At 42.1% G+C, this 71,201-nt stretch overlaps 3 protein-coding genes and 1 long non-coding RNA gene across 10 annotated transcripts in view; 2 read left to right on the top strand and 2 right to left on the bottom strand.

Moving 5' to 3' along the window:
* The first annotated feature begins 11,012 nt into the window (after positions 1-11,012).
* On the top strand, positions 11,013-16,273 carry LAMTOR5 (late endosomal/lysosomal adaptor, MAPK and MTOR activator 5). Its single transcript, XM_059136961.1, has 4 exons — positions 11,013-11,171; positions 12,010-12,071; positions 14,656-14,773; positions 15,416-16,273. The coding sequence occupies exons 1-4, from the start codon at positions 11,137-11,139 to the stop codon at positions 15,474-15,476; spliced, it is 276 nt and encodes a 91-aa protein (XP_058992944.1). The 5' UTR covers positions 11,013-11,136; the 3' UTR covers positions 15,477-16,273.
* Positions 16,274-24,072: 7,799 nt separating this feature from the next.
* SLC16A4 (solute carrier family 16 member 4) lies at positions 24,073-51,050 on the top strand. 7 transcript variants are annotated; one of them, XM_059135941.1, is made up of 10 exons: positions 24,073-24,267; positions 25,467-25,565; positions 32,803-32,935; positions 33,779-33,922; positions 34,090-34,251; positions 35,509-35,994; positions 38,194-38,405; positions 39,395-39,488; positions 43,181-43,229; positions 50,706-50,794. In XM_059135941.1, the coding sequence occupies exons 2-10, from the start codon at positions 25,479-25,481 to the stop codon at positions 50,716-50,718; spliced, it is 1,380 nt and encodes a 459-aa protein (XP_058991924.1). In that variant the 5' UTR covers positions 24,073-24,267; positions 25,467-25,478; the 3' UTR covers positions 50,719-50,794. The 7 variants fall into 7 exon arrangements, with proteins under 7 accessions (XP_058991924.1, XP_058991925.1, XP_058991923.1 ...); XM_059135942.1 differs by lacking the exon at positions 50,706-50,794 and adding an exon at positions 44,775-44,986; XM_059135938.1 differs by lacking the exons at positions 24,073-24,267; positions 43,181-43,229 and adding exons at positions 26,158-26,330; positions 26,872-27,035 and having other exon boundaries at positions 25,481-25,565; positions 50,706-51,050.
* LOC131809186 (uncharacterized) lies at positions 43,957-52,078 on the bottom strand. Its single transcript, XR_009345084.1, has 2 exons — positions 51,300-52,078; positions 43,957-51,081 (listed from the first exon to the last, which is right to left on the bottom strand). It is a non-coding gene; the product is annotated as an uncharacterized LOC131809186 (long non-coding RNA).
* An 11,539-nt stretch (positions 52,079-63,617) lies between these two features.
* The window catches only part of RBM15 (RNA binding motif protein 15), an 8,781-nt gene continuing 1,197 nt past the window's right edge, over positions 63,618-71,201 (bottom strand). The window contains exons 1-2 of the mRNA XM_059136221.1: positions 68,085-71,201; positions 63,618-63,987 (exon numbers count right to left, since the gene is read on the bottom strand). The exon at positions 68,085-71,201 is cut by the window's right edge and continues 1,197 nt beyond it. Of these exons, the coding sequence (XP_058992204.1) occupies positions 63,941-63,987; positions 68,085-70,950 (2,913 nt within the window). The 5' untranslated portion in view covers positions 70,951-71,201 and the 3' untranslated portion in view covers positions 63,618-63,940. The remainder of the gene's footprint in view (positions 63,988-68,084) is intronic.

The raw sequence follows: 71,201 nt of genomic DNA, 5'->3' as shown, positions 1-71,201 counted from the left end.
TGAGGAGCCACTGTATTGTTTTCCACAGTGGCTGTACCATTTTACAATCCCTCCAACAGTGCACACGGGTTCCAATTTCTCCAGATCCTTGCCCAAACTTGTCATTTCTTGGTTTTGTTTTGGGGGGGTTTTTTGGTCCTAATGGGTGTGAGGTAGTATCTCACTGTGGTTTTAATCTGCATTTCCCTAATGATTAGTCATGTTGAGCATCTTTTCATATGCTTGTTGGCCATTGGAACATGCTCTTTTGGAGAAATGTCTATTTAAGTTCTTAGCCCATTTTTCTAAAAAATCAGGTTATTTGGGTTGTTATTGTTGACTTGTAGGAATTCTTTGTATATTCTGGACATTAACCCTTTATCAGATACAATTTGCTAATGTTTTCTCCATCCCACAGACTGTCTTTCACTCTGTTGATAGTTCCTTTAAAGCACAAAAGTGTTTTCATTTGTTTGGTTTTTTTTTTTAGATGGATCGATTTATTTTAGAGAGTACAAGCCAGGGGAGAGTCAGAGGGAGAAGGAGAGAGAGAATCCTCAAGCAGACTCCCCGCTGATCATGGAGCCCAACTCGGGGCTCGATCCCAGGACCCTGAGATCATGACCTGAGCCAAAATCAAGAGTTGGATGGCCAACCTATTTAGCCACCCAAGCGCCCCACAAGTTTCCAACTTTTATAAAATGCAATTTATCTGTTTTTTTTTTTTCTCTTGTTTCCTGTGCTTTTGGTGTCATATCCAAAAAATCATAGCCAAATGAAATGTCATGAAGCTTTTCCTTTATGTTTTCTTCTAAGAGTCTTCAACCCATTTGAGTTCATTTTTTGTATACTGTGTAAGGTGAGAATCCAACTTCATTCTTTTGCATGTGGATATTCAGTTTCCTCAATTCCATTTGTAGAAAAGACTGTGGAATGGTTTTGGCCCTCTTGTCAAAAATCATTCGGCAAAGAAAAAAAAAAAAAATATATATATATATATATATATATATATATATATAAATATATTTGGCCACATATGTAAGTTTTGTTTTTAACCTAGGAATTTTACTCAAACATTTCCTTTTTTTAAAAAAATATTTTATTTATTTATTTGACAGAGAGATCACAAGTAGGCAGAGAGGCAGGCAGAGAGAGAGAGAGGAGGAAGCAGGCTCCCCACTGAACAGAGAGCCTGATGCGGGACTCAATCCCCGGACCCTGAGATCATGACCCAAGCCGAAGGCAGAGGCTTAACCCACTGAGCTACCCAGGTCCCCCTCAAACATTTCTTTTTAAGTGCTTATAAATACACAGTTCTTCAAAATGCTCTCTGAACCAGCTTTCCCACCTTCCAGGCTCCCTCATTCACGAGTTTCTCATGTTGATATATGCCCATTCTGTGTTTTAACAATGTTCTTAAATGTTTGAACATTAGGCTTAGATGGTTCTTAAATGTTTGAACATTAGGCTTAGATGGTAACATACAAAGGGTTACACATGTCTGAGTGAAGATCACCTCTGGTTGGGGGATTCAAAAATCTTTTCACTTCTGAGATCAGCCTTCTGATTAATAGGAGGACTTCTGGCCAATGGAAATGGAGATCTGTGGAGGATATCAAAGACCCCAGGAGCAGCAGGAAGAGTGCCTTCCTTCCTGTTGACTTCCTTTCTTGTGTGTCTTAGCCAGCAAAATCTAAGGGCCAACGTAGATGTGAAATTTTCACACAAGCAAGTCCAGAAAAAAAGCCCCTTGCCTTTCTTCTGTCTTGTTTCTCCTCACAGCCCTTCCCAAGGGGTCTCTATTCCAGCTCTGGGATCCACAGCCCTTCCCAAGCCCCTGCCTCCACCTCTCTTCCCTTTCCCCTACCCCCCAAGAAGCTAGAAAAGTCCTGGGCCTTTCTTTCAACAATTCAGATTCATCTTCCATGCTGCCTTACCTGGGGAATTACATTTCCTGGCTGTCTCAGTCCTCCCGCGTGGCGCATCCGTGAAATATCTCCCTGACGGACTCTAAATGTTACCAGCATCAATCACGGGGATAAACAGCAAACAAGCCCGAGACAGAGCAGCCATCTCTGTTGGGGCCAAAGTGGTATTAATTAGAAAACTTACTTCTAGCCATAGAGCATGAGTCCTGCAGCCCTCAAATGACTTTGCTTTGGCAGCACACATCTCGAGGGAAGGCAGCTGGCAAAACCCCTCTCTCGGGGCTCTTTGCCCTGGAAGGGGCTTCTGCCCCTGGTTGAAGTGAAGGGTCCAAATTTAACACTGAGACCTGTGTTTCCTGAAGATGTCAGGTATGCATGTTTCTTCTTGAGTTTCTGAGATCATATTGCTGTGGTCCCCAGGCCTTCCTAATGCAAACCTCCTAACCCTTGGTCATCGTGTTTTCTTGGGCTCTCAGTGGTCACAGCGGTCTGCACTGGCCAGACCCTCCGGATGTCTCAGCTTCTGACAAGCCAGGAGACTGTCACTGTCACTGACCTCACCTCTTTCCTCCATGGAAATCCATGCACGGCAGGAACCATGAGGAACCTCAGCAGAGCCTGAGCCCCGTGTGCTGCTGAGCCCCTTGGCCCCAGCTTGCCCACCCCACCACCTATCCCCGAGCCTCAGCTGCCCGGATGCCCTGACTGAGGCCTCAGGATGGTCCCAGCCCCTCGACCTTAGCTCAGCCTCTACAACCAGCAAAGGCCATCTCCCCCTTGGGGTCAGCAGGGCTACCTAAGGGGCTGACTGAGAAAGGCGTGAATGGAGTGGACAGAAGCACAGCAGTCTGGAAGCAGTTCAGGGTTGTCTGGACTCCTTTCAGGCTCAGTAACCTGCAGGCACTGAGTGGGGACTATGGGCAGGCACGGCGGCAGCCATGCTGCTCCTGATTCCCCTTCGATAGCTAAGTAATGTTGGGCCAAGTCACTCTACCTGTCTAAGCCTCAGTTTCCAAATCTGTAAGATGGTGCTGATGATAACATCTCATAAAGCCGCTGGAGAGTGAGAATAAAGCACTTGGTAAAGCACCAGGCAATAATCAGTTCCCAGCAAATGTTAACTATTTCTTGGGGTCAAGGGTGGATTTTCTCCAGTTTGTGTATAAGAAATAGAAAGTCTTAAGGAAAGGACAAGGAAAAAGAGCCGAGAACTTGCTGCTCATTTCCTTAGACAATCTCTTTGCTGATCGATGTTTCCACCAACTAGTAAAGGAGGCTAGTCCTAATTTCATATTCGCTTGTCCAGAGAGTGATAAACTGTTATCCCCTTAAAGTAATCCACACTGCTTTCAGATCGGCCCTTCTCAGCCTTGACAGATGGGATTATATTCATCTTGCTTCCCCTTTAGCAATAGAAAAGATCAATGAGACATTAGTCTCCCCACTCCTGAGTTTCTCCTGGGGGAAAATGCTGATGGTCCAGAATTAATGCGGCAATTGATTTACTGTGTGCTGTCTAAAGGCAGGCAGACAAGCTCTCCCACCAGTGGGAGGGGAGGCGGGGGAAGGCAGCCGTTGGCCACTTTATGGGCTCAGGGACTGGCTCAGGGACCTGTGTTATCCAAACTGGGGGAGAAAATAATTTGCAACCGACCGACCTGGGATCTACATCCTGGCAACTGGCTGGCCCTAGCCTTGGAGTCCCCAAAGCCATGGACACTTTCAAGTTCTATGTCCTTGACAAATTATTGACCTCTCCTCTCCTTCATCCACAGAGTGGGGATACAGATCCCCCATCCCAGTATGACCGTGGGATCAATGTGAGGAAACGTGCGTGAACAGATGTGCTTTGTAGATTTCAGCTTTTCATCTTCAGGTGCAAGAGTAAAGGCAGTGCCTTTGAATGAGAAACTGACCAGGTTTACAGATGGCCAATTACAGAGGCCTAGAAAGAGGAAATCCGTAACAGTCAGTAAGCTAGGAAGACCATCCACCATCTTCACCGTTATTAACACCTGAAATCACCACCGTTTCTACTGTTCCTTGGGAACTGGGATAATGTACAAAGGAGTGGAGAGGGTCAGTTTGCTGGGATCTGCAGAGGAGATTCCTTCTCTAACAGAACAGGCATTCACTGAACACCTGCTGTAGCCCAGATGCTTTTCTAGGGACCATGGAGAGTGAGGACCACACACTCAAGTTCTGAAAAGGCCTTGGCTGTGAGGGTTTGGTGTTTCTCTCTTGGTCTTCCTGCCACCTCTCTGTCATCTTCTCCATCCCAGAAGCAACTCTGTCCCTGACAGGCTTGGGTAGGGATAAATGCCCCCACCCCTTCCCCACCACTGCTCATCCAGGAGACTGCTTCTCCCTCTCCCTCTCCCTCCCCTGCCCCCACTCATTCGCTCCCTCTCTTCACTCTGCACTCTGTCTCCAATAAATAAATAAGATCTTCCAAAAAAAACCTTAAAAAAAATTCTTTCCCTCCCCCTTTCCACCTGCTTCTCCCCACACCCCCATGTGCAGTCTCTCTCTCTCTCAAATAAATAAATGAATCTTTAAAAAATAAACAAATAAAAATAAAACTTCCTTTCCTACTCCATAAGTCAGCTCCTACTGCTGGTAACTATGAACCCCGAGTGACAGTCAAGTCCCATTGCACCCCAGCTATCATTCCTTGAAGTCCCAGCGACGACGACGGCTTCCCTTTGTTCAGTGCTCTCACTGGTGCCTGGGACTGTGCTCCCGGATCCACGTTCCTCGTCTGCCAGCATCCTCACACTGTTGCCACGCTGATGCAGGTGCTCTTCTTATCTTCAGGGATTGTGGGGAAGAGTGGGGACATGAGGGCGTGAGAAGACTTGTGCAAGGTCTTCTCAGGGTAATGAAATGCTGGGACAGTAGCTAAGCGCTAGAAGCCACATGTGGATGCCACAGCTGGTGGCAGCGGTCCAGGAGAAAGCTTCTCCCTCTGCTGGGCCAGCAGGCAGGACGAGGTGGGTCATCTCTTCACAACAGTCTCTTCTCTGAAGTAAGGGCCAGCATCATCTCACCAGGTTCACAGATGACGAAGTAAAGACACAAAGACACTGTACGAGAAGGGATTTGTCCACAATGGTGGGGTTTTTCACAAGATTACTGACCATGTGATGTCATGTTCACCCACAAGCAAGTTCTCTGAAACCCACCTGGGGTGAAGGGGATGCACGTCAGGTAGACAGTGATATGTAGCAGAAGAAGCTAGATGCCGGCGTTGGACTAAAAGCCTCGGAGCACAGGTCTGCACTGCAAATACATTTTAATACAGGTAATTTCTTTTCCTTTCATTTTCAAGTTCTTATTTCATTTACACAATTCCAAGGCCGATAAATCTTGACATTAAGCCTGATTTGATGTGTGGTACAGATGGTCGGATTAAGGATACAATATTTCATCAGTTCCTCTACATTTTCTTTTCTCTGATGGATGATTTTTTTTTACTGCGTTGCTCTTTTTTTATTCATAAAGGCTTCATTCCCATTTGTCATGGCTGCATTAACTGGGCATCTAATGAAGGCTTGGATATGGAAGTCTGCATCTCATTTATCCTCAACAGCAAAATTAATAAAGCATTGGGAAGATAGCATCCTAAGCTGGAACTTCTCTAGGCCACCCTGAGTTATCTAAAATATATTTTGCTTGTGTCTTCCAGGATTGAGACTCAGCTGGACACTTTGGGAGACAGTGCCCAATTTCAACTTCTGTCCACGGACAGTCCATACCCTCCCCTCCCCGTCCACCCCACCCAACTTGTTGTTTGGAGAGGCTTGGGTCAAAAAGGCCAGGAGCCTGTTCTTGTGCTCATTCTCTCTACACACACTTATTGAGCTCTTCGATAGGCCAAGCTCAGGGATATAAAACAGACTCAAGAAGGTCACAGACAAATGGGTCATGCCACCACTGTTGGCCAGTGTCCAATATAAGGAAAATAGTTAAGTACTAAGGTTGGGAGCAAGCTGGAAAGATTATCTGCTCTATCCTTTTGCCTCTGGTGAGGTTATCTTCTCAACCAGTTTTTCTATTAAGTCCTGCCAAATATCTGATATCACAGACATTGACTTTGACTTACAGACGGGTACGGTGGTTTCCCAGGGCTGCCGTCTCAAAGTACCACCAATGGACTGGCCTAAACAACAGAATGTTATTGTCTCACAGTGCTAGTGGCCAGCTGTCCAAAGTCAAAGCGTCAGTGGGGTTGGTTCCTTTGGATGGCTGTGAGGAAGGGATCTGTTCCGGGCCGCTCTCTTTGGCTTACAGATGGTGGTCTTCCCTGTATTGCCCTGAATCCCTGTCTCCTCTGGGAATGTCTTTTTGTCCAAATCCCCTCTTTCTAAGGACACCTGTCATATGGGATTTGGGCCCCCTGTAATGACCTGATTCGAAGGATTATTTCCAATAAGGTCACATTCAGAGTGAGGACTTTAATACATGAATTTTAGGGAGACACAATTCAACCTGTAACAATGAATGTCTCTGAAGTTGGTTCAAGGAAAGGTCTAAAACAGCCTCCAGCGAAACAATATAGTTAGAGCCCTGGTGGAAGGTTCAAGTTCTAAATTAGCCACTTGTCCTCTCTGAGCCTCAGATTTCTTCTCCAGAGAGCAGGAGATCTGGATGGGCCTCTAAAGCCCTCTCACCTCTCCAGGATTGTGCTGCTGAGAAAGTGAGAGAAGTTGAGGCCACGTAGTAGGGAAATCCACGGTAAGGTTCTACTACCTACAACTAGGGAGATCCTGACCAAGGACTGACCTTCTGAGCCTCAGGGGGTTTTTAACTGTAAAATGGAGACAGTGATGGAAGCTACTTCATGGACTGTACGATGGAATATAGCTCAGCAAGGAAAAGAAAGAAATCTTGCCATTTGCAAGGGTGTGGATGGACCCAGAGAAGATTATGCTAAACAAGATAAGTCAGATAAAGACAAGTACCATATGATTTCTTTCATATGTGGAATTTAAGAAACATAACAATCAAAGGGGGAAAAAATGAGAGAGGGAGAGAAACCAAGAAACAGACTTAACTTAGAGAACAAACTGATGGTTCCCAGAGGGGAGGTGGGTGGGTGAAACAGGTGATGGGGACTGAGGAAGACACTATCTGAGATGAGCACGGGGCGCCGTACGGAAGTGTGGAATCACTGTATTGTACCCCTGAAACTGACATTACACTGTATGTGAACTATACTAGAATTTAAAAAAAAAAAAAAAAAAAAAACTTTTAAAAATACAGAACATAAATATTCTTCAAAAAAAAAAAACTAAACCCAAACCAAAAACCAAAAAAGGCTATGAGGACTAATAAGGCCTGCAAATTGCCTAGAACATGGTTGTCACTCACGTACATGAACTTTAAATGGTATTACCGCTCTTCGTAGAGGCAGTCAGTTAGGCTTCGGATCTGGGACTCCGCTCTCTGCTCTCTGGTGGCGTCCACTGTCGGAAGGCAGGGACCCAGTGTCTTACCCAGTGGCTCCCATGGAGTGAGACACTTTGGCAGCGACACTCTGGCAACCCAAAGGGACATGCTTTTCCCCAGCTCCACCTTACCTAAATCCTGTCCCATTCTATTTAGTTCATTCACACTCGTGTCATTAGGATTAGCACTAGAATTTCAGGTTATTTTTTCTCTCACTGTGTTTTATAATTTTTATATTATACAGAAGTGTGATAAACCATATTCGATTAGGGCATTTAACAGGGCTCTGTAGAGTGGCTGTGTAAATCCAGCCCTGCGACCTCCCTTCCCCGGGAACTAGGCTGCTGGAGGTATGTCTCAGCGTTTGGCTCTGACCTTCATTGAACTGTTTCCGACTTTCTCATGGGTGTCCTCACCTAGACTGGAAACGGTGTGAGGAAACAAACAGGGCTTCTTTCTCAGATTTAGGAGAGCTGATGTACTGACTCCCACAATGCACCAGCCCCTCTGATGTAAAGCATCTCATATAATCATCCCCGTAATCTTATGGGGCAGGTAAGGGTACTGTCAGACCACAGAGGAGCCCCTGAAGCTCAGAGGTCACACGGGTAGGTGGTGGTCAAGGCAGGATTCAATTCTCTCTCTGTGTGACTCCTAATGCCATCCCAACCAACTGTGCCTGCTCAGTGGATCCCTTTCCTCCAGCCTGAGTGGGGTTTTCCATGGAGGTGGTGCCCCCTAGTGGCAGATTCGGAGCCATTTCCCCAGCCAGGTTTCAGGCTCCTTCTAGGACAGGCCTGGGACATTGAACACTTCACGAGTGACCAACAGGGCTGGCCCTGGGTACCAGACCCTGTGCACACAAGGGATAACCAGACTGTGTACCTGAGCTGTGCTTCTTCAATGCCCCCACCAGGAAGACTCTGCTCCTGAGAGGTCAAGGAAGAGGGACTTGGGTCTTCGGGGCCTACAGCAACGAGAGGACCTAGGTCTGGTTCCCCCAACTGTGCTTCTCACCTCCAACTTCCCAGTTAGGACATGCTGGCATGGCCATTCTCTGCTGGACCCTCCTGGGACTTCCATTTTCCAAGAGCTTGTTTATGGAGTAGAGGAGAAAGAAGAGGATAAATATGGCAGAAGTTCAGGACTTAAAGGTTTTTCTTTTTTTTCTTTTCTTTTTTTTAGTAATCTCTACACTCAACAAGGGGCTCAAACTCACAATCCAAAGATCAAGAGTCACACACTTCTCCAAATGAGTCACCCAAGTGCCCCATGACTTAAAGGTACTTAACACGACAGAGTTCCTTTCCCAAAGACCCATCAAAATTCTTTGATAAATATTGAATCCTTACTGTACTCTGCAATGCTCAGCATCCAGAAATGGAGGAGATACTTATCCTGTATTTGAAAAGCAAACATATAAAGAATTACAATGCAACAAGGCAAGTACTTGAATATGGGACTTGGTCTGTCACCCCAGGAATGGATACCAGCACTCAAAACTGAGAAAAAGAATCGTCAAATATCCCCACCAACTGGTGAAAGTAGAAAACAGTGTGGGGTCAGGCACACCTCCAACCCTCTCACCAACCCCCTGCATCTCTCCAGCCTATAAGAGCTACCCACTCCTTCTGCCCACCTTGCAGGGGCCAACAGCAACAGGGCAGAGAACGAGGGATAAGTGTGGTATAGTCTGCTCTCCCGCCCCGGGTGTGGCAAGGACACGTGCGCCAGCGGCCACCCTCTTCCTGCTTGCTCATTTGCCCTTGAGAGGCCTTTCCTATAGCCTGAGAAGCAATTACCAGCTTTTCTGAGAACACTGTAATCATCAATCTGGCTTTGAGATAATCAGAGATACCTGGGAGCTGCATTAGCCTATATGGTAACCTGTAGCCACACGTGGCTATTGAACACTTGAAACGTGGCCAGTGTGAACTGAAATGTGCTGTGAAAAATATACACTGGATTTTGAAGACATTGTACAGAGGGAGAAAATGTAATATATCTCATTAGTATTTTCAACTTGATTACATGTTGAAATGACAATATTTTGGACATAGTATTTGGATAAATAAAATATACTATTAAAATTAATTTCACCTATTTTACTTTTAGTGTGGCCAGGCCACTACTCTTAGTGTGAGCCACAAATGTGGCTCAAGTCACAGCTCTACGGAAATGGCACTGCCTCGAGGTTACAAACGCATGTGGCCATAGGGGGCGCTCGCGCAGAGCCAAGTCTCTGCGTGCAGAACTTCGGAGGGAAGCCAACTGGTTTCTTAGCCTTTTTAAATGCTATTTCTCTCTCTCTTTTTAAAAATTTTATTTAGTTCTTAATGCTATCTTTTAAAGGTAGTTTTAAGCTGCTTCCTCTAAGATTTAAATGGCCCATACTATGTTAACATGAATAGTTTTTCTAGGCAGAAGTCCGAAACTCCTGAATTAAGACATTCAAGACTAGAATTTTAAGGAAGGTGCAAGTTTCACTATCACAGCCAGACACCCATTAATTCCATTCTAATAACTTATCATAAATTATTAACTTTGGACCCAGTAATTCCATTCTAAGAACTTATCATAAATTATTATTTAAAAAATAATTATCATGGACAAATATTTACCTACAAAGATATTTACACCGCATTTGTAATACCTGCCCCCCTAAAACCGACAACCAACTAAGTATTAATAAGGGATTAGTTAAATCATTTATGGCACAACTGTATTATGGAATATTTTGTAACTACGACAATGGATGCAAATGAATATTTAATGACCTGAAAAGACATTTATGCTAAATTCTGTGGAAAAGGCCAGCTACAGACCTACATGTCCATTATGTATCAATTTTGCCTAAAAAAGTGAATAAAAACACTGAAAATTCTCCAAAGGATTTTTTAAAAAAAGATTTTATTAATTTATTTGAGAGAAAGCATGAGCAAGATACGGGCAGAGGAAGAGGGACAGAGACAGAGACAAGCCGACTCCCCAGTAAGCGGGGAGCACAGCACGAGGATCAGGCTCCATCCCAGGACCCCAAGATTAAGACCCAAGAAGAAGTCTGACAACCCACTGAGCCACCCAGGCGCCCCTCTCCGCGGGATTTTAAGTCCTCTCTGCACAAACGATGGGTGACTTTCCTTATTTCACAAGTGCTCTTTAAAAGTTATTTTTAAGTAGTCCTACCCAGTCTTCTTTACAAGTGACACCTTCTTTCCCGGACTTTTCCTGCGCCCTCGCCAAAGGAAGAACCAATGTCTTCCCAATACCTAGCTTGGGGTTTTCACCGAGTTGCAGGTGGTCTTCTAGCCCCCACGCGCACGTCACCTCCCCTACACGCCTGTGCAGCCGCGCACCAGCGTCTCGCGTCTCTCTCTGCCCCTGCCGCACCGCCTGGATCTCACCCTGTCTGACCCGCCCGGTTATTGCAGAACGCAAACAAGATCTGGCCTGAAGGTTTCGGAGTCGGTTGAACGGGAATGCAAAGGTCGACATCGCCGAGACACAGTGCCAGGCCGGAAGCGAGACTCTGCTGCCCGGCCACACACCTCTTCCCGTGCGGGAATTACTCGCGCCTGCGCCACCCGGTTGCGGATCCGGGCGGCGGAGGCGGAACCAACTTTCCCAAACACAGCGCGGAGGTCGCTCGGAGAAGTTTGTCCCTTCGGAGGCGCCGTCCCCCGCTGCGCCCGGCCCGGGTCACGTGAGCAAGACGCGCCCCGGGCCTGGGGCGGAGCAGGAGGTGTTGAGTTGCGGGATCCCGGACCGGGCTGGCGGCATGGAGGCCACCTTGGAGCAGCACTTGGAGGATACGTGAGTAGCACGGCGGGGGGACTTGAGCGGGACACGGGGCGCGCGCTGAGATTGCCGGCCGGGCGTGTCGGGGACGCCGCGCGACCCTCGGGCCTGGGGGTAGGGGAGAGGGTGACGCGGCGAGCCCTGTCCCGCGGCCGCGGGGTGGAGGGGGTGACCCGGAATTAAAATCCCGCAGTCCCGCCGGGGCTCCGCACCCTCCCTCCGGGAGCTAGTCTCCGCAGCTCAAAGCCAAAACCGCCCGTCGTGTTGCAGTTGTCTGTATGGCTAGGTCATTCCTCAGTAGTTTTAGGAAATGGGTTCATTTGGGGGAAGGTTGTACCAGGTGTGCAAAGCGAACCCTGCAACGTGAACATAAACACAAATCTTTCATCGAGTGTGTAACCAGTTACTTGGTGCTTGAGGAAAGACCTCTCAATTTTTCGAACAAGTAATATCCACGTAAGGTGTAAAATTGAAAGTACAAGAAGGCGCACCGCGAAACAGCTCCCTCCCACCAGCGCCCCTCAGTTTCTCCCACTTCCCCTCCTGGAGGCAACCAGTGTTTTTTCGTCATTTTGAACAACGGCGACAAAATACTGATAAATTGTCGTGTTTGCGGCTCTCGGAAGCTCAGCAGTACCTGACATAATCTTTTCTCCCATCACCCGTACATTGGTTTAACTACCAAATTTAAATTAGTTCATTGTAGTTTAATTTTTCTCAGCGTAATAAATAAGCAGTGGTTTAAAGCGCAACAGTGCCTGGTACATAGAAAAACCTGTACGTGTGTGTTACAATTATTTAAATTCATTTCCTGACATCATCTGCTTCATTCCTCTGGTGCTCCTGGAATTAGAATGAAGAATCCATCCATTGTTGGAGTCCTGTGCACAGATTCACAAGGACTTAATCTGGGCTGTAAGTATGTCACCATCTACTCCGGTGGACTGCATATCATTTGATATTGACTAGGAGCCTAGTGCGCTGATCTCTAGTTTTTATACCTCCTGTTATCCTGCCGCTTTCTGGGTTCGTTGGTGAGAGTAGAGTTTATCTCCAAATGGGATTAGAAAATTGAAACTTTTCAGTTGGTATTTATGAAGGTAGAAGTGGTCCTTGCAGTTCTTGCACTAGAAATTGTTTCTACTGAAATAGTATTTGAATTATTTTAAATTGGGTCTAGCAAGGACCTCGGATAATGACATCAGGTACCATTGGTTGAGAATGGGTGCAGACTGCTAGGGTTTTGTGTGCTTTATCTCTGATTTTCACAATAACCCAGGAAGATGGACAGTGCTGTTTTGTAGTCCGAATACACCTGAGTAAGAGAGTAGGCAGTAAAAATGAGAGCTTCAGAGTTGAAGCATGGGGTCAGCCCCCTGCTCTTCCATTGCTAATAGTGTGACCTTGGACCAAAAATTCTGAGCCTCAGTTTCTCTGCTGGGTTGTTTTTGTTGGTTGGCTAATTGGTTGGTTGTATAGATTTCTTTTCAAAGGTAAAAACTCTTCGTTTAAATACAAGTCTAAACAGAATTACTCTTTCAAAGTCAGTGATAATGTCACTTCCAGACACTCACCAGTATCGCCCTTGTCTTCTCTAATTGGAGAAAGGGGTCTGATATTTTATTCATGTACATACTTCTTATCTGCAGTGTAATATACAGTTTCTTGGGGGCACAATAACTTCTCCACATCTGTCTCAAGAATGTGAAACCCAAAGTCCTCCTCCATGGCCACGACAATCTCCACTTGGTCTACATGGTCTAAATCGTTTGTTCTTTTCATCAAATGGGAATTTACCTAGAGCTTTTCTAGGTCGATTTTTTCATTGAGTTTAAAGACTTTGGTTTGTTTGTTTTTATAAAGAACATGGTCTTTGATTCCCTCTCACATCAGAGGAGGCACATCAGGATATTGGCAGCTGGTCTGCAGAACTGCCTGGACCCTACATGCGCATCGAGGCCGCCTGCACAGGTGCAGCCCTCATCTGGGCCTCCATGGGGCACAGGACGGTGCTGAGCAGGCAGGCCTTGGCCAGTGAGGGGGCATTGGGCAGCAAAGGTCTAGGGCAGTTGGCTGAGATGGGTGGAAAGGACATGAGCTGCCAAGGCTTTGCCAACCCAGGATCTCTGTACTGGGTTGTGGTTTAATAATAGCAGTAATTATAGAATTGCATTTATTGAGCACCTGCTATGTGCCAGGCACCATTCTAAGTGCTTTCCCCAAACTAAGTCATTTAATCCTTGTAGCAGCCCTGTGAGGCAGATGAAGAAATTGAGGTTGAGTAACTCGCCCCAGGTCACAGAGCTAGGGTTGAGCTAGGATTTCAGTCTCGCTCAAAAACCTCTTAGTCACGGTGTTGTAAGATTATATAATATGTGTGAAACACTCAACACAGAACCCAGACGTGATGCTCAATAAATGGTAAGAGTTACAGATGAGGAGATAAATCCTGAAAGGTAAGTAACTAAAGTGTTCAGCTAATTCATGTCCCAACTCGTAAACCAAGGACTCCTCCCTCCTTACTCAATTAAATTCCTTACTTTACTGCAGGAATTTTTAAAGCTCTGAATTTCTGCTGGGAGGGTAACTGAAAGAGGATCTGTGTCACTCAGATTTTACACAAATCTAGTTGGGAGAAAAAAGGCAGATTTACTTGAGGTGCTGGTTGATGGAAAGCCTGAAATTCAGGTGTGGAAATCTAAAATGAAATTAGTTCCTCCAAGACCTTCAGGACCCAAAAGACTGCACCATCTGTCCAGTTAGCGTTTTCTGTAACCATAGAAAATCCGCCAGCTCTGCCACACTGGTATGTCTGTTATCCACTATAGTTCCAGGCAGGCGAGCTTGTGCTGCCTTTGTATGTGGAAGTGTAAACTTAGTAATTACCTTTTGTATCGGACACCCGATTATCTACAGGTGAAAACAAATTTTAACAAAAAGCCAGTTAAGTTTGTATTTGAAAACAGCCAGCTTATTCAGGTCGAAATAACTGCGCACAGAATATTCACGTGTACTGTCAACCAAGGTGATCTTGCAACTGAACTCCTGAGTAAAGACTTTTGTATCCTTTGAGGTTGAGCTCGCTAAAAGAAAATCAGATTCCCCATGAAGAAATTATTCGTTTCAACGAGTATCTTGCCCTTACTGTTTTTTGTCAACTTCACCTTTGAATGTCTTGTTGGTTTCACGAAGCTTCCTGTAAAAGGCATTTATGGCTTTCAGACTGACTTGAATTATAGCTTCCTTATAGGTGCGAGAAGGTGTCCAGAGATGGTGATGAGAGTGATTGGAAATCGAGTGTCTCCTGGCACTTTATTGATTTAAGAAGTGTTGTTTAGCTTTCTTGTTGATGTAACCAGCTGAATATCAGGACAAAATCATTTCCTGTCAGTACCTAACCTAAAAGACCATGAACTGAGCCTTCTTTTTGTGAATAAATCAGTGAGAGATTCTACTATAGCTGTGTACTCATTGACATGATTACATCTCTGTCTTCCAGGCCGTGGGACCCTGTCAGATGAGCATGCCGGGGTGATATCTGTTCTAGCCCAGCAAGCAGCTAAGCTGACCTCAGACCCCACTGATATCCCTGTGGTATGTCTAGAATCAGATAATGGGTGAGTACACCTTGACAGATTCTTTCCTTTTTAATCAGAAAAGTCACTGGGAAGGTTGAGTAGGGCCTGCCCTGTGTTATTAGCGATTTGCATTCAAAGAACTTGGAGGGAGGTTCTTCACTCTTTGGACCACAAAATAGACTGATCTCCAAAGCTTAATGTGCTTTCAGACCACAGTGACATTTAAATGAAGAGTACGAATTGTCCTGACTGTCAAGAAAAAGGAAGTAATAAATAGCATAGGCAAAGACCAATCAAGGAACAGAAACCACTTCCATAGTAATAGAAATACTAAAGCTGTTCCAGGTGAGCATCCTCAGAGTAATAGTAAGTGATGAAAGCAGAGTATGGAACTACACAGTGTGATCAGTTTTGTAAAAAGAGCAGACAAATGCACAGATGGTATACACGCAGCTAACAAAACACAGTAGTGCCTGTCTCTGAGCTGTAGGATTATAGATTCATTTGTATATTTTATACTTTTCTGTATTTCCCAAATGTTTTCTTATATTCATATATTGCTTTCGTACCTTAAAGAAATGATAAATAGTATTTTTTTAGTTGTATCCTAAACCAAACAGTGTCTTTAATCTTCAGCAGACTTCCACTTGTAACATTTTATGGAATATCTTTTCCTTTCAGGAACATCATGATCCAGAAACACGACGGCATCACGGTGGCGGTGCACAAGATGGCCTCCTGATGGCTCATGGCGGTTCTCCAGCAGCCTGTCGTCGGGGCTCGATCCCGCCTGTGTAAATTATCTTAGACAACTACACCAGTCCCAATAGTCAGGCCATTTATTTCGTGTGCATTGGGCACTTTTCTCTTAATTTTAGAGTAAGCTTCTTTTGGACACTCAATGGACTAACTTATCCAAATATTAGTAAGAAAGGATCATGTTTTGAAGCAGCAGGTCCCAGTCACTTTGTACATAGAATTTTCTTACATTCAATAAATCTGGTCAGAGGAAAGCTTGGCTCTTTTCTGGATTGTTTAAATTCTTAGCAAATGTTCATTTTTTTGGATTACCAAATTATAATTTTTTAAAAATCTTTGCTCCAAGTCCATCTCTTCTCTCTCAGAAGCTTCCTGAACTACAGACAGTCTCACACAAGTGTCTATGGATACTGAAAACTAATTAAGCCTATTCCCATCCCATAACAGCTATTATCATTAAGTACCTATTAGATACCACAAATTCATGTAATTCTCACTGATAACCCTATATGAACTCTTAGCTGTCCCATTTTGCCTTTGTCTAACTAAGGCTAAGGGATTCGCTGAGTAACTCGGGGACGCCTGGGCAGCTCAGACAGTTAAGTGTCCGCCTTGGGCTCATACCATGATCCCAGAGTCCTGGGATCAAGTCCCACATCGGGCTTTCTGCTTGTTGGGGAGTCTGCTGCTCCCTCTCTCCTCTGCCCCCCACCCTGCTCATGTTCTCCCTCTCTCTTGCACTCTCAAATAAGTAAATAAAATCTTTAAAAAAAAAAAAAAGACTCTCATTTCTGAGCTTATACTTTGAACACTAGACCATTATAAAAATAGGCATGTTTGGCGAGAAAAAACTAATGCCTGAACGTAGAAGACAACATTATCTTTTCTTTAACCTTTATAGTTCTCAACAGCAGAATGGAGCACAGGTAGGCACAGATGACCTCATTTTGTTGAATTTAAATGCAGTCCTGTTACTCTTTAGCAATTTAGTATTTGACAGTATAAAAAAATCTCCAGAATATTATTTATTCCAAAATATCAAGCACCTCCAAATACAAGATATTATAAGAGGATACAAAGATTTTGCATTAAGACCTGGTTCTAGCCTTTGAGTTCGTACTTTGATAGAAGGGATGTGCACATAGGTTGTCTTCACCAATACTTGACATGTAGTACATGTTTGTTTTATATATTAAAAATTGTTTATATGTTACATTGTATTTGTCTGGCCTGCCTCTGCATAGCTTTTGAGGGTAGGGGCATTGTCTTAGTGTATTCCAAGTACTTAGTACCAGGACACAGTAGGCACTGAATACTTGCCAAATAGAAGAATATATAACTAATAGGAGAGAGATTTATGGGAAGACCTAGGCCTTCCCAGGCAGAAGGAGTGGCAAGAGCAAACAAGAGTGATAGACTGGGAGGACTATTTATGTAATACTATATGTTTTAGTTTGGTCCTAAGGTAGGAGGTGAAAAAGCTGGGAGGTAGGAAAGGAACTTAAATATCTACTTTTTAAGAATCCTGGGCCTTATTCTGTTAACCGAATGGAGTTCAGAATAAATAAGCTTCTAATCTGAGCTTAAAGATGAATCTGATGGAGCGCCTGGGTGGCTCAGTGGGTTAAGCCGCTGCCTTCGGCTCAGGTCATGATCCCAGGGTCCTGGGATCAAGTCCTGCATCAGGCTCTCTGCTCAGCAGGGAGCCTGAGGTAGACCAAACTCACTTCTTTTCAAGCAGAAAAACTTATATATTTCCAGTGATAGGAGCCGATCTTTAGATTCGCTACACGCTAGACACATGCTAAACAATTTACATGCAATTAGCTCATTTAATCCTCTTACAAGCTATGGCCCCCATTTCAGAGCAAGAAATAGGCTCAGCAAGATAAAGTCCTTAGCTCAGGATCAAACATGAGAGACAATTAAAAAAAAATTGGCAGATGGGGTGCCTGGGTGGCTCAGTGGATTAAGTCTCTGCCTTCAGCTCAGGTCATGATCTCAAGGTCCTGGGATCGAGCCCCATATCGGGCTCAGCGGGGAGCCTGCTTCCCCCTCTCATTCGGCCTGCCTCCCTGCCTACTTGTGATCTCTCTCTGTCAAATAAATAAATAAATTTTTAAAAATCAGCAGAAAGGGGGGTGCTTGGGTGACTCCGTGGGTTAAAGCCTCTGCCTTCGGCTCAGGTCATGATCCCAGGGTCCTGGGATCAAGCCCCGCATTGGGCTCTCTTCTCCGCAAGGAGCCTGCTTCCTCCCCTCTCTCTCTGCCTGCCTCTCTGCCTACTTGTGATCCCTGTCTGTCAAATAAATAAAATCTTAAAAAAAAAAAAAAATCAGCAGAAAGGAAAGAGAACACAGGAAGATAACTGCATTGTCTAATCTAGAGATAGGAAGAACTAGGTGCCTTGGAAAGAAGCAGTCAACTCTGAGGGACGGGTCAGAGAGCAAAAAGGGCTGGGTTTGATTTTAGATATGCTGAACTTGAATTTCTAACCGCACATGCTGGTGGGAATGCTCAGAAAGAAACATGTATCAGGTGCTCACTTTGTAGCAGACACAGTGCTACACCTCCCATTGCCTGTAGAACCAAACCTGAAACTGTTACATGGTCTCCCACGCGCTGCAAGATTCGGCCCCTGGCCAACCCTTATGCCACATCTCAGACCACCCTCTGCCTGCACATAGCCCCTCTGTCTAGCACAGTGCCTCACACACAGAAGGCAACTTTATTGAATGAAACTAATAAACGAACATAGTTCCTCCTTTATTCTTCATAACAACCTTCAAGGTGGGGCAGAGTGCCCCCATATTTATTGATGAAAAGAGTGCTGCAAAGAGCTCAGGGTTGGAGACCGCTGATTTTTGGGTCTGTACAGAGCTGCAGCTAAAGTGGGATTGTATGTGATCTGATGCCACCAAAGTACGATTGTGTGTGCATATACAGAGATCTCCTACCAGTTCTGTTCTCTCTATATATTGTTAGTCCTCGCCAAAAAACTTGCAAAGTATTTTTAGCTACATCTCACAGATCTGAAAACAGACTCAGGGTAACCCGTCTGGAGTCCGCAGGCTTAAAAAATCAGCAAAGCTGAGATTCTAACCAAGTCTGCGTTTCCCACCACACTTGAAAACTCCCTGTATGCCCCAGGTTCTCCATGCAGTTCATTGGAGGACCCTGCATCCCTTCCAGCCTCCGTGAGTGACTGCCTGATCCCACACACTTTGAACCTGACCTCCCTCCCGCCCTCAGCATCAGAACTCTCTATCTATATAAAGCCTACACTCAGCTCATCCCACTATCAGGACTACAGAGTGCCCTGCTTTAAAAGAGCAACAAGTGCTCCCCAGACCACCCCCCGCAAAATTAGTCCCACAGATGTTTCCTTGAAAATGCTTGTTAGTATGTAAGTACAACACACTAACAATTAGGAACATTGTTAGTAACCACAAATAACTCTGAAAAGCCTTCACCTTCCCTCTTTAGGCTTTTGCCCTGTGCTGAAAGTCGGTCAGCTGGATCCTTGGCACCAGCACCTCGCAAATACGTAAGCTTTTCCACCCCAAACACAAGGCATCTTCCCAAACCACGAAGCTCTGCTCCTGCCAGCACTTTCATCAGAAAGTATTACAGAGTTTGGTTTTAAGAGCCTGAGAAACTCCTTGTTTTTTGTTTTTATAAGAGAGGAAGCATAAATATGTGCAGGTTTTCCAGATAAAACAAGAAAAACACACTCTGGTTCAAAACCTAGAAAGCTGGTGCTGGGGAGATGAAAGGCCATTTCCTGTTGCCTTTTTTATTATATTTTATTTTTTTAAGTGGAGGGTGGGACAGAGGAAGGAAATGGGATAAAAAAGCGAATTATCCCCATCATTTTTGAGGAAACGTAACTGTTTCCAAAATGCAAGAAGAAAGGCTTCATTAAAACTGTAAGTACATATGTTCCACGAGAGGGGTTTGGAATTAAAGTAATTGAGAATTTTTAAAAAGGAATTGAAATGGGGCTTCAACTCCAGATTACTAAGTAAAATTAGTTAATACACAAAAGGTCACACAGGTAGGCAGAACCTACTAAAGAATGCCACTGGTAGCAAGGAAACACATCTCCCAGCTCTGGGAGAGTTGTAAAATAAGTATATCCTGAAGAGCCCACAGAGGAACAGCACCAGGATCAAAGTTCTGAGGCCCTACCCCCTGCCTCCAGCATAGTGTTAAACAATAAACTAAGGTATATTAAAATTTATACGGGGAAGCTGGCTGGCTCAGTGGAGCATGCAACCCTTGACCTTGGGGGTGTGAGTTTGAGCCCCCATGTTGGGTGTAGAGATTATTCAAGTAATTACAAAAAATTTAAACATAAATAAAAATAAAAACCACATTCTACTTTCCTTCCTTACTTTTCATACACAATTGTTTTCTTGCACCCTTACTATTTCTAAGTAGTTCTAATTACATATATTAATTAGAATTCTTAACCCTTAGAATCCTTATTTTTTTCTTTTTCTTAACATATAATGAATTGTTTCTTCGGTACAGGTCTGTGAATCATAAGTCATTCACAATTCACAGCACTCATCATAGCATATACCTTCCCCAATGTCCATCACCCACCTACCCTATCTCTCACATCCCCTCCCCTCTAGCAGCCCTCAGTTTGTTTCCTGAGACTTGAGAGTCTCTTATGGTTTGTCTCCCTCTCTGGTTTCATCGTTTCATTTTTCTCTCCCTTCCCCTCTGATCTTCTGCCTTGTTTCTCACAGAGTCCTCGTATCAGGGAGATCATATGGTAATTGTCTTTCTCTGATTGACTTATTTCACTCAGCATAATACCCTCTAGTTCCATCCACGTCGTAGCAAATGGCAAGATTTCATTTCTTTTGATGGCTGCATAGTATTACATTGTATATATACACCACATCTTCTTTACCCATTTATCTGTTGATGGACACCTAGGTTCTTTCCATGGTTTTGCTATTGTGGACATTGCTGCTATAAACATTCAGGTGCACCTTCCCCTTCAGATCACTTCATTTGTATCTTTCGGGTAAATACCCAGCAGTACGGTTCCTGGGTCGTAGGGGAGCTCTATTTTCAACTTTTTGAGGAAATGCCATACTGTTTCCAGAGTGGCTGCACCAGCTTGCACAGAATCCTTACTTTCTTATGAAAACAGGGAAGTAAGCAATAATAGACTGTTATTCTGTATAGTGTAATAGTGGACTAGCGTTCTGGGGACTGGCAGATTTATAAATACATTTCATCATTTCTAGTAGTGTATCTCTCCTCACAGCAAATTTTTCAGTGTGGCACAAAAAATACGTACCAATAGACTCAAACATCCTTAGTTCCTCTGTATAAAAAGCTGAAAGTATGGGGAGCCTAGGTGGCTCAGTGGGATAAAGCCTCTGCCTTCAGCTTGGGTCATGATCACAGGGTCCTGGGATGGAGCCCTGCATCGGGCTCTCTGCTCAGCAGGGGGCCTGCTTTCCCCTATCTCTCTGTCTGCCTCTCTGCCTACTTGTGATCTCTGTCAAGTAAATAAATAAAATCTTAAAAAAAAAAAAAAGCCGAAAGTAATTAAACTTGTGTTCAATAACTGATATTCTAGTATCTTATCTTATTTGGAAACGATGTAGATATTCTATGAATAGCCATCATTTAACTTAACTTAGAATAACTTTCTCCTAGTTTCCAAGCAGCATCCCCAACCCTAGCAGCAGTTTTTCTGTCCCTTCAGATAAGAATTACCTCCCTGAAGTCCCCATTTCAAAGAAATGGCTCTGGATACCTAGAGAACAAAAGTAGAACATTTACATCTCAAAGGCACAGGGAGAAGATATAAATTCTGTCAAAAAGGACTTTTATTCCCTAGATCTAGATGTTTTATAGCAGCTTTTTGAGATGAGCAGGAGAGGTTTGGTGATGGTGTAATGGATTTGAACTGTTTGTAGAGCCACATTTCTGGTCTTGAAAAACGAGATTTGTCAGGACAGTACAGTTGTTTTTAATTTCTCAAAGAACTGGGTTGCAACCTGAATGAGCAAGAGGGTGACTGACCCTCCTATCCACCTACATGATCTTCAATTTGCTGCTTCGTTTATTATTAGGATTTTTTAAAAAGATATTATTTATTTATTTGACAGAGAGAGAGAGAGCACGCACAAGCAGAAGGAGCAGCAGAGGGAGAGGGAGATGCAGGGGACACAGGAGATGCTCAGCGGGGAGCCCTGTGCAATACGTGGGCTCAGTCCCAGAACCCCGGGATCATGACCAAGCCAAAGGGAGACACTTAATTGACTGAGCCACCCAAGCACCCCCATTAGGGGGATTTCAACTAAAATGGAAATTAAAAGATTCTTACGCTTTAGATTTAGAGCTGTGTGCCTTTATGATTTAGTAAATCCTTTCATAGTGGCTTGGGAATGGTTTTCTTTCCCTTTTGGTTATTACATAGTTTCATTTTAGGGAAAAAGCTTTTTTTTTTTTTTTTAAGTTCCTATCAGGCTCTGAATATTAGCTTCCAATCTGGCCAACTTCTGACCGCAGAGCTCACTAAAAATCCTTTCGAGTATCTTATTAATACTTTTTAGCTGGGCGAACAGTAAATATTTTTCTTTTTCTTTTAAGCCAGAGGTATCACTGTCAGATGACTCAAAACCCAAACTAACAAACCCTTTATGACTTAACCATGGACAGAAGAGGTGCTCCCAAGGAGGGGACAAGAGATGTTATCTCCCGACACCCTGAGTTACTCCCAAAGAGAACCCAAAGGAAGACTAAGGACAAACCCCGACAGCTGGGCATGGCTGGCAGGAGACGAGCCACATATGGGGTGCAACCCATATTTCTAGCAGCCATAGTTTTAGGCTCTCCAACCTGCACTTGCAAGAACTAATAACCTGTGCATCCCAACAACAGGCAGAAAAGCCAAGCCGAGTTCTCAGGACACAGAATGAGACAAAGGGAAAAGCATTATCTGTCTCCATACCTAGCAGGTACCCAAACAGAAAATCACGAGCCACAATTCAAAGATCTAATTCTCACAAATGTTTTCCTCCTGTCAACCTGAATTCAGACAGGAAAGGACAGCATGAAGCTCACCATCCTCTCTCAAACGGGCACCACAGACAGAGATCTAGGAAAGCTAACTCTGGTAGGAATTCTCACCCTTTGCTGGCTTCTACGTTTTCCCAGGATCCTGTCTGTAGGCTCTGGAGTGAGTGGGGTGTCCCAGGAGGTCTCCTGCTGGTCATCAGAAATTGCAGTGGAGGGGGCGCCTGGGTGGCTCAGTGGATTAAGCTGCTGCCTTCGGCTTGGGTCATGATCTCATGATCTCAGGGTCCTGGGATCGAGTCCCGCATCGGGCTCTCTGCTCAGCAGGGGGCCTGCTTCCTTTCCCCTCTCTCTGCCTACTTGTGATCTCTCTCTGTCAAACAAATAAATAAAATCTTAAAAAAAAAAAAATTGCAGTGGAGGAAAAATTATTTTCCCCCACCTTTTATAGTGAGTGTTTGGCTAAGACCCTTTTTTCTCAAGAGAACCGCATAAATGCAATTTATGTAATTTACATTCACCTAAATTACAAATTCTCCACTGTGGCCACTGGCATTCACAATTACCTTTGGTAAGGCTAAAATGCTTGTTCAGCTTGAACACATTTTTTTATTCAGCTGAGGCCTCACACTGGACCCAGCCCAGTTTAAACTGGACCTAATCCTTCCCCAGGCCTAGGCTGGTGTTTAAGTTGAACGCAGTCGGTTTCTGGACCCAGTCCCTAAAAAGAAATGCTTCGATGAAGTCTGACAGTTTTGAATACCAAAGCAGTGGAGCTAGGACCCAAAGGGACTTGTCTATGACCTGCAGAGGAAGCGAGAAAGCCTTAAGCTCCATGCGCTAGGCAGGTGCCCGTGCCCCTTGCTCGTGGAGTCAGGGCAGTGGCTGGGGGGCGGTAGCAGGGTGGGTGGTTGGGTCTCCTTCCTTGGTTCTCTCTTCTGATACCAGAATTGTTAAAAGATAAACTGAGGCATATTAAATAAATATTTTAAAAATTTGAGGAAAAATCAACTCAGGGGGAGGCTTTTACAGAGAAAAGGTGGAAGCAAAGCAAGGAAGTTTTGGGTAGTTTATTTTTGTTTTGTTTTTTAAGATAGTTTATTGATTTTAGGCAGGCCATATGCCTGCCGTGGGGCTGGAACTCGGAACTCTGAGATCAAGAGTCACATGCTCTACTGACAGGAACCAGTCAGGCACTCCAGCAAGGAACTTGTTGATAGTCTATGGTTGAAAGCCTAGTTCACTGTGATGAGTTGTCTTTACCATTTTAATTTGGTACCTCTGTGGCACTGACCGGCTCAGATTTTGGGTTGTTTCCAGAAACCCCCCTGGCGTTAGACGCACCTCTGTGTAAGGGCCTCCTTGTTTAATTAACTTAACCATAGTTACCAAAAGGATTTTCCACTTGGTTTACTCTGATGCTTGCTTCTGAGCCTATGGTGACAAATTCTACTTTCTGAGTCTGGATGGGTGGAGGGAGGGCCTGGGATGATGTCAGATCACAGTGTTTCCTCCTCCCCTCAGGAAGTAAAGTCCACTGGCAGGAGTGACCACACTGGCTCGGCCTCACAGACTTAGAATGCTTGCTTGTGTTCACAGTGCAGTCGAATGAAATGCCTTAGAAAAGGGAAGTCACTTTGTCAAAAATCCTATACTTTTCTTCCCAGATTGCCTCACTGCCTCATTGCTGAAGGATTCCTTTGCTGAAGACCACATCAAAGGTAAGAAAAAAATGGGACTGTGTGCTGGGGTTACTTTTCTGTAATGTTTTGAATGAGAGGCATTGCCCACCCCCCAGCCCTCCTTCCCCGGCCTGCTCACCAGACAGCCGACCATTCCACACACGCTGGCCGCAGCCTGGCCATTCTGGAAGCAGCAGCCTGCCTGCCAATCTGATGGTGGGAAATAAAGAATACCGCATGCCATCCTCAGAACATTTATATTTCTTTCTGTTACTTCTCTTTATATATCGATTTTTACTGAACCACTTGGGAGAAAATACAGGTTCTAGGATACTTCACTCCTGAGACCAAGAACATGCTCCTAGCAGAACCACAAGACCACCACTACTCTTAAGAGATTTCACAGGTCTACTAGAAAGTCCAGAAGTGGACTTCCAGAATTTCCCCCAAGTGACCTCCTGAAGTCCTTTACAACTTGTTTTCTGGTCCAGGATTCATTCAAGGAACGGTCACGGCATTTTTGTTGTCACATCTACTTAGTTAGTCCCTTAGAATATTTTCATTTTGGCAATTGCTTTGTAAAGGAAATTCCTAAACCCGAAGCTCTTCCTCCTTTCCTTATTTCTCTAAGGTCAAGAGCTCACCCAGAAGACCAGAGGGTGATGCATGACTTCCCCTAGGATGTGGCTTGTAGACCTAGGCCAGGGAGGCCAGTGCTAATACAGGCCACCCTACAGCGAGGTGGGCTGGTAGTTAACTCCTTTGTAATTCCTGCCTGAAATAGTAAACCGAGTGGTCATCTTTCAGATGCCATTCATATCTCTGCGATGGCTTTGATGTCTCTCAAATTATGGCCTTTCATTAGCTTTTTCTTACCTCTCCCATGGTTCTGCCTGGATTGTGATTATGGAAAAAACAGGGATAGGAGAAATAGTTAGGCAGACTTATATGTAACTAAGGCCATACCCCAAGATAACTGTCAAAGGCCTCCGGACTTGCCAGGTGAAGTTAGGCAGCAGACCTCCAGAAAAGTCCCCAAAGACAATACAAAGCCCTGCTTGCATTTTTGAGGTTGAGATCAGAGCCCATCAACAATTTAGAAATGAGGAAATCATCTATTTTTAAAGGGGTGGGCTACACAAAAATTACAAGTGGTTTTACACCAGAAAGAAAAATAAAGTTTAGAAGTTTAGATCAGTTTCTTGTCAACTGAGTCAACTGTTTTGGTATTGTCACAGAGACCGAGCATCATGACGCAGAGGGCAGGGAAGGCCCAACCATACACTGAAGCCCTGGATGGAGGCTGGGGATGGATGATTGTATTTCATTTCTTCCTGGTAAGAATTTACTTTCCCCTTTTCTACTGCCCCCAATAAGGCTCCTCTGGAAGAAGGCTCAGAGCAAAGCCAGGAACTGCCAATAGCTGCCCAAGTCAGTGGCCCACACTGAACTCAGGAGAAAAATGTCCTCCCTGAGTGAAAGACAAATTTGTTCCCCTCCAGTCCCCTCTTTGCTAACACCACCAAACCTACAAAATGTTCCAGCCACCACCTGCAGCTCTACCCTGGCTGCACAGCAATTAAATGTGTAGATAATCATACATTGAAGCACCCCAGAAGTAGCAGTGGGAGGTGCTGGAAAGTGCTGTTGGGTGGGTTCCCAGCTCAGCCCAGCATACACAGGACAGCAACCTCCCTCTCTCCCAGGGGATGGGGCCATTGTCTCTCTGTTCTGCCTGCTGTCCACTTCCGAACCCATCCTTGCAACCCTAACTTGTGCTATAATTCAGCCCAGCGTGTCTTTCTGACATGTCTGGAAAGAAAGAGAAGTGTGTGGATTCTGAAACCAGAACCTGATTTTTCTCCTTCATTCTGTAAGCAACTAGACTGGGCACTCCCATTTCCTAATGAACTTCTCTCATCCTCCCAGAGGCTCTTAAGGTGGTTGTGAGATATGGTGATCTGAAATGTCAGCATGGCCATTCTAGAATATTGGAGAGTCCCATCCCAACTGTGCCCCAAGCAAGGCTCGAACAGTGGCACCAGCTCCATATTCCACATCAATGTTCCCAAATCGGTTCACTTTGAGATGGACTCACGAAGGTATCCTTTCCCTCCTGTCCTCCTCTCCTGCTCCGCCCTACAGTAAGAGGCTCACAAACACAGGACTGCAGGTCTTAGTTAATAATCCTGCAGCCCGCAATGTGATACAAGGACGCAATGTGACCCATGAACAGGACGATGGGAAAACATCATACCTCCTCCTCCCTAATGACAGAGGGGAAAGTAGCGGCACAGGTCCTCAGGCAGGATTTATGTAATACAAATCTCTTACCAGAGGACTATTAGTTAAACATTAGCTTCATTACGAGAATGTGTACTCACTTTTCCTTAAGCTCTCCCAGACATGTTATTAATAAGGAAGCTAAGGATGGCCTAAGCCCAAGAGCCCTCCCAGGAGCTGGGCCACATCCCCAGATCACAGACTTTGCAGAACTAGCATTTCTGGTGAGGGTCTCCAGATCTCCCACCTTTCTCCCCAGTAACGAGTCTTACTTTCCCGACATGGTCCTCTGGGGAGAGGTTATTTGATGAATGTAGTTGCTGGTAAGAAACACTGCCTAATAACCAGATTATTAAACAGCGTTCAGTGTTCCACTTTTCTGGATGCGATGCTGGTGACAGAAGCACAAGGAATATACTGAGTCCTCAAGCGTTAACAATGGGCTCTGGCTAAGTGACTGCAGTGGTACATGGATACTTACAGGACTATGGCTTTCTGTCTGCATGAGTTACAATAGAAAGGAGGTGAGTGAAAAATCCTGGAGCATGTGGTTAGTGCAACTGAGAACCTACATTATAGGGGTAGGGGGCTGAAACACTGTAATTTGGTTAAATAACTAAATAAAACAAGGAGCTGGAGTGTGCAATATATTCATACAGACACCCTCAGGGGGACGTTCAAGTCCAGTGTGAACTCCACACCCCCTTCCCTAGTCCTGACCTCATAATCTGGGACCCCAGGATCCCTCCATATACAACCATGCACACTTTATTTGAAAAAGGGAGCCCCAGTATATTTTGATGCAGCATCCAACTTAATTAAAATTACACAAAATGAGAATTAGCCTCCAACTTAATTAAAATGATACTGAAATTCATTTAATATTAAAATTCAAACAGCCACATGTACAGGTTACTATACTGGACAGAACAGTTCTATAGTCTATCCTGTGGCCTATTACAAAATGTTATTTTCAGATTACTAGCCTAATAATTATGTTTTAACCAGTTAATAAATGAGAGGTACGGAAAGACCCTTCAGTAGAGTTTAGTTTTGTTGTTTTTTTTTAAAGATTTTATTTATTTGACAGAGATCACAAGCAGGCAGAGAGAGAGGAAGGGAAGCAGGCTCCCTGCTGAGCAGAGAGCCAGATACAGGGCTCGATCCCAGGACCCTGGGATCATGACCTGAGCCAAAGGCAGAGGCTTTAACCCACTGAGCCACCCAGGTGCCCGGAGGCCCTTTAGTATTAAAAAGTCAAGTGTATGAGAGAGGAAAATGAATGAGCAAGAAGCCAGAACCTCGGAGTCTAAGATACTCCAGGGCTCATCTTGGTTCTGACATGTAGCTGTGGGCCCCTGGCAAGTGATTTAACCTCTCAAGGGCAGCTTCACCCTCCGAGAAGAGGGGTGCTAACAGCCCTCACCTCCAGGCAGGGGTGACTACATCATTTGCAGGGTCTGGTGCAAAATAAAAATGTACGGCCCCTCATTCAACAATTACTAAGAATTCAAAAAAAAAAAAAAAAAAAAAGGGACCCCTGGGTGGCTCAGTGGGTTAGGCCTCTGCTTTCAGCTCGGGCCATGATCTCAGGGTCCTGGGCTCGAGTCCCCACATCGGGCTCTCTGCTCAGCAGGGACCCTGCTTCCCTCTCTCTTTCTCTCTGCCTACTTGTGATCTCTGTCAAATAAATAAATAAAATATATTTATTTTAAATATTTAAATTTTAAAAGGAAGAAAAAGAGAAAAATCCAGTAACAAAATGTTCTTTTGGAGTGCTGCACTTTAAGAGGGCTCATTTCTTGGGATCCTGGCTGGCTCAGTTGGAGGAGCAAGTGATTCTTGAATTTGGGGTTATGGATTTACGTTCCATGTTGGGTGGAGAGATGAGTTAAAAATAAAACCTTTACAGGGCGCCTGGGTGGCTCAGTGGGTTAAGCCGCTGCCTTCGGCTCAGGTCATGATCTCAGGGTCCTGGGATCGAGTCCTGCATCAGGCTCTCTGCTCAGCAGGGAGCCTGCTTCCCTCTCTCTCTCTCTGTCTGCCTCTCTATCTACTTGTGATTTCTCTCTGTCAAATAAATAAATAAAATCTTTTAAAAAAAATAAATAAATAAAATAAAACCTTTACAAAGAGTAAAAGTTTATAAAAAAAAAAAAAAAGATTTTATTTGACAGAAAGTGAGAACACAAGCTGGGGGAGGGGCAGGCACAGGGAAAGGGAGAAGCAGGCTCCCCAGTGAGCAGGAAGCCTGATGTGGGACTCAATCCCAGAACCCTGGAATCATGACCTGAGCCAAAGGAAGACACTTAACTGACTGAGCTATCCAGGTACCCCAAAAGAGTAAAAGGTTTTAAAAAAGGATCATTCTAACTTCTCTGTATCTATATATTTGCATGAGTTTTTTGTTGTTTTTCTGCTGTCTCACTAGACTGACTTTCTGACTCACTCACTGACTCCCATGGCAGCAGGTACCCTGTTCACCACTGTAAGCCTGGCCCCTCATAGTTAACAGCCTGGGACATGCCAGGCACTCAGTAAACACCTGCTGGTGGGTGGGTATGCTGGATGGAGGGATGGATGAACTGACTGTTGGACACACGTATGAATAAAGCAAGTAACAATGAGGAAGTTGGAAATGGGCAGGGCCCTTGTAGGGACATTTTTAAAACACTGGTTTTTATCTCGAGGCTGAGGAGCTAATGAGAAAAAGTAAGCAGGGGAATGGTGGGATCAGACCTGCATTTCGGGAAAACAGCTCCGCCTGTAGGGTGGATGACGACTGGCAGGGGATAGGCCTGGAAGCACGGAGACCACTGGAAGGGTGTTGTGATAATCCACATGAGCAAAAAAGGCCCTAAATGAAAGCAGTAGCAGTGAGGATGGAGCCAATACAGATCAGTGCAATATGGAGGAAACGGGCCTGTAAGATTTGGACAGGAAGAGTATTAGGGCAAAAGGGACTCAGAAGTCCTGGGATGTTGGCTTCGGCCACTTGGAGTAGAGTGCGTCATTCAGAGTTGGAGGACAGAGCACCTGAAGGTACTTGGATAGCTTAATCCTGGGGAGGAACAGTAGGACCTGCAACGTTACCAGTAATGTCAGCAGCCCCCGGGCAGGTAGAGTACGGGATCTGCGTACTGAAATCTGCGAGTCATCGGCATACATGGGTTGGCTTGAACCAACAGGCAGGATGGGTAAAATCACCAGGGAGGGGAAGAAGGGCAACTAAGCAGAATCCTGGGGAAAACTGCTATTAGGGGTTGGGCGGAGAGTGTCCCATGGAGGAAACCAATGGGAGAAGTGGGGAGGCAGCATCTCAGAAGCAAAGGCAGAAATGTCCAGGAGCAAAGAATGATGAACAGATGCTGCCCGAGGCGGGATGTCAGAACAGATGGCGGGGTTTGTCAGTTCACCAAAAAGGAAGCCTCTGGTAGCCTCGTTGAGCATCCCTACAGTCAATGGTGGGATGTGAGGAAGCAGGGATAGCCTAACAGACTGTTCTCTAGTTTGTGTAGTCCAGGAAGGAGAGCTGGGGGGTAAGAGAGAGAGAGAGAGCCAGAGTAGAAGGAAGTTGTTGTTAAACAATCACCCAATCATTTCTGACAAAGCCTGATGCTCTCTATTCAAAAGCGGCCCCTCTGGCTGATCCAGCCCTCTTTCCCAAGACAATTTCTAATGAGAGTGATCTGGTGAGGGAGCTCTGTGTATGAGTGTGTTTTGGCGGGGGGAGGGGGGGTTCTCTTAAAGGTGCAAAGAAAATGAGGGGGTTGGGTCAGCCACGGGAGAACTTCTAGGGGCTTGTATTTTGGGGTGAGCCCATTTACAATGTGAGATAGACTCTGGAACAGGGCTGAAACCCACCTACCTTAGATAAAAGTCAGGGTGGAGAATAGCAGTAGCAGTAGCAGTAGCAGAATATAGACGTACCTAGTCTCCTTGGATAACCAAAGGAAAATCCAGATCTTGGGAAAGAGTTTTGATATCTGAGTCAAAACAGAAACAAAGTTGGAAGGTTAGAAGTTGAGGGAGGGAGGGAGAGTTGATGCAAAGGCTGTGTCCTTGGCTTTCTTGACACACTGTGGAAAGCACAGACCCACTTGTCAGAGACAAGCAAGCCCCAGCCACTCACTGCTGCTCCGCCCAGACATCAAAGACAGACCAGAAAGAAAAGGTCCTGAACTGGGAATGGGGGAGTGGGGACAAGGAGCTAGCCCATTTCAGGTGGTTAAGAAAGGAGAGGTCAGCACCATCTAGATACCAGCACAGAACCCAAGTCAACAGAAAGAGGAAGGGTACTTTACAGAATGATGCCTCATTGTGGGGTCTCCTGCTCATGAGAGGCTGCAATCGCCACTCTGCATTCCGAACTGGGCAAGACAAGTGGAGTCCACCTGAGGTCTGCTCTGCTCTCTAGCCTCAGTTCCTGATAGAAGCAACTCTGAGGAGTAGGAGGATTATAAATTGCCTGAATAAGGGCCTGATAAAATGTCTTCTTCACTTGTGAATGGATAGCCCGGGTTTCCGTGGCATTGTTCACTCTGAATAAGGACAATTTTGTGCTACTATCAAATCAAAACAGGAAAAATGCACGAAGGGACCCCCTCCTCGCCACGCCTGACTTTTGGAACCTCAGGGCACCACTGGTTCTTAGTCCCTTACTCCATACAAGAAAAAAATACTAGTTTGAAACAAGAGTCAAGTGAAGAGGCTGGAGGGGGAAGCTGCTGGTTAGGTAGCACGTGGGGGCTGAGGGAAACAGAGGCCCAAGAGGATGCAGATCTCTGACTCGGGTGAGCAAGACTGGGTTGATCCCAATGAAAGGAGAAATGAAAAGGAAAACCAGGTATGGGATAAGGGGGAAAAAAGTCTAATTTTGGATGGGTTGACCTGAGTTAGATAAGGTGGTAATACAAATGAGTCTGAAGTTCTTGAGAAAGCAAAACGGTTATAGGAGGTAACAAAACCACAGTTAACAGTTTCAGTGTTAAGTGTTATTCTTTATCTGAATTTTCTCAATCTTCAGTTCTGTGAGCATAGTATCTCCTTTTTATTCACTTTACAAAAGAGAAAGCTTAACTGCTGTGAAGTAGTTTGCCCAAGGTCACACCCCTCAGAGGAAGTGCTGCCAGGATTCAGGCCAAGGCACGCTGATCTCAGAACAGTACACGTCACCATGACACTATGAATATGTGGGCATCTTAAGGTTCAAGTGAATGACTGTCTATGGCTAGGTACAGAGTGGGATGAGTCAATGACAGCAGGTAATACTCACCAGGCAGACAGAGAAAGTGGAATTAGTGAAAGGAAGCCCAGGGTCTGTGGTTCATAAGTGATGCGTGGCCAGGCTGAAAGCAGAGAAAAGCTAAAGAAAGCTAAAGCCGCTGAAAAAAGAAAGGTGAAGCCTGGAAGCCCCTGGAGACAGTGAGTGCCCATGGCTCCTGTGCTGTGTGCCCCAAGACTCTGGCCTGGTGGCTTCCCTTCCAGTTCCTCCTGCTGATCCCAGGGTACTGCCCCCAGTGTACTGGGAATTCTAAGCAACAAATGTTAGCATGTCACAGAAAGAAAACTTGACCTCAAAAGGGATATTCCTCCTAGTGGGAGGGAGAAGGGTAGTGCTGGCAAGGAGGGTTAGCTGGGCCAAAAGGAAGGATGGGGCACGTGACCAACCAGAAGCTGACTCTCCAACCTGTTTACGCTCGCTAATCTAGCATCAGTTAGTAGTGCTCCCTTCTGCCCTCCAGTGTTTCCACTGGGACGGTATAGGGCCACCCTATTTATATACCAAGTGAGGAAGTGTACTCAGTTTAAGAGCAAAGTGAGCAAAGCTCATTTAAGAACCGATGGGAACAATTCATCTTTTGGACCAATGTGCTTCTCTCACAAGAGTTAAATGCAACTAGCTGTCTTTAACAGATACAATTCTGACATTACAGTACAGTGTCTGGTCTGGAGTCAGTCTATCTGGGTTCAAATCTCACTTCTGGCACCCCCATATCAAGTTCAAATGACTTTTAATCTCTCTAAACCTCACTTTCCAAAGAAAACATTGATTGCCAGAGCCCTGTAATGAGGATTGAAGGAGATGCTCTTGTGTCAAGCACTTAGATACTCCAAGAGTAGGACCGCCTCACAAAATACAAAATGTATAATGTCGAACCAACGAACACACTGGTAAATACTGGTGACCTGGGGCCAGGGGGATGGGGTCAGAAGCATAAGCAGTTGTAACCTTCTCTGTGACGGCTCACTCACCACCTGACTTGGACTCTTTGGTCTGCTTTGCTTTAGGTAAACGTGTTTCTGATGGGGATGACCAAGACATTCGCCATTTTCTTTGTGGTCTTCCAAGAAGAATTTGAAAGCTCCTCAGAACAAACTGGCTGGATCGGATCCATCATGTCATCACTTCGTTTTTTTGCAGGTATAAAGCTGGCAATAAGCTTGCTGTCCAAGGAAAAGCACCACAAAGGGCAATCCTGAGAAGATTTGTCTGTCAGTCATTTAAGGCTGAAGCATTGCTAAAACCCAGATTCATTAATACGTAAAGCTGATAACAGTTATAGACTCGAAGTGTTTGGCCTCTTCTTGGCTTGACAAAATCAGAAGAAATGGGGTTCAAAAAAAGCTTAAGAATCCAACTATTAAAGTCCATGATTCAATTTTTCATGCCTTGTTTCTTTGCACAGTGCCTGAACACAGGTTCAGTGAGCCAGTCTCTCTGGGAAATCAGACCACGAAGTTCTTAAAGTCCAACATCTAAGCATATTCAAAATACAGCAAACCAATTCGTCTTCCCTTACTTCTATTTGGGGCTCAAACATGACAGAGTAGAATAATGATCGAATCTTATTCTAGTCATAGGTAACTAGGTGCAATCTCATTTTGTGGGTTTGGTTTTTTTTAAGGTTTTACTTATTTAAGTAATCTTGTACACCCAATGTAGGGCTTGAACTCATGACGCTGAGATTGAGTCACATGTTCTTCTGACTGAGCTGGCCAGGCACCCCTTGTTTTGTGGTTTTATAATGCATTTTTCAAACCTATTTGCAAGCCTCTTTAAAACAAACAACTTTTTCCAAAAAGTACAATAGTGTGGGACTGGGAATATTATGAAGCCCAAAACAGACACCTTTCTGAAGGATACACAATATTCCAAAGTCAAGTCCTCTTGTTTTCCTTCAGTTGCTCATTTAAATTGCACATCAGAAAATAAGAAATGCCAGAGCGTATTTACCTAGTACTTGCCTTTCTTCGTTTTTCCGAGGTCCCCTGGTTGCCATTATTAGTGAAATAACTGGAGAGAAGACTGCCTCCATTCTCGGGGTTTTCCTTGTTTCTGGTGGATATCTAATCAGCAGCTTGGCTACTAACATCCCCTTTCTTTGTGTGACTATGGGACTTTTACCTGGTGAGTCCACTGTAAAAATAAGACTGTAGAATATGAAACTAGGAACCTTCCTTTTTACTCTCTTGTCCATGGACCCAACAGGCCTACTTATATTATCTCAGGTCCAGGAGAATAGTTCATCTGGTACCAAGCCACTTCATGTGATTCCAAGCTACTGTTCTTTTTAGGTTTGGGTTCTGCCCTCCTGTACCAAACAGCTGCCGTGGTAACTATCAAATACTTCAAGAAACGATTAGCTCTTTCCACAGCTATTGCCCGTTCTGGGATGGGCCTGACGTTTCTGATAGCACCTTTTACAAAAATCCTAATAGATCTGTATGACTGGACAGGTAAGTCACTCTGTGTCTGAACTATCAACTCCACAAGGTAAGTTCAGCGGGAAGTGCAGACTTTTTGAGCCAGGGAAGAAATAAGCAGGACTTCTACAGTAAAGTAAACATGTGCCTCCTCTTCCTCGGAGAACACACAGCCGAAGACATGCTGACTATTTGCAGGCTTCACCACAGACCACACAAGGAACTCAGAGTTCACAGGATTCACGTCTGCGGGGATGGAGGCCACTCTGTGCAGCTGGAGAAACACCTTGCAGGGAAAGTGATACTCCTGGGGACACACAGATTCCCTTCTCCTCTTGTACCACTGAAGCACTCTCTTTTCAAATATTCTCTTTAAAAAATGCCCCGCCACCTGACTCACTAAAATAGACCTTAATCTCTTCTACACCATCATCTATATATAAATTTTTCACAAACAAATGAAACCATTCACTCCACAATTTTCTTTGTGCCTGACCTAAAATATTCAGATTTTAATAATCTTAAATCACTGGAAAAATATATGTACATGTACACTTATAGGGATATATATAAGCCTGTTTCTACCTACAGAGCCTTTTTGCTGCCTCTTTCCTTTCCCAAGTGAAAAACTACCAGTGGTCTCATGGCAAACTGAACCAGGGGGCAAATCCCTAAGACAGGATAGCAGAACCTACAGCCAATTCCATCTCTGGAAACATCGCATAAAACCCACAGCTTTGGTCAGACCACACTGAAACCAAGACTGACATCCGTCTTCTTTCAAGGAAATTAAAAATGGAATGATATGAAAGGCAGGCCCCTCTTCTAAGGCAGTTTCTGAATGACTCTCATAGCCTAACTCTAGAATTCTGTATTTTCTGTCCTGAAATGGGGACTTCAGGATACTTTAAATCCCTATTGAAAACACACAGTAATTTTCTAACATTTCAAATACCCACCCCCCGTACTCCCCACAAAAACTATTCTTTTTTTCTCTCGCACAAATAACACTCTCTCCCTCCAGGTCATCTCCTGGTGCAGCTTTCTGGTTTTCTATTTTCAAAGGACGCCCTGTTTTCACAAGGGTACAGTGGTGTGTAGGGCTAAAAATAAAGTCAACAGATGTAGATACTTCAGTAAAATTTAGGGGACAAAGTAGTGTTTTCAGGAATTATTGCACTATGACTGAATATATTCACAGTGGGGCCCCTTCTAAGCCCAAGAACAGAGTATTATGAAATGAGATGGGTAATTTTTAACCTAACTTCTCACTGTCTCTCCCCTATTTAGGTGCCCTTATACTACTTGGAGGGATGACATTAAATTTGGTGCCTTCAAGTATGCTCTTAAGATCCATCCATATCAAAAGCGAGAACAATTCTGATATTAAAAATAAAGGCAGCAGCTTGTCTGCAAGTAATCCAGAGGCAGTGGGCACGACAGAAATGTCATCCTGCGATGAGACACGAGAGGCCACCATCACGGAGAATGCAACGCAAAAGGCCAGACAACATGGGACAAATTTAATAGTCTCACAGTACGAAGAGTTCAACAATGAGCCTAATGGGGACAGTTATGAGAAAGAGGCTACTTCATGCAGCTATAAACAAAAACTCTGTGACATCTCCCTTTTAAAAAATCCTTTCTTCTACATATTTACCTGGTCTTTTCTCTTCAGTCAGCTGGCATACTTCATCCCTACTTTCCACCTGGTGGCCAGAGCCAGAACACTAGGGATTGACATCATGGATGCCTCCTTCCTTGTTTCTGTAGCTGGTAAGAAAGCATACTTTGACCTCAAACTCAAAAGGAAAACTGAACTTATTTTACAAAAATTTATTCAATTTTATAAAAAACTAAAGAAAAACAATTTTTTTTAAAAAAAGGAGTTATGGGAGGGCCAGAAAAAAGGAAATCTTTTGAGGCTGGTGGGAGAACCAGGCCTGTCCCTCCACAGATCTGTCACCACACCTTGCACACAGGTGCTCTTTACCAGCAAGTGGCCCCTAAGCAAGCCTCGTTCATTTTCATGTCAGTGTCTGTCTGACACAGTACACATTTAGTATTTGTGGCATAAATACGTGACTTTAAAAAGCTGGCAAAAGCCACCTCCAGGAAGCAGAAAAATCATAGGCAGACAGCACAGGGAGGAGGTTCAAAGGATTGGTTCTAGAACTTAATACTTCCTGGGTTCAGGTTTTGCTCTGTATTTCCTAGCTGTAGGACCTTGGACAAGTTACGCATGTTTTCTGTGCCTCAATTTCTTCATCTGTAATATAGGGATAATAAGGTTATCAGGACTGAATGATCAATCATGTAGAGTTTAGAATAGTGCCTGGCCCATCATAAGCATTCAATAATGTTCTATAGTATGGGTAGCTAAAAATTTTTGCCCTTGCATTCGCACTAAGACAGATAAATATGCCTATTAAGGCCACTCACTAATGGACCAGGCTGATACTTAAAAAAAATTACAAGGTTCGGGCGCCTGGGTGGCTCAGTGGGTTAAGCCGCTGCCTTCGGCTCAGGTCATGATCTCAGGGTCCTGGGATCGAGCCCCACATCAGGTTCTCTGCTCAGCAGGGAGCCTGCTTCCTCCTCTCTCTCTGCCTGCCTCTCTGCCTACTTGTGATCTGTCTATCGAATAAATAAAAAATTTAAAAAAAAAAAAATTACAAGGTTAAGTTAAAAATGAAAACAATCATTTTAGTTGAGTATTTATAAAAATGTAAGGAGACAAAAATGCTTAATTCGGAAGATCTGGATTCTCTCAACAGACAAAATAGGGAGCCTAAAAAAATTAAAGGGATGACATGGACTGTTCTAAATATCTGGTAATTCTATGTAGCTTGATGTTAACTTTTCTCTCCCTAATTTCTTGAAAAGACTGCTTACACAATCCTCACAAAACTAACTATATGCCATTCCAACCGCAAAGATACCCCACTTCCGTCAACTAAAGCCTGTGTACACAAGGAAAAGATACATAGTTAAATTTTTTTAGTAGAATGTCTGATAGTCATCAATTGAGATCAGATTAGGTTATCAATGGGACCAAAAAACATAACAAAAAGTTTCCATACGTATCCTAGAAAGTAATTGTAAAAATAGAAATAGTAGTATGCATTTTCTGCCCCCCTCCCTTTTTTGTGAAGCAATTTAAGAATTTACACTACAAAGCAACTGTAGCTCATGCCACTCTTGGTGAACATGTTCTATTATTTAACTGCTACACTAGTTTATAATCGATAAAAAATAAGAATATTCTGTTACCGTAAAACTGAATGAAAACATGGTACTTAAATTTTATTCAAGTTTACACCATAGCTCCAATGTTCAAAATGATCCCAGGTTTCCAGATTTCCTACTTATTTCCCAAAAAAGCAAAACAAAACAACAAACAAAACAGATTTCCTATTTCCAAGCATAATAACCTTGACAGGGGCACTTTAATTACCAAAACATCATGTACAACCATAAGAAAAAGTCCCAACATCTATTTTTTTTCAACATAAGACTTTATTATTTATAATGTCTAGTCTTCCACCATCTGGCTTCCCCAGCACACCGCCCTGAGGGCCTACCAGTCTTTTAGAACTCTCATTCCCTCACCTGCACCACCTCTTTGAGGAAGGCCGCCTAAGTGCCCAGGTCTCTGTAACCAGGGATTCCCAGTTAGGTGGTACAAGCTTTCCAAACCTGATGAGGATAAAAACAAACAAACAAACAAAACACCTGAGGGGCCTCCTACCCAGCTCTGGAGGAGTCTTTCTGCCACTGTATTAGATGTATTTGGAGTGGGTAAATAAATGACTGAATCTACTGAGACATAATGAGACCATTTTTTGTTCAGATGTCCTCACCTCAGGAAGAAGTTGTATTACTCAGGAAAAGAGGTCTTCGGCAGTTACACTTTCCAAAGGGGCTAGGGAAATGGAATTCGGATATTACAAGGTCTTCTCAATCTTGTTCCAGGTATCACTGAGACAGTCAGTCAGATAATCTCTGGATGGGTTGCTGATCAAAACTGGATCAAGAGGTATCATTACCACAAGTCTTACCTCATCCTCTGCGGCATCACTAACCTGCTTGCTCCTCTGGCCACCACATTTCCATTACTGATGACCTATACCGTCTTCTTTGCCATTTTCACTGGTGGTTACCTGGCAGTGCTACTTCCTGTACTGGTGAGTAGACATACTCATTAACATTGTTAAACCATTTAGTAAAAGCAAGTATTAATAATAACCTCCCCAAAGAGATTACATATTCGGTATTAATTTTATAATTAAAAAAAAAAATGACATGCAAGGCCTCAGAAACCCTGGTGCTGTAACCTACCCACTTTTCATCTTACCTTTGGGGGAGGAATGGTGAGAGAACTATCTACATGAGACAAAAAAAATGAAAGCAAAAAAGGGATCAGCAGGATTCCACTCTGCTTCTGTCTCCCAAAAGGTTAGGTAGGGTTGTGTTTACTTGTTTCCTTCAGCTCCAGAAATTTCTTTGGCTCCTTCTAAGATACCATCTTGAGGAATTCCATGAGAAAAAAAGGGGCTTCCTGAGCGGTGTGGCTTCTCTCTTGTTCAGACTAGTCCTATGTACTTTAATAGGGATGTTGATCAATTCCTCTACTTTTACCCCAAACTGACTTCAAGTCCTGGGCACAAAAGGAACGGAAATACTTATACAAATATTTCATGGATTCTTCTGACCTGAAGTCAATATTTATAAGGGCTGTAGGATATTATACGAAGCTTATGTAAAAATCAAAACTTTCTAAAGCTGAAATCAACCTGGGAAAACTGACTTCTTACAAACCAATGGCTGGTATTTAGCCATAGGTGGATTTGAGAATACCACTGTCAGATCAGAACGTAAATACCATTTCCCAATAGAGAAGAGCCGTGAGGATCAAGGAAGAAAGGTACCCCTGTGTTGCCTTAAAAATTTAAAATAAGAAACCCTATGTTCCTTACTAATACAATGAAAACACTGCCTGCCTGGCACAGTAACTCTTCCCTGTTTGCCTCAGCTCTTATAAGATACCAAGGCAAAAGGCCATCCAAAATCACCTCAGAAGTCAATTGTTCATAGTATTTATCCCTTTGCAGGCATAGGTCTCAACAAGAGTTTTGCCTTCAATATGGCTAACACTGGATTCTAATCCCTTCAGGTTGATCTGTCTGGGAATTCTAGAGTACACAGGTTCTTGGGACTTGCCGGTTTCTTTGCTGGGATCGCTGTCCTTTCTGGACCACCTATAGCAGGTAACAGCTTAACCACATTCTGAGCAAACTTCAACAGCTATGAAAGAAAATGCTGATCCATTATGTATGTTAACACGTAATAACAGTATCAGGTTAGAAACCTGAAGACATCTCTACTGTTCCTACACCCACTCTCACATTCAATCACTAACTAATCCAGGAAAATCTGAGGATTCACTCAACATATAATAGGTGGTTAATTAAGCAGCTTCTTACAATATCTTGAAGAGTCTTAGAGCAGGGATTGTATGTATAACTCCTTGCCTGGGGAGACAATTGAGAGTTTTAGAAGATTCTCGAAAACTGATGATGCCTTAAACCAACCAACCAACCACTAGCATCTTTCATCTGAGCAGGAGTCATTACAGACCACGAAGGCTCTCTGACCCCTCTGCTGTTCAGATGTGCTACTCGCACAGCTTGTCCAGGGCTTCCCAACATCTCTAATTTCCTAAGAGGGATGATGGAGGCCCTCCATTTCCTATCTGGACCGAAAGTGGGAGGATACCTGACCTACAGGCCAGGATCTCTGCGGAGAGGATGTGTGAGGCCAACAACTGGTGACTAGTAAATATGAGTATAGGAAAAATTGAGGGAGTTCTGATATTTAAGCTAGCTTTAGACTAAAGCATTGTTTTGTATGCACTTTTAACTTAAAGGACATTTTGTGCTTGCTAAACTTAATCTAAGACTCTGAAAATACTACTTACACAGAAATATTTCTAGGGAACAGACTTAAACTTCAGTATTTCACACACTACAGGTTCTCAGTGTTTAAATGTCCAAATTACTACAGCATTTCCAATCATCCACAAAAAGGCATTCAGCCTAAAACCTTCTTTTACTTCCTTCAGTCCTGAAGTGAGACAGAAAAAGATACAATCTTGCCTCACTATCATTGTTTAAAAACTAAATACTATTTAGGTTTGCACCTAAATTTAAGACCTAGAAAAGGCAACCAGCAAAAGGGAAAGTATAAAATTAGTAACAAAAATTATTATTGGATGGCAAAAAACATACCATTACCTGAGGTTCAATTTAGGTGTACCTCTTCTAAAGGAAAAAGTTTATACAAATATACAGCCAACTCCTACTTCTGTTTATGAGCCTACCTCTGCCCATTTGGTCTAGTTCAGCCTACACCTCACCTGGAAAGCAGCGTCGAATTTTAAAGTCAGGCTCACAACCGTGATGTAGGGGCTGGTAATAGGAGACTAAACACTAGACACGCTTAGCAGAGTGCTCTACAGCTGGGGCCCAGGTCAGCGAGGTAGAAAAAACAGAACTCAAATACAGCTTGTCGACGCATCTTCTCAATCTTGATCCTTCTTCTACAGCCATCCCAGGGATGCCTTGAAATGTTCCAAGCCTATTAGGCCCCAAATATAGGGGGGTAACAAATACCAGGGCACAGAGTATCTTATCCAAATGATAAAAACATGTAACATGTTTAGAGATTTCAAGTTTTGTATGTTTTATATACATCTTAAAATGCTTATTTATTTTTTAAAATTTTTATTTATTTCAGAGAGAGAGAGAGAAAGCATGCACAAGTGCGGGCAGCAAGGGCAGAACGAGAGGGAGAAACAGGCTCCCCCATGTGTGTGGGCCACTAAGCAGGGCTGACCAAGGACCCTGGGATCACGACCTGAGCAGAAGGCAGACGTTTAAACTGATGGAGCCACCCAGGCACCTCCTACATCTTAAAATATTGAAAGAGTTCAATACATGAGAAGACAAGGCAAGTTTTGTGAGGACTATTACTCTAAAGGAAAGAACAATAGATGTGTGTGTGGGTCTTGAATCAAATTTGTTGGGTCATGATCCTTTTAATTTTTTTAATGAAAAAGAATAGATGAGGGGTACCTAGGTGGCTCAGTCGTTCTTGGTTTCAGCTTAGGTAGTGATCTCAAGCCTGGGATTGAGCCACATGTCAGGCTCAGTGCTCAGCATGGGGTCTGCTTGAGTTTTTCTTTACCTCTGTCCCTCCCACTGGTGCGCACGTGCACGCACTCTCACTTTCTCTCTCTCTCTCAAAAATAAATAAATAAATCTTATTAGGAAAAGAAAAACGGGCTACAACAGAACAGATTAAAAAACACTGTGCATCACTTTATTTTAAACACTTAGCTCATATAAAAAAAATCACACCCAGACCTATGTCATATAAAATATATGTGACGTAAAACATTTCTTATGATCAGTGAGTCAAAAAAAATTTACAAGCCTTTTATTACCCAATGTCCACAGTATCCTAGCACTATATGTGAGGATAAGGAGAGCTAATGGAAGAATTTTTACCCACTAATTCTGAGGATATTATCCAGGCGATCATAAACTTTATAAATTCTACAAAATAGTCAAAGGAAGTGATAGGCTATTGCTGATAGCTTATATATAGATTTTTAGTCTGGGAGTTCCTCACAGTATTTTAAACAGGATTATAATAATATAAAATTCAGTTACATTTCCTTCTCTATACCAGGATCTCTCACGGACTGCAACATTACGCTAAGCATCTTGTTAAAGGGACAAACTTCAGTGATGTCCTTACTCAAGGAAACCATTCCTCTGTGAATCAAAAACCACAAAGAGAATTTTACAAAGGCCATTAGACTTGCTCCTAACTTTTGACTCCAGCAGCAAGGGCCAAAGAAACATCAAAGATGTTGATTTCCAGATTCACTTGGCTCTGGACAGTTATGGGCAGTCACTTTATCATCTTCAGCTTTAACTAAATCAAAAGGCTTACTGGCTATAAAATATTACATTCTCACCAAACTGAGATTTTCCCAATGTAGGAGATGCTCACTTTGTACTTACCTAGTTCTGTTATTATCAAATTGCAAAAGCTGAAATTCCTATAAAAGATTACAGGCACTTTTAAATTAGGAATCTAGCAAACAGGAAAATTTTTCACAATAACTCTCAGTTAAAACACTAGTTAAAAACTATTAGCAATTACATTAACAGTATTCTTCTCCTTGTATGAACATGAAAAAGAAAAGCCAAGTTAGTCCTACACAGCATATTTTAATAATTTGAGGAAAGAAGAAAAAAGTGTAATAAACCCATTGGAATCGTCTGACTGAGTTTTTAAAAAACACTTATCAGGGCACCTAGGTGGCTCAGTGGGTTAAGCCTCTGCCTTCGGCTCAGGTCATGATCTCAGGGTCCTGGGATTGAGCCCCGCATCGGGCTCTCTTCTCAGCGGGGAGCCGGCTTCCCCCTCTTTCTCTGCCTGCCTCTCTGCCTACTTGTGATCTCTCTTTCTCTGTCAAATAAATAAATAAAATATAAATAAATAAATAAAATAAAAAACACTTATCTTTGAAAAAATGTAAATAGAGTATATGGGCAAGAAAATTATTTATAGACCTTCATTAACTCTGAATATGATAAGAAACACAGTAGCAACACATGTATCAGATCTTTACTGAAAACAACAGACAGGGACTGAAATGGAAAAAAGTGAAAAATGACTCCTCATACACACACTACTTCTTCCATCCCACAGTCCCTCCCATTCCTAACACTCCATGGCAAATTCAGTGTTAGTTAATATCAGGATCTGATTTAGATTAGGAGAGTTTTTTAGAATTGTTCTAGGTTTCCTGATCAAAGGTGGTCAACAGACCTAAGTGTAAGCCAAATGTCACTGCTCATTCAAACCCAAGTACTATTTTTTACAGGTGGATGGCGTCCAGAGCTACAAATTGGCCCAGGTGGAGGCCTTGGAAGGTTGTAGAAAATTAATATTTTAAAACCTTATTATATTTCTAGTTAATCCCTGTTAACAAAAACAAACCTGCAAAAAGCAATATAAAAACAAAAGTCATGCCTTAAGTAAACAAAGCATATAATCATATTCCCCAACATATATACAGGAATGTGAAATTTCTAATCGTGTTTCTAAGGCATCTGATATGTAAACTCAAAAATGCTAAAGGCTCAGTTTCACTTAAAAATAAAACTACCAAGGGCCCATATTAGCTGCCTGTAAAATAAAACTAAATGCAATTCTCCTCTCTTCCACATACCCCACCCACTGCCAACTGATAAATCCTTTTATTATGCTAATATATATTTTAATATATTTAAGCCAATCACAAATACAATCTGAAAACTCCCTTAAACCTTCATCAATAATTATTTGATTATAACCTGGAATTCATTCAAGAGTTACCAAACAACTTACTAGCACAGCACTCTCCTAGCTGCTATGGGGAACATAGAAAAGACAAAAGTTATTCTTGTAATTCTTCCACAGCACCCTGGGTCATGGCATAGCACTGTCACATACATTACCAGAAATTAATACGGAGGACAATAGTCTAGAACCTTTAAATTTAGAATTATTAGAATGTACATTTTTTCTCTACTTCATTAATTGAAAATTTGGTTAAGTCACTGTAACCTGGTTATTGTGAAAACTGGTTGACTCTGTTTTACCTTTATTTTTTTTAAATTTAATTTGAATTCAATTAATTAACACACAGTATATTATTAGTTTCAGAGTTAGAGTTCAGTGATTCATCAGTTGTATGTAACACCCAATGCTCATTACATCGCGTGGCCTCCTTAATGCCCATCACCCATTTATCCCTTCCCAAACCCAACGTCCCCTCTAGCAACCCTCAGTTTTTTTCCCTATGGTTAAGAGTCCCTTATGGTTTGTCTCTTTCTCTGATTTCATCTTATTTTATTTTTCCCTCCCTTCCCCTAGACTCCTCTGTTTTGTTTCTTAAATTCCACATATGAATGAAATCCTACGATGATTGTCTTTCTCTGACTGACTTATTTTGCTTAGCATTAATACTCACTAGTTCCATCTACATCGTGGCAAAAGGGTCATCTTTTTGAAGGCTAAGTAACATTCCGTGTTTTGCGCGCGCGCGCGCGCGCGCAACACAGACACACACACACACAGTTTTACCTTTAAATAAAGGTATCCCGAGCTGTGGTATAATAAAAATGACCTTAAAAAATATTGAAGCTTCTATCAAGTCGTAGGTATTTCACAAAAATTATTTTTTTTACAAATTCAAGGAGAGCCATTTCTAAAGCTGAACAACTATAAGCTAGTTCTACTCCAGAGTAAGTTACACGGTTCCTAAAAAGAAAAAGAGAATCTTGCTATTATTTGTCAACCTCCCACCTCATCAGAAATACCATGGGGGGAAACTGGCAATTTTACACTAATTTTTCATCTGTGTTTTGTAAGAGCAGACAAAGGCTAAAATGGAAATTCATCCATCTAAGTTTGTCTCTGTCCCATTAATCCAGATAAGGTCATCTCCTCATGAAATGGTCACTCCCTCTCTCTACTGGAGCCTCATTTCAGATGTAATAATGTGAAACAAATAACTCCCTCCGGCACCTCACTCCACCTTTTATCAACCCTACCCTCTACAGTTTTATCACCTTGGCCAATCAGTTGAAAACTTCTCTATGACCTGAAATTTTATTTGGAAAACAAATAAAACAATTCAACCTTCTGATTTGCTATAAATCCACTTTGGAGGCTGGGGTAGGTAGAGATAACTAAGAAAGCAGAGCAGAGTTCTCTATACTCTAAATCCTGAGGAATATATTCTACCCTGAAGAACCAAAAGAAAATAATGTAGATCATTAATTCTATGTGATTATTTTCCCCATAAACAATAAGGCCCCAAAGAATTGTAATTTGATTCAGTATTCCTAAGATTAATGAATCCCTACAAAAATCTCAAAAATAAACTACAAATAGTTCTCTACTATGGTTAAAAAGAGGGCCAGGGTGGAGTAGTCTTTTCTTCACAAAGCCAAAAAATCAAGCTTCAAAATCCTAACACAGGGGCACAATCCTTTTAATAAAATTCCTTGCATAAAGTACTCCTGATAAATCTTCCTTACATAGGGACTTTAGAGAGCTCCTGTCTTAAAAGGCAGTGAGGTTTGGGGGGTCTGGGTGGCTCAGCTGGTTGAGCAGCTGACTCCTGGTTTTGGCTCAGGTCATAGTAAGCCAGCTGGTGGCTCCAGTGACGACAAGATCATTGTCTCTCTACACCTTGGAAGTCTGCCCAACAGTTGGAAGTTCTGGTTCAACACCCACTAGTCACTTACGGAATTCTCAACCACTAATTTGAACTAGCATCCAGGAACTTGGGAATTAAGGGCCTTATGGGTATATTTCAAGTTTTAACAAGATAACCAATAATATACCTACAGTAGTAATCCTAATAAAAAGGATTCATGGGGCACCTGGGTGGCTCAGTCTGTTAAGCATCTGACTCTTAATTTTGGCTCAGGTCATTATCTCAGGGTCATGGGATCAAACCCTGTGTCAGGCTTCATGGTCAGCACTGTGTCTGCTTGAGTTTCTCTCACTCTGGCTCTCCCCCTGCTCCAGTGCCCTCTCTCTCTTAAAATCAATTAATTAATTTAAAAAAGGATTAATAACTCAGCTCAACAATCTAGTTCTGAGATATCAGGGGTACTATTTTTTTATTAAGGATTTTTATTTATTTTGACACAGAGAGAGAGAGACAGAGAGCACAAGCAGGGGGAGTTGCAGGTGCATGGAGAGGGAGGAGCAGGCTCCCCGCTAAGAAGACAGCTTGATGTGGGGCTCGATCCCAGGACCCTGGCGTCATGACCTGAGCAGATAGCAAATACTTAACCAACCACACCACCCAGGTGCCCCAGAGGTACTTTTAGACAGGACGTTACCCTTATTTTTAAATATGTATAGCTTTGCCCATAAAATGATGCAGAATAGTTTAAAAGTGTTGACGTCTAAAAAAATTTAGAATCCTATTTTAATATCAAGTTTGACAGACTATTTAAAAAACTCATTTGCGAAACTGTTTATGGAAGCTGAGCCCTACGTCCTTAATTGTTTTCAATTATCAAAAGGAAACATTATTAGACATCGCTGCTTAAAATAAGGGTTAGAGCCAGAGGCAAAGGAAAATAATTTGGACTACAATTTTCTTGTGCATAAGAATCGACTGGGTCACCCCATGATGAATTATGCTTAAGGGAAGCCAAGGACTCTGCACGATGAACTCGCATCTCAGATGAGACTGAGGCAGGTAGTCTGTAAACAATGAGGAAGTGTTTACACGGCACTGTAGCTTAGGCAGTCTGTACCAGCTGCTAGTGCACTACTCCTCAGACTGCTGGCTCCATGCAGTAGACACTTAGATAGATGCAACACTCCTTTGGATCATGGCTAGTATATTATCTTGTCTTTCTCCATCATTCAAAATGCTTTTGCTAGGACCACAAAGGAACCCTGTCTTTTAAATGTCAACTTAGGTATTTACATTTAAAGTAGTTAGACTATGATAGGTTCTTAACTACCAACAATCCTTTCTTTTAAAAACATACCCGCATGTTTATAGCAGCAATGCCCACAAGAGCCAAACTATGAAAAGAACCTAAATGTCCATCAACAGATGAATGGATAAAGAAGATGTGGTGTATATATACACAATGGAATACTATGCAGCCATCAAAAAAGAAAGCTTGCCATTTGCAACGATGTGGATAGAACTAGGTATTATGCTGAGTGAAATAAGTCAATAAGAGAAAGACAATTATCAATATGGTCTCCCTGATATGAGGAATTTGAGAGGCAGAGTGGAGGACTTGGGGGGTAGGGAAGGAAAAATGGAACAAGACGGGATCAGAAGGGAGACAAACCATAGGAGACTCTTAATCTCACAAAACAAACTGAGGGTTGTTGGGGGAAGGGAGGGAGGAAAAAGGTGGAGGAGTTATGAACACTGGGGAGGGTTATGTGCTATGGTGAGTGCTGTGAAGTGTGTAAGCCTGACAATTCACAGACCTGTACCCCTGGGGCTAATAATACATTATATGTTAATTTAAAAAATATATACCCACAGGAGCCTTGAACTGTTTAGGGTTGAAAGTGCATTTGTACACAGCTTTTCCATACTGATACCAAAAAAGCACAGAGATCTAATAAAATCAGACCAAATATACAGTCTTCTTGTACTTTTGGTAGTGGGAAAAGGCTGATTTTTCTAACCAAATAGGTATTTCAATACCAACGAAGCTCTGAATTTAACTTACTTAGTAGCCATGTAAATCTAAGCTTATAACAGCTAATACATTCACAAAACAGTCAATAATATGAAATAACCCTACACTCTACATTTCATTTGTATTTTGCAAATTTTATAAATATAAATATAAATATAAAACTAAATACTCAGCAGCACTGGATTAACCTACCGAATGGCAACTGGATCTTTGAAATAGAATTTTTAAAGTTTACTACTATCTCAATTATCAAGTAAGAGTAAGAGGAAACAGATTTAACTATTATTATTTTAATTTTTATTTACTTAAGAGAAAGAGATCATGAGCAGGGAGCCTAACACAGGGCTCAATCCCAGGACGTGGAGATCATGAGCCAAAGGCAGATGCCCAAGCAACTGAGCCATCTAGGTGCCCCAAGAGAAACAGATTTAAAACTAATTATTTCATTAAATTTCACAAGGAAATACAGGGAATGTTCTAAATTATGCTAAATAATTCCCTGCCCTGGTAAGAAGAAAATATATTAAATATATTTTCATCTTTCAGAAACATTTTGACTTTAAATGTGTTTATGAAAATCATATTACCAGTTTTCTAGGATTTATAGACAACCAGCATCACCACCCACCATTTTCCACTATTTTTACCTACACCCTCCTGACTTTTTAGCAGCACAATCTACTTCCTTAAGTAAGAATTACTACTCTTTTCCAGACCATTACTTCTAATGCTTACCTTATAATTCGATAAATCTGCTATACTGGTGGGAGTAAAGCAAGAATGACAAGGAAAACAGGAAGGCATGTTGGTGTTTTCTGTACTTCCTCCTTTCTAGAAATTTGAGACTGTAACTTACCCATCTCTTTGATATCTCAAGGCTAATCACAATCAACATTAATACAAAAACTTGTCCTAGTCAGTTTCTCTCCACTTTTTTGCTTAACACTGAGAAACATTTAACTAGTTAGAGGTCACTGATCCAACAGGAGTTAACAGGTAAAAAGCAAGTGAAAGGTAGCTAAATTTAAGAGGCTATAAAGCATTCCATTTATTCACTATGTCAAGAATAGGAAACTTAGAGGCACCTGGGTGGTTCAGTCGTTAAGCCTCTGCCTTCAGTTCAGGTCATGATTCCAAGGTCCTGGGATCAAACCCCATGTTGGGCTCCCTGCTCTGCAGGAAGCCTGCTTCTCCCTCTCCCACTCCCCTGGCTTGCGCTCCCTCGCTCCCTCCCTCCCTCTCTCTCTCTCTCTGACAAATAGATAAAATCTTAAAAAAAAAAAAAAAAAAAAGAACAGGAAACAAAGCTAATGAAGCCAACAAAAAACTAAATGTTTATATCAGAACCAAATTTAAAAAAAAAAAAAAGGAGATAAAGACATACACAATCAGACCAAAAAAAGAGGGTATACACACTCACTTGCTACACATTCAGTGAGAAATCATGTTCCAAAATATAAATGAAAAGATAACAACATAAAACTCCATGAGGCCAGATATTTCCATCTGTTTCATTCACAGATATACCTCCAGTACCTAGAACTGTTTGGCACATAGCACCAAAACTTCTTTGAATAAATAATCAAATAACAGCTTTAACTTTTTAAGGTATTTTGGGATTAAAAGCCAATTTGTATCTACAAACATAATATGCATATACTACTTTAGAAAAGAGGTTCTGAGTGTGGTCAGTGGACATCTGGAAGTTCTAAGACCTTTTTACAAAGCCTTGGAGGTCAAACTATCACAATAATGATACTAGGACGTTATTTGCCATTTCACAGGGCTGACTTGTACAACAACGTTTAAAAGCCAGTTCCTTGTACAAATATTCTTTGCCACTCAGTTTTTTAAGAAAAGTGTTTCATTTAAAAAGTTCTGGTATGTGCCATTAGCCAATGATACCCACTCATTCTTCCTTTAAAAGAACATTTGATTTCAGAGGGACTTACAGTCATCATTTAACTCACCTAAGTAGTCACTTCCTTTTTTTTTTTTTTAAAGATTTCATTTATTCATTTGTCAGAGAGAGAGAGGGAGAGAATGCAAGCAGTGGGAGTGGCAGGCAGAGGGAGAAGCAGGTTTTCTACTAAGCAAAAAGCCCAACACGGGAATGGATCCTGGGACCCCAGGATCATGACCTGAGCCGAAGGCAGACACTTAACCAAATGAGCCACCCAGGCGTCTCAAGCAGTCACTTCCTTTTCACATGCTCTCAAAGCCTCCTGAACCTTCCCTTCATAGCCCTTATGACATACATAAGTCTTGTAGTTAATACCCAACTCACATGAAACTGTACAGTCTGTGAGGGCAGGGAGCACGTCTGTTTTGGCTCATTATCATTCTCTCCTCCAACAACTAGCACACTGTTGGAAATGTAGCTTCAGTGAGGGAAAAAAGATACTACTATCACCTTTTTCTTTGGAAAGTAGTAGTAATTCACTATTATTTTCTTTGTAAGAACAGTGACCTTCTAATAAGATTCATCGTAAAATCAGGGGCACCTGGGTGGCTCAGTTTGGTAAGCGTCTAACTTCGGCCCAGGTCATAATCTTGGGGTCCTGGGACTGAGACCCACGTCAGGTTCTCTGCTCAGCAGGGAGTCTGCTTCTCCTCTCTCTGTGCTCTCTCTCAAATAAACAAAATCTTAAAACAAAACAAAAAGCATCACAGGGGTGCCTGCATGGCTCAGTCATTAAGCATCTGCCTTTGGCTCAGGTCATGATCCCAGGGTCCTGGGATCGAGCCCTGCATTGGGTTCCCTGCTTGGTGGGAACCTTGCTTCTCCCTCTCCTACACCCCCTGCCTGTGTTCCCTCTCTCGTTGTGTCTCTCTCTGTCAAATAAATAAATAAGATTTAAGAAATATAAATATAAATATATATATATATGTCGTAAAATCAGATGGTATATATCCCTAACTGTAAGACAGCAGATGAGTTCTGAGTCCACGATGACTTTCTCCCCCACAGGGTTAAGTCCTTAACAAGGTGGAACAGATTTACCTTCATCAACAGAAAATAAGGCCAGCAGCTAGACTAACTTCCTAATGGGTCACAATACATACTAGCAAAGAGAAAAGGCTCCTTCCCTCGACACAGTATAGGGCTGAGAACTACTACCTGAAATGTCTGCTTCACTAACAGAGACCACTCCTTCCTTCCAGGCTGGTTATATGATCACACCCAGACATACACCGGTTCCTTCTACTTCTCTGGCACATGCTTTCTCCTCTCTTCAGTTTCCCTGTTCTTTGTACCACTGGCTGAGAGATGGAAAAACAGCCTGACCAGAAAGGAAAAGGACTGCAATCAAGCACAACACAATCTAAACTAAGAAGTCATTGGAAACAAAAGATTGGAAGAAGCCAGTTTCCTCATTTGTAAAATGAGAAGGCAAACAAGACCATTTTTAAGGTTCTTTTTTGCTTTCACATTCTGAGGAATGTCTAATTAATAGTGAGAAAACAATAGCCACTTAAACTAAGCCTTTGTTAGTATTTAATCAAAAAGACTAAAATATTTATCAGTCAAAACAACTACCTTAGGGCGCCTGGGTGGCTCAGTGGGTTAAGCCGCTGCCTTCGGCTCAGGTCATGATCTCAGGGTCCTGGGATCGAGTCCCGCATCGGGCTCTCTGCTCAGCAGGGAGCCTGCTTCCTCCTCTCTCTGCCTGCCTCTCTGCTTACTTGTAATTTCTCTCTGTCAAATAAATAAATAAAATCTTAAAAAAAAAAAAAAAAAAAAAAAAAAACAACTACCTTAGGTATTAAGCAAAAATCTGAATGTACTTAATAAAAAATTGACCAAACTCTCAATGGTGCCTTGATAATTCAGCCACTAAAATATGTGAAGATGAAAAACCATTCTCATTAGCTTAAAGAAGTATTAAATGTAGCCACTGGCTGACTAGAATTCTGAAATATGAATGAGTATCAAAGCCTTTTTGAGTGACTAGTATGGTGATATACATTCTCCAGAAAGTTATCCTTCTTTATTAGAAGTAATTAGAAGTAACCTCTGTTTTCATTATTTTGTTTACTAAATTTTCTATGAAAAATGTATATTGTTATGTAATAAAAAGTAAGAATTGCCAAAAAAAAAGGAGGGGGGGCAACTGGGTGGTACGGTTGGTTAAGTGCCTGACTTCTGGTTTCAGCTCAGGGTCATGATCTCAGGGTTGTGAGACTGCACAGGCTCCCTGCTCAGTGGGGAGCCTGCTTCTCCCTCTGCCTGTGGCTCCTCCTACTTGTGTACTCTCATTCTCTCTCTCTGACAAATAAATAAGATCTTTAAAAGAAAAATCCTTTATTTCAAATCATTTGAATAGTATTCCTGCCCATCCAAACAATATTACTTTTCATTATATCTAATAATCTAAATACATCTAAATTATATCTAATAATCTAAAATATTCAAGCTTAATGATCTAGATAAGTCTTTAGACCTACAAGTTTCAGAGGTACCTAGGTGGCTCAGGTGGTTGGGTGTCTGACTCATGGTTTTGGCTCAGGTCATGATCTTGTGGGATCGAGCCCCATATTGGGCTCCACGCTTGGCAGGGAGGGAATCTGCTTGGGGTTCTCTTCCTCTCCCTCTGCCCCTCAGCTACGCACTCATGCTCTTGCTCTCTCTCTCTCTCAAATGGATAATAAAACAAAAAAAAGAAAAAAGGTACTACAAGTTTTACATGAAGGTTGAATAAGTAGCTTTTAATGAAAGATAAACTATGTTTTGTTCTGTTTTTTATTTTTTTTTTCTTTTTTTAAAGATTTTATTTATTTATTTGACAGAGAGAAATCACAAGTAGATGGAGAGGCAGGCAGAGAGAGAGAGAGAGAGGGAAGCAGGCTCCCCACTGAGCAGGGAGCCCGATGCGGGACTCAATCTCAGGACTCTGAGATCATGACCTGAGCCGAAGGCAGCGGCCCAACCCACTGAGCCACCCAGGCGCCCTTGTTCTGTTTTTTAAAGATTTTACTTATTTATTTGGCACAGAGAGAGCACAAGCAGGCAGAAAGGCAGACAGAGGGAGAGGGAGAAGAAGGCTCCCCACCAAGCAGGGAGCTCAACATGGGGCTAGATCCCAGGACCCCAGGCTCATGACCTGAGCAAAAAGGTAGATACTCACAGAATAAGCCACCCAGGTACCCCTAAACTATGTTTTTAAAATATAGAATAATTATGTTAAGTAGTTAATAATGTCACTCAGACTAAGCAATTACATGTGATTAGAGAGCCCTTCATTTCATTATTTGGGTGATTTTAAGAGGAAGAAAATACCTAGTGTTCTCTGTAACACCAAGCTCCCTTATAATCTCTCCACAAGACTCTTTCAAACTACTGTTGTAAAAATTAAATAATTAAAATAAATCATTTATAATTAAGTTAAAAAACTGGACCCTGAGATCATGACCTGAGCTGAAGGCAGAGGCTTAACCCACTGAGCCACCCAGGCACACCAACAACTTTATTTCAACATCCAATATATACCCATCACTGAGAGAGGCACATTTTATATATTATTTAATCTTCACAACTTTAGAAACAGATAGCATGATGCCCGTCTTACAACGAATAAAGTCAAAGAAATTAAACATCCAGTAACTTGTGAAGTCACAATTCATACAGACTGACAAGAAACCCTACACTGTCACCCCTAGATCACCCTGACTTCTCACCAGCACCACAAGATTATGAAGCTGATTTAACTGGAAGCAGTTATAAATTTGTTCTAACCCAAATTGGCATAAAATTTTATAATATCTAGATTGAAATGAAAAGGAGAATGCAAAGTACCGAAGAACCAGAACAAATTAAAGCAACAAAACACATCTGCTACAGTGCAGTAACAATGTAACTGTAACGATAATTAACTTTTTAGGTCTTCCAGTATTCACCTAATCTTACCAAAGACGGTAATGCTTGAGTATAGGCCACTTGTAATTAGCTCCTCAGTACTAAAATATTAGTTGTAATGTTTGTAAATTTTAAGCCTTAAAATATACATAAATTTATTTTTGTATTTAGTAGAGCTATGATAATTTGAACATAAAAGTTCAGCATACTTTCTTGTCAGCTACTTACTGGCTTATATTTGAAACTCTTGGGTGCCTGGGAGGCTCAGTTGGTTGAGCGACTACCTTCGGCTAAGGTCATGATCCTGGGGTCCAGGGATCAAGTCCTACATCAGGCTCCCCGCTTCTCCCCTCCCTCTGCTTGCCACTCCCCCCCTGCTTGTGCTCTGTCAAATAAATAAAATCTTTTTTAAAAATTTAAAAAATAAAACTGTCAAAGATACCATTTCTTGCTATTACTCTAAGACATGCCATACTATTACCAAAACAGACACCCAACAAATTTTCTACATGTGTTGATCATGAAGTACTATTTCTAATACTAAAACTCTACCTTTATGGTACCTTTAACTTTTGAAAGTTCCTTCCTACCCATTATCTCATCATCATGTCAAGGCTGTAAGGAAGCTGAATAGGTATTATTATTCCTATTTTATACTTAAGGAACAAAGGCAAATGAAAACCAAGTTATTTGTGGAAAGTTACAAAGCTAGTCTTTAACAGAGCCAATTCTGAAACCCAATTACCAGTGTTGATTAGATCACAGCCCCTGGCTTTCCCTTCTTTAATGACTGTCTAGAAGAAAATTTAATAAAAGCAACAACTACACTTAAATGGACTGAGGTGGTAATTTTGTGATATTTTCTAAATAATCTAGGCATATTAATATATGTGATGCTATGCTTGTTTGCAAAAAGTTAGCTTAGTTAATAAACTTGTCCTACTGTAAAATCAGCTTTTTCCATGAGAAAAAACACACCATGTATTAGTATTTGATTTTAGTTATTTTTATGCAAGACAATACAAAAAATGGACAGTGGTTTCTCTGAAGACTTGAATACAAAAAAAGCCCAATACTTTTAAAAAACCTTAAGTGTTTCTCTTAACACAAAACCAACTTGTAGGAGGCTTTATGTACACATATTTACCTCATTTGCCTACTCATTTCCCACAAATATCACCCAACTGTCTCAGATTTATACCTAAGGTCTTAACATATACACAAAAAATAACAGAAGTGACTGGAATCAACTTTGTAAATAAATCAGTTAAAATTCCTGTTTTATTTCTGAGAGGTAAGCTGGTATTACCTATAGTCACTGAGACAAGTGACAATCATTTCTTTAAAAAAAAAGGAAAGAGGAGCACTTGGGTGGCTCAGTTAAGTGTCTGCCTTTGGCTCAGGTCAGGATCCCAGGGGTCTGGGATTGGAGCCTCACAGCAGAGCCTAGAAGCAATGGGCTCCTTGCTCATTGGGGAGTCTGCTTCTCTCTCTACCCTGCCTCTGTTCATGCTCCCTCTCCCTCTCTCTCTCAAATACATAAAATCTTAAAAAATTTTTTTTTTTAATTAAAAAGAAAAGAAAGAAAAGGTAAAAGAAAAAGAACCTAATCCCTGGTAACATTCCAACAGAAGCTAGGATATTGTGAAATCTGCTTCTACACAAAATAATGATCAATGGTAGGCTAGTGAAGCTTTTCTTTAGGGATACAGAGAATAAACTTAGATAGGGTAACCAAATACCTGGCTTGGCTGGAAACAAGAGTTCCTGGGACACAGGATTTCCAGTTTCAAAACCAAAATGAGTTGGCTACCCTTATACTCTGAATGTCTAGATATTTGACAGTGCAAAGCTAAAACCTGAAGTTTTCTTCGAGCAACTGCCCCCCCCAAAAAAGAAGAAAATCACAAATTCAATTCTATTTTTACCTCATTCAAGCCCCAGCAAGCAAACAGAAACAGGCTACACATTAGTAGTTAAGAAAGGGAGGCATACATTTTTAATGAGAATCCACTTAAAGGCATTATCTGCCCAGGGACTTGGAAGTAATGGAAAACTTCCAGTTTTCACTTCTACTATTTTTACAGAAGTGACAATTTGAGCTGAAGTAAAGCCAAGATGTCCCAACTCTTTGGTTCATGTCAACCAACAGGAATATTTTAGCAGGGAAGAGAAGTTTGTCAGGACCAAGGAAATGAGAAAATTAAGTGTTAAAGAGCAAGGGTCAAATTGTTTTCCTTCCAATATCTCAAAGCTAGTCAGAGTTTAGCATAATTTGCATACATCAACCTATAGACTGGAGTTTATCACACTTGATTAAACAATTCCAAGACTAAATGCCCCAGCTGTGTAGCATAGCCCTCTGAAGCCATAGCAGTAAGATGACTCACCAACTGGCAGGTGTCTTAAGGTCTACAAATAATGGATGCCTACCTGGATGAAAACAAATGTATGTGCCCAACAGATGACCTCATCCTGCTTGGCAAAGAGAGGAGAAAAACTAAAAAACTGGTCAGTAGTACAGTACTTGTTCTATAATGGAAAGAATAGGACTTAGCTCAAAAGAAGAGACTTGTAATTCATGCAGACTTTTAAAATGTCCTCTGTACATATTTTATATTCCAATTTTCACTTACCAGAAAGGTTCAATAGAATAAGATCTAAGAGGATAAAAATCAATTTTATAACCCCCAAATTAGAAATAACTGAAAGTGAGAATTGTCATACTGAGTTCAATTGTTTCAAGAAATGTGAAGTCAGAGTCACAAGAAAAGTAAATCCATATTTAAACCCTCCTATTATAGTTAATGACTTGATGTCAGTTTCCACTCAAGTGAAAATTAGTAGTTGATGTTTGAGTTCTAGTTCACCGACGTATTTCCTTACTGAAAACTGACACCATGCCAGTTAATAAGATATGGGTTTATAAATATGGAGTTTAAAAGAAACTTACCCTTTCCCTTTGTGCAGCTCTGACTTCCAACCCAGTTTCTATAGAAACAGGAGGACAAGTGCCAGTGCCAGAAGTCTGCCAATTAGAACTCATCTTTTAGTTGTTGAATAATAAAGTCATATCCCAAAGTCGGCTATAGGTTTTTGATTGTCAGTAGTTCCTAAAAAGAAACCCAGGAGGAAAAAAAAGATGTTTAATCGATTATTGTACTTAAATATTCTCTCTCCTTTAAACTTGGCTATTAAAAAAGGTGGAGGAGGTTGATCCAATACCATACATGTTAAAAACATTTTATTAGAGCTTCAGATTATCTCTAAACTTAAGGAGCAGCAAATTTAAGAAAAGGTGTCTTTGAAGGTTCAAAATACCTTTACACCCACACACTAAAGGAAAAAACCACTCATGTATCACAGAAATAAAGTACTGTCAACCACCAAACCTTAAAAGTTGGATGAATTCATTCTTTTCTGTGAAATGTATTTTCAGTAAGATTATACACTACAGACAAATGAAGTTTGTCAGGAGCGATAAATGATGATATAGGTTAAGTCTCCACTAAAAACAAACATCTCAGGTCTCAGGAGAAATCTATAAATCAGAAATGAACCTAGAAAAGTTTTCTGGAGAAGCTGACTGCCTCCAGAGCAAATATGCCAATTTAAAAACTAAAACATTGTGGAATGTGAATAATCTTGCTCCATTTCTTCATTTGATATCAACAGGATTGCTTGGTTTTTTAGAGTCATTTATCATGAAAATTTACAGAGCAAAAATCATTCCTGTATCTAAATTGATACATTGCAATTTAGAGTAGTCCCTGATCATTCATACCAGACCACTCTCCTTAATATATAGATCTTAATATTTATTGTTTTTTATCACTGATTAATATGAATTAGATTCTTGATTCTTATTGCTATGTGAGGAAAATCAGTTCATTTATGAAGTTACTATCATATTACAATTAAAAACCAAAGCAATTCAAACCCACTCCTCCATCCTGTCTATATCCATCACCATATAAACCCACCTCTACCAAATTTTCTAAAGTACGAGGCAACTATCCTCAAAAATAACATGTTCTATCTCACAATGAAAAGAGTAAACTAGAACAGAATAGGAAGGAGAGAAAAAAGAAGCATAACAAAATAAGCAAGAACCAATAAGCAAGAACTAACCAAGACAGGCAACAACAACCCCTCCCCCGTCTTGGGGACAGAGACCTCTAGTAATTTCCTGATCACCAGAAGCTCACTACCTTCTAAGAACTCTATTCCTACTTTTCTTGATGAAGATATTTTCTGAATGCTTTCAAGTATGTCACATCCTAATGAAAAATCAGAAAATCTTACTCATGAGGAGTAAGATTCTAATCATCCATTTTTAGCATAGAAAATATTTATGTATCTATAGCTTAAGCAATGCTTCTTAAACTTTCAAGTACATACAAATTACCTGGGGATCTCATTTCACACAATGGGTCCGGGGGAGACCCTGTAATTCTATACTTCTAACAAGTTTCCAAGTGATGGTTATGCTACCGGTCTGAGGCCCACACGTTAAAGGGTTAAGGCTACTGAAAGACTAAGCAACATATATATATATATATACTGTACTCTGAAAGATTTTAGTTTTGATTTCCAAAAAGTGCTTAAGAGGCTCATTGTGTGTGTTCGTGAGGCTGTTTATGACCTGTTTCTGGAGCAATGGTTGCCAACCCCAGCTACACATTAGAATCATCTGGGGCACCTCAAACAAAAAATAATACCAGGGCCTTGGCAAAGTCCCGCTCCACCTAGATCAATTTAAATGAATCTGAGTGATCTGCAGGCACTGGCACTAAAAAGTTCCTCAGGTGATGCTAACGTAGAAGCTAACGTAGCAGGAACCATGTATGACTATAGCAGAAGCTCTTCTGACAATGGCCTGAAAGCAGAAAGAATAAGAAACGACATGTTGAGGAAATAAGATGTACTCGGAGGAAGATTGCTTTGATGTGAAATCTCATGGCGGCCGGCAACTCTTGAGTCTGAAGAAGAAATACAATCTCTACTATGCTTATTTAAATAAAAGACCACCACTGATCTCTGAACAAGAACATTTTCAGTCTTAGAGTGAATAGGAAATGCTAATATATCTTTGGAGGAAATATCTTTGACTTGTCAGCAGCTGAAAGATTTCCTATTTTGAATTACTTATATTGCATCTGTCTTCAATTAATGTAGCTACTTAATTCTTCAAATATTTGGGTAGCTATTATCTGCCAGGCATTATTCTAGATCTTGGGAAAAGTTGAAGAAATTTGTGTTACTTTCCTGAGACAGGTAGTCAAATCTTGATCAAATCACATCACTCTGCCTCCTGGAAACTTTCAATGGCTTTCTATTGCATTCAGCATTTGTCCTTGGCAACTTGGCCCTTTACACTTCACTATCTTCCTTCTTCTACCAAAATGTCAGCTCCATGAGAAAAGAGAAACTTGTCTGTTTTCTTCACTAATATTCTCCCAAAATCTAGAATAATTAGTGGTACATAACAGATATCTAAATATTTAAAGAATGAATTAATTCTATACTAATTGAAGATAAACCCAGGTTACATAACCCAAAATAGGAAATCCTTCAACCATCTAGAAGCCAAAGATACACTCAACTTCCTAATTCCCTTCTGTCTCAATCCTATCAGTAATCTGCTTCAGAGGTAGTAGATATAGGTGCGGGGCATTCATGGAAAACAACTTGCTCGTGTACATACACAAACTCATAATCCTAGAATCACTTTCATTTTAATTTAAAATAGACTGAATTCATAGTATTTTTAGATTAACACCTGAAACCTCAAGGATACCCCAATCAGTTTCTGGTTGTGCATCCCCTACCCAAACTCACAAAACTTTCCTGGTACTCCTTTAGCATTTTATAAACTTTTAAAGAGTGGCCCTTCTTACAGACTGTTATAAGGCAAAAATCACATACTAAGCTAGACTGAATTCCTTGGAAAAATAATTACACAACTATAAAGGTTACTTAAGTGACAAATTTAAGTGGTAAGTTCCCTGGCATTTGCAGTTTCATTCTGTTTGTTTCTTTAACAGCTCTGAATTTATCTTCTGGAAATAACTCCTCTCTGCCTCAGAGACAGAACACTACTCTGGCTCTTCTCCTTGGGAATCTTTTCCACACCATCTCCCCTTCCCATGCCTTATAGACATTACCCCAAAGTTTATAGTTCAGCACTCTACTCTCTCTGGGCCAGTGATGCTCAACATGTGGCCAAGCACCACAAACTACATCAGAATTACCAGGGACGTTCATAGACCAACAAAGACTCCTGGGCCATGCCAGCCCTAACAAATCCCAGAATGCATGGAGTAGCAGTCAAAGGCCTGTGTATTTCCCAAAAACCACCAGCGCTGATACACTCTGTAGCTGGAAACCCACTGCCCAGACATTTTCTTAAGTTTGCAGCTTTATACCATCCCAGCCTCCAGAAAAAACTGAGGTCAGACAGCACAGCAACCAAGAACACGAGGTGAAACAAAGGCCTGGTTACAACCCTGGCTCTATCAGTTCTAGCTGTCAGATTATGGTCTGTAGTGAAACTTAACTGAAACAATGTGTGTACAAGCCTTGGCAGAATGCTTGGCCCAAGTGGGTATTTAATAAACAATTGCTATTATTAGTACTGTCCTTTTCCATCAACCTGCCTCAAACTCATTATGCATCCTCACTTCCCACCTTCCTCAAACTGCCTTGCCTTTCAGGATTCCCTCCCGAGTTCTGTTGAACTGACCATTTCACAAGTTTTCCAGGCTTCAGCCTGCTCAACTTTTCCATTGATCAACAAGCTGTTTTGTTATTCATGCTTATCTGCCCAACATCTCAATCCCAATCTCCCTCATCATTCCACACCCTCCTCCAACTAACAAATTATTTGTAAAGTCTTTCTTGACTATCCCAGCTTAAAGGAAACTTTAAGTTCATATACTCATAGACCCATATCACCTGTAAAAATTCGTTAGCAATCAATCAAAAACCGGCCTGTGACATCTCTTACAACAGTCTTAAACTGTGAATTTTCCCCCTGACATTTAACCATTTACTTGTTTATATCTAGTGTCCCCAATGACCTAGTATAAGTTGCTGACACGGGTAAAGCCTATTTGATACTTTCCATCTATATGCTCAGCACCTTACTTCTTAAGATACAGTCAGGATACAAATGATTATACAGCAACTCTACCTGAGAGCTTAATGTTACGGCATTTGAGTAGAAGCATGTTAAGTAATTTGACCTAAAGGTCAAAATCTCTCCTTGGCTGCTAAGGACAATCTTGTCTGAGGTTTGAAGGAATTCTGTCATTCAATAAATTGCTTAGGGAACCAGAGGGAGATGTAAGTGGTGGTCAGATAAGCCATAATCAGATAACCTGTTGTAAAAAGAAAAACAGATGCTGCAACCAGCCATAAGCACTAAATTTACTGCCTCAGATAAACAGCTTGTAAACCAGAATGTGACTTAAGCTACAGAAGTGGCAATTCACAGACTCTAAGTTGTATTACTAAAATCCAGGTACTCCCTATTTTCATTTTAATACCACAGCCAGGCTTTTCAAAATAAGCCCAAGTCAATTCAGAGGTTTTCTTGAAATAATTTCCTTTATAGTAGAATCCTATATTTAGACCATATGAAAGATACTGAGAAACCACACAAAGAATTCACAAAGGCAGGTCCCAACTTATAAAACCAGAAAACTCTAGATCTAACACTCAACCCAATTAATAATTTTTCCCTCATGGTATAGCTATAAATAAAATGATTTCATGAACAGTTTCCAAAGATTGTCATGCTGTGTACCCTACCATTTTGCATGATATGCTTTCGTATACAAATAAATGTTCTATTCACAAACTTTTCTTCTTGTTCTTGAGATGAAACCCGAGATCTTAGAAAAATACCAAACATGCAGAAACACGCAGTGTCACATAATCTTCCTTAAATCATTATAGTGATTTAAAATACTTGCTTACTAGCTGGAAAAACTACTTAATGGGCTTTCAGTGTGGACTAGCCAGAGAAAGAAAATACATTGGAAATTGACATTTCCAACAGGTATAAAACATCTGAAGAAAATGTAGGTGAGATCATCTAGCAGTTTTAGATGACAGTCAACTCATAAGCAGAGGTTTTAAAAGCTTGTAAATCACACAATGACAAACTGAAAGGCAAAAACACACAGCTGCACTTCACCTTTTCCCCTTTCGAAAGAGATGAAAAACCAGAATTTTGTGAAAAAGAAACATTCAACATTTCAACGCTACTTAAAATAAAGGAAACCTAGTTTTATCATACACTAAAAAAGCCGTGCTTATATCAAGTTGCCAAAGCCTCATACCAGATATTAATTGGCGGGGCGGGATGGGGGTGGGCAGTGGATTGGAAGGGCTCAGAAGGCTGGTAGGACTAAAGGCACAACAAAAATGGTAAGAGCAGACAAAAGCTAGATTTCTCGTTAACACTGCCGATTCACTTCCCAAAACTGTAGTTGCCTATTTCCATAATTCAATCTCTTTGCAAGCCAAAACTAACCATTTTGGCTAAACTATCATTCCCAGCATGATGGTACTTTTTTTTTTTTTTTTCTGGTGCTATATACTAACCCAGAGGTTTAGAATCAGTGTTTGTAATGGCAACATTTTACAGTATTAAGTTCTTCCAGTACCATTAAGTCACCACAGAGGGTGAAGCTAGGGTTAATGGAAAATGTCCAAACTTTACAGGACACCAGGCTGTTAAGTCCCAAATCCATGACCAGGATTTTAACACTTTTGGCTCCCACGATACAAAATCTTTCTCACACGATAAATTTAAAAAAATTACATACATATAAACACCAAGTACAACAGAAGTTCTGGCCCAGAATTTTACAAACACACTTTGGTAAGGAGAGGAAGCTAGTGATAGCAGCAGAGTGCCTCAAGACTTCCAATCAGAGAAACAATATCCCCACCAGTAAAAGCCCTCACCCTGTTAACCAAATGCATTTTTGACCTCTAAAAACCCTCTTACCTGTTTACAAGAGTTTATACAGCTGTTTGCCACTGGAACACCACCTTGCAGAGTATAACCGTGCCATCCTTTGTTGATAATCACCTGTTGCCTAAGTAAGCATCATCCCGCATGGAGACAGACAGCACTAGGGCTCTTCCATCCGAGGTTAAAATTCAAAACAAGCCCAACAAGCCTGCATTTCAAGGTGGTCTTCGTCTGCAACTAGGTAAGTTTAAAACTGGCAAACAACAGTGGTGTCTGAAGCCAATGGTGCAGCACTGCTGGCTTCCTCTTGAACTCCAGCGTTGTCACTGTGCACCGAAGTCTCCTGCTGCAAACAGGGGAGTTGTTCTCCTGTACTGGGAACAGCTTCCAAAGCTCAGGAGCCCCTGTACAGGATAACGCAGGAACTAAAGGCAAACACTTTCTCCTCCTTAGGGACGCCTCCATTTTTTCCTCACACTCTGTACTACCAACCGAAGTGACCGGGCCTGAGTGTGCGTTCGTACCTACGAAACCGTCACGGTGCATGCACATCCGAGGCATGTGGAACCACAGGTCAAATAAGGCACAGATACCACAGTAACGGTTCTAATTACACACGCTAGCTCTCAGGAACTCTTCATCCATTCAGAACTAAACCCATCACTGCATAACTCTGGTAAGAAGCCCCTGGAGACGGAGGAGCTCCTCAAATGTGTCAGGAAAGGCTTTATTAACATCATCATTAACATTTAAAAAGCAAACGGAGCATTTCTCCTTCTTTTGGCAATTTGGTGCAAATGTTAAGTGCAAGATAAAGCAATTTCAAACTTCTCTTCAAATTAAAAATGAAACTAAGGCCAAACGTGACGGGTGAACAAAATAAATCAAAACTTAAATTTCAGCAACTCCGGCTCTTCAAACCAGCAAAGCCCCCGACTCGTGCACTGTGTTGAGGCTTACGGTGCTTGCCCCGGCTTCTTGTGTGCCAGCAAACAGCACCATTTCCTCATCAAGTTGAGGACTGAGAGGCCAAAGATCCCCTTCGCTGCAAACAAAGGGGGTCACAGTAACACTAGTGATCCTTCAGAATTGACACACCGTGATAGTCAACATGATGGTCTCCCTGCTTCTTGCTCAAGACATACAAGATCTGAGCAGCAGCAAGAACCCCCTCGGCTGCAAACAAAGGGGTCAAAGGTTTGCCGTCAATTCACTTCCAGGCAGAAAAACATTTTCCTCAAAAGAAACAATTTATTTAGAATAAAACAAAAGCAGCTCAACTGTGAGCGCACGTTTGAGTGACAGCTACTTTTAAGCTGTGTGAGCCATAAAAAGGGTTTTTCTTTACTTTTCCAGAAATCTTGTGTACACAGCACAAAGCAAGAGGTCATTTTTTTTCCACTTAAAACACCGGCATTGGCATCACAATAGCAGATACACAACTTTAAGCTGCCATTTTAGTAAAATGCACAAATACTAAACAGATTAGCTTTCTTCCATCAAGAGGCCCATGTAAACTCCACATAAGCCACAACTTCTCTTCAAAAAGGTCCATTAGAGCTTTGAATTCCATATCTTCAATCCGCAGTTCACCAGTTTTGCTTGCAGGGGGGGAAAAAAAGGTTATTCAGTACAAATGTTTACAATATTAAAAATATATATATTTCCCCTATGCCATTATAGATGAACATAACATTAACAAGACCTTCCTGGATAGTCCAGCTTGACTTCAAAAAGCACCAATAATACCCACTGGCACATACCTTGAATGAATTTACTGTATGAATAGACAAGTAACAAGTAGAACAACAGGGTGGATTTTTTTAAGGACTGCAATTAAGCAAAGACCATGGGACTGAAAATATCCTTTATACTCATGTAACTGAGTAAAACATGTCAAAAAAATTCAGAAGAAAGGACATTTATAATCAATTTATGATCAATATATCCTAAATATAACTTAAAAAACTAAACTAAAAAAAGGTGGAATTTAGTCAAACTTTTACCCCTCTGTTTTCATTCCATAATTTACATGGAACAATCCAGAACTACTCCTTTGTAAAAAGGGGTCAAGATATGAAGCCACTTAAAAATCCACCTTCATCTGTGTTACCAAAGACAGCAGCTATTCTTTTAAGAAAATTCATACGAACAATTGCTAAACAGCCAAAGAACATTTTAGGACTTTTACTTTTCAACTATTTAAATCAAACAAAGAAACCTTCTTTATTTAGCTAGACAGTTCACTGTGGTTACCTGAAATAATTTTCTCCCTTTAGAGACATCATTATAACCAGCACGTTAACAGGGTCAGCTCCACTTCTCTTGTTCTCATACCTAACCGCCATCTCAAAACCAAACACCATAGCAGAGACAGAAAAAAAGAAGTCCTAAAATTCTCTCCAAAACTTTTCACATAAAAGGTCATTAAGGCCCTCTTCTCAAGAGGATTTCCTGATTCTGTTACCAGAGTTTTTGGTGAATGGTTCCTATATGGACCCAAACCGCAGTTCAAGCTATACCTGCATAACGAGCAATTTCATGGTCTAAAGAACGTGGATTTCAAATTGTAAAAAAACAAGACAAATACTGTCAGTGAAAACCTGCTCATAAAATTTTTAAATAAACCGAAACAGTGTTTGACTCTGAAAGCAACACTTACACACCTCACTTTTCCTACTGTATCTCAAATGATCTAACTGAATTAAGGGCCAGAGTATGTTACCTTCAAAATGTGACAAAAGCTTATGCCGGTCAGAGGATGAACATTTTAAGATGTAATTCTTAAAGGGAAAACTCAATCTACAGAGTCCAAGTATACATGTTAAACCAGGAATTTAAATTTTTGTGTAGAAAACGCTTTACAGGAATCCCAGTTACAACCAACAAAATAATCTTTAAAAAACTGGCTAGGAGCTGAATGATTGTTTAATTTTCCATAAACTTTGAAGTTGTGATCTAAGTCTTAATTAGTTTGATGTTCTTCAAAGTAATACTTAATAAGTCATTAAATGATATACTGCAATTTTCTTTGCATTCATTTCAACAGAGTTCCAGAAAAATCAATTGAGCTAAACGAGTTTTGTTTTTTGTTTTTTTTTTAAGTAAAAGAAACAAGTGGTTGTTGCAAAGAACATCCAATATTGAGATTATGAAATTCTGGCTAATGAGAATTAGAACCAGATAGCTTTAGACTCTCGCTTTCATTCCATCCTGAAGGCTTAAATAGTTTAACAGTATTATGAACTGGCACAACAGAATGGGCAACACAAATAAGAAATTCATCTGAATGATGGCACTCTGTAGGTAAGCACCAAACTAAACATAATTAGTTATTTCTAATACATACATTTAGAAATGATATCAAGCCATTGTTTCAAAACCATAGAAGCACAAATTGCCCAGATCTAACAAAAGCCGCCATGTCAGATAAAGATTCAAATAAACAAACATGGAGCAAAAACCACAGTACTCTTCGGTAAGTTGTCACATCAACTTAAAAAAGAAAAAAAAAAAAAAAAAAAAAAAAAAAAAGAGAGAGAGATAAAAAGAAAAATGGGAAAAACCACATTTTGGATTAGAGTAAAATTAAATGTTATGAACTTCACTCTCTAAAAGAGCAAAATCATCTGTCCAGCCTTCTTATCAAAAGATATTCAAAAGTTAATGGTTAGTGAGATTTAAACTGGAAAAATGTATCTAGCCAAACTGTACTTTGACCCCATGTATGCACAGACTGCAAACTTGCGTTAGTTTCTAAGTATCTCCTCCATATTAGTGTGCTAAGCACAGCTTTTTAAAAACAAAAAGCAGCAAGTCTTACTTGTAGGATTTCAGATATTTTTCCTACAGGGACACCAAGGACCTTTGTGCTCATTGCCTAGTACCTTCCTTCTGTCAAAATAGCTAGTTTTTCCAGTTTAAAAACAAAACAAACAAACAAAAAAAACCCCCACAAAGACCTCCCAACTTAAAAAGAAATTTATAAATGCATAGTGAAAACCAAAAGGATGACACAGCAGTGATGAGGATTTCATGCTGACACGCATTAGACACCTGTCATAACGGAAAATAAAAAAATTACATGACATTTCCCTGGGTTATTATTGGTGCTATTTCAAAACTACCAGCTTTGATAACAGAAAGAAAACAGTTGAGTTCTGCCAGGCTTTCTATAAGTCATTTTCACAGAATAGAAACATGACCATGATCCAAAAGGTCCTAGAGTTTCTAATCATAATTAAATATCAAGGGCCTTAGCTAAAGTCCTCAGCATATATGTATCAAGGCGGGGGAAATATACTTACTAATGACCTGAGAAACTAGGAGTGAGGACAAGGGGACAGATCAAAGAAACAAGACAAAAAAAGAAAATCATCCATTACTGTTATGCAGCAAAAGCCCTTGTTAAGAACCAGAAATTGATATAACCTTCAGCTCTGAAAAAACCTGTGAGGGTAGGTTAAATTATTCTATATTAATTTCAGGTGTTTGGGAAATAAAACAATAAAAAGTGGTTTTCCTACACTGACATTTCAGTTCTCTGTGGCTGGACACCCGTGAAAATATTAAACACAAAATTTCAAAGATATTCAACATTTTCAATAATGTAATGTCATCGCTACTGTTTATATATGAAAATAAAAATACAGGCAAAATTTAAAAAGAGCATGTCAAAGGCATTTCACGATGACTTTAAAAATTTCTGCAATCCAGATATGGCTGATTAATGCCCACTAAAACAAAAGCTGACTTATGAGCCTGCAGACAACTCTTCTTTCTATTATTGAAATCAGAAATTTGCATGGATATAAAAAAACTCATCTTTGATGAAAAACACTTAAGTTTTGAAATATGCACAATTAAATTAGACCTGTACCTGCTATACCTCTCTGAAAGTCAGTAAAAATACCACCACACACCAATAACTAACCAAAGAACTCTGATTTTAAAAACACCTACTCACTTCTTGCATACTAGCACAAGACATAGATGGTTTGTAACCTACTCCTCAATTTTTTTCTGAACAGTTACAGCTACAAACCAAAAGTGCATATACGGGATACAGAACTTAGGAACTAATGATAAAAATGTGTATGTTAAAGCAATCTCTGGGAATAAACCATGTACTTTAAGGGAAATACTCAAATACCTGATTAAAATAATTACATTGCTATACAGTTTATCAGCTTGTACTTTTAAGATTCCTGATCAAATTTCAGCCACACAAATAACATTTCTGGTACAGGAATTATTTACCTACATACCAATCAACCCACTTTTAGGTGTAATATTATCTTTAAAAGTCAGTGGGCTCTTCTCCAAATCCCGACTTTTCAAGAAAATTTTGGGTTTGTAACTCTGAGGATTTTTTTTTTTTTTAAGCTCAAGGTTACAAAAGGGGGGAAAAAAAAACTGAAGAAAAAAAGAGGAGAAAAGTTACTCATAAAAGAGTAGGAACTCCTAATTAAAATAAATTCATCTGCCTGCTACCTCAGGGCATCCCTTTCACTTAAAATAATAGCTAAACTGTCCTGACTTCTATTTTAAAGGTTTATAAAAATATAAAAAAGAAAAAGCTACAACTAAAACTAATTCAAAAGGAAATTTCATCTGATGCTGTATCCCATTACACATCACAAAACAGGAACCATGTCAAAGTAGTAAATACAAGTTACACATGGACTTTAGGACGCACCACGGACAATGATCATGACCAGGTAATCTTCTTCAGATTTGGCCAGTGCCTTGGCAGGGGAATCCAGGAACTGCTGGGAGAACTCACAGGGTGGGAAAGCATGTAGGACCCCGGTGTTTTCCTTGTCTTTGTTGCCCCCCACAGGGAGGCTTATCACCCCAGCGGCCTGCTTTTGCTTTAAATAGGACACAAGGTTCCTAAGTGGCCTCTGAGTAGAGGTGGCAGTGTCTGATGTGGCTGAGGAAGAGGAGGACCTGCTGTCAGAACTTCCAGGCACAGCCAGAAGAATGGCATAACCATTGGGCCCTGCCACTTTGATGCGTCGAGTTACTTCATCCAACTTGGGCTGGTCCAAACGAAGACGCTGAGTGATCTTGAGCTGGGCTACTTTGCCTCCCGTTGCGCCCTCCACAAGAAGACTACTAGCCACTTGGAGGTCACCCTGCAACAGATGCATGTTGGAAGGAAAGTTGCTGTTCTTCAACAGAAGCATGCCCTGCCAGGCCAAACAGAGTTTGGGAGAGGCTGCAGCTGTTGGGGCTGTCCCACCATCCTGTTTCTGGGAGGGGGACTTTAGCTTTGAGGAAACAGTGCTGGTGCTGGGTGCACTCCCATCAGACCGGTCTTCTTTTTTCAGAGGGCTTTTTCCCTCAATGGGAGCCGCTGTCCGGTGCTTCCTATCCCGTTCAGCTGATGCAGAGTTTTTACGGTCTCGCTTGTCACCCTGGCTCTTCTCCAAACTACCTCGTCTGTCTCTGACTGGAGAGGGCCTTTCCAAGATAAGAAGACGGGAAGATCGATCATTGTCACTGTTGTAGCGATCCCGGCTACTGCTCAATTCTGGGCTGCGGTCGGGAGAAAGAGCACAGTGACGTTTTCGGGGACGGTCACTCTCAGGAGACCTATCCAGGTGCCGGCCCCCACTCTCCTCAGGCGGCCTTCGCTTCCTAGGCTGGTCTCTGCTGCTGGGAAGATCTCGCTCGCCTCTGTCCCGGTCCAAAGACCAGCCATCTCGCCTGCGATCCAGGCTATCCAGTGGCTCATAAGCAGGCACAGCAGTAGCTGCAGTCCGAGTGCTGCGTTCACGGACTGGGGGTGGGGGTGGCACCCAGTCAGAGTCAGGATAAAGATCTCTGTCACGATCTCTGTATAGTAAGGGTGGTGTCCTATCCCGAGCACCCCTCAAAGGGTCAGGTGCTCGATGTCCAAAAGCATCTGTCACCAATTCATAATGAGTTAAGGGCAGAGGCTGCAGATATTGCTGCTGGTAACGATGTTCCGTATCTGCAAAGTCTACTCTAAGGCGACGATCTGGGCCACCAAGTGGGAAGCCACGCATATGGGTCCAGGCAGCATGAGCTGCATCGAGGCTTTCATATTGGATATATGCCCAACTATCACCTTTGCGGTAGTCTATAGTGCGAATGGTGCCAAATCGGTCAAACTCTCGTGCCAGGGCAGCGAGAGGCACCCAAGGTCCCAGACCACCTACCCAGAGGCGGGTGGTGGGTGTAGCTTTACCATAACCAATTTTGATAGGATTCCGAATAATAATTTTGCCAGACATTGCCAGTTTGGCCCGGTGAGACATGTCTAGGTTCTCAAATTTGAGAAAGCCATAGGTACTGGTCTGGCCCCGAGAAGGCCTCTTGATGTCTACCTCAGTGATGACTCCAAAGCGGTCAAAAGCCCTTCTTAGATCACTCTCTGTCACAGTGATGTCTAGGTTGCCCAAGAAAAGCGTCCGGTTAGCTCGCTGATCATCCTCGGGAGAGATCTCATCTACTTCTCGGAAAGGAGCAGCACCTGCTCCAGCTCCCACCCTTGGCTCAAGACTGTATGCGGGGCGCACTCTCTCATAGAATGGGTAGTCTCGCTCTCTCTCCAGCTCACGGGGCAATGGTGGCGGGGGTGGTGGGGGCAGACGGCCAAGAGCCAACTGCTGCAACCGGTAGTCTCTGTATCCCAAGGCTGCGCCACCAGGGGAAAGTGATCTCTGGCCTCCACCTCCTCCAGGGGGATGCCGGTGTCCACCTACCGAGGCCCCGACCACGCTGGCTGACGGAGGATAAGTATCTTTGTCTAAAGGCGAGCGGCTGCGGCGCCGGCTCACATACACAGCTTCTATCTTCAGGGGCCGGTCATAGAGCACTAGGCGGCCTCGGGCATGCTTGGCCGCCCGCGCGTCCTCTGGCCGCCGGAAGTTCACAAAAGCTACTCGCTCATCCCCGCTGCCAGAACCCGAGAGATGACTGATTTTGACACTTACATCACCGAAGCGTTTGAACTCGTGAAACAGTCCGTCCTCCACCGCTTCGTCACTCAGCTGGGACCCCAACTCGCTGATCTTCAATGTCTTGTATTCCCCGCCGTCCCCGCCGCCAGGAGCTGAGGAGGCGGCCCCAGAGGAACGTGACTCCCCGCCTCCACCCCGGGAGCTGCTGCGCGACTCGCCCCCGCCCGAGGAATTTTTGGTGCTTGGGGAGCTGTAACTATGCAAGCGGCTACTGGAGCTGCCCCCGCCAGTGTCATACTCGCGGCTGCCACCTCGGCTGCTGGACTTGTCCAGATGAAGGCTGCGCCGCGACCCGCCGCCGCTGTCGGTCTTTCCGCTGCTACTCCCATTGCTGCCACCAGAGCCCCCTAACTTCTTGCTCCGCTCCCCGCGGGAAGTCGAGTCCTCACCTCCACGGGAGCGTTTGGTCTTGACTGGAGAGCGCTCTTTTCCCTTCATTGTTGCGGGTCGTCGGAGGTCGTCTCCGCGGAGATGATTAACCCGCCGGCCCGCGCTCGTTTCACACAGCGGAACCGCACGCCGCCATCTTGGACTCCGCCGCGGCAAAGGATCCCGCCCCGCACTCCTCATTGGTCAATTAGCTCCTCTCTTCTACAGTCTCATTGGGAAGACGATTTGTCTGTCTTTACATCTCCCCGCGCTCCGGAAAGGCGCCCGCCCAACCACTGTTATTGGGTTCCCAACGCTTTAGTCTGAGTACTTCATTGGTTATATTTGTTGTCCATCTTAACGGTTCCTCGCGCCAGGCCGTGGCTCCGCCCCTCGCACTCTAGGGTCATCTGACCCAAACTCTGAAGGTGTTGATTGGACAAAAAGTCTGC

This window comes from Mustela lutreola, chromosome 10 (assembly GCF_030435805.1).
Source record: "Mustela lutreola isolate mMusLut2 chromosome 10, mMusLut2.pri, whole genome shotgun sequence".
In the NCBI taxonomy this organism is placed as follows: Eukaryota; Metazoa; Chordata; class Mammalia; order Carnivora; family Mustelidae; genus Mustela; species Mustela lutreola.
This window is presented reverse-complemented; position numbering and strand designations above follow the sequence as displayed.

Excerpts from the sequence above, each read along its gene's own strand:
- LAMTOR5 (XM_059136961.1), top strand. The coding sequence starts at position 11,137 with ATGGAGGCCACCTTGGAGCAGCACTTGGAGGATAC. Across the intron at positions 12,072-14,655 it reads ACAAGGACTTAATCTGGGCT|GCCGTGGGACCCTGTCAGAT; the intron begins GTAAGTATGTCA and ends TCTGTCTTCCAG. Across the intron at positions 14,774-15,415 it reads TGTCTAGAATCAGATAATGG|GAACATCATGATCCAGAAAC; the intron begins GTGAGTACACCT and ends TTTTCCTTTCAG.
- SLC16A4 (XM_059135936.1), top strand. The coding sequence starts at position 25,479 with ATGACGCAGAGGGCAGGGAAGGCCCAACCATACACTGAAGCCCTGGAT. Across the intron at positions 25,566-32,802 it reads TTGTATTTCATTTCTTCCTG|GTAAACGTGTTTCTGATGGG; the intron begins GTAAGAATTTAC and ends GCTTTGCTTTAG. Across the intron at positions 35,995-38,193 it reads CTTCCTTGTTTCTGTAGCTG|GTATCACTGAGACAGTCAGT; the intron begins GTAAGAAAGCAT and ends ATCTTGTTCCAG.